Source organism: Strix uralensis, chromosome 3 (assembly GCF_047716275.1).
Source record: "Strix uralensis isolate ZFMK-TIS-50842 chromosome 3, bStrUra1, whole genome shotgun sequence".
Classification (NCBI taxonomy): Eukaryota; Metazoa; Chordata; class Aves; order Strigiformes; family Strigidae; genus Strix; species Strix uralensis.
In genome coordinates, this window is record NC_133974.1 from 35,671,710 (window position 1) to 35,743,798 (window position 72,089).

A 72,089-nucleotide genomic window follows, 5' to 3' on the forward strand; every position below is an offset into this window, starting at 1 on the left:
CTTGTCCAAAATGCACATTGACTAAAGTGAAAAACAGCAGCGTATATTGTAAATGTTGCAGAGGAGGATTTGGAAGAGAGGTTGAGAGTGACTGTGACAAGAACAGAACCCTCTAGGAGTAATCACCTGCACCAGTCATCACCACCATTAACTGACTTATTACTTGGTTCAGTTATTTGTGCTTTCCATAATTAAACAAAATAATAGTTCATTGCAGAAGCATAACGCACTGCCCTTATATATGCTATTCTTGTAAAAAACAAAATTAAAAAAAAAAAAAAAAGCTTATTTTGGAAAAGGTGTAAGTTTCTTGTAAAATTCAACTCCAGTGTTGGTTCTGTTTAAAGACTTGTGGCCCATTGTACCATTCCTATTTCTTAATTATTATTGTCACAATTATCAAATTGAGGATGTTAGGTTGTGGGCCTTTATGAGCAGGAATACAGTGGTGCAATACAGTAATGGAAGATAGGAAAGTCTGGGGGAGAAAATAATAATTTCAGCTGGTATTTAGGTTGGTAGTAATATGCCCATGATATGATGATCACATTTACTACTTCACTGGCAGTTAGATATTCCTGATCAAAGACAAGTCCATACCACAAAAATGTGATTGCTTGCATCTCAGCTGAGATGACAGACAGTTCATTTTATTAAGCTGTTTTGTGCTTCTCATCCAACAACAAATTAAAATAGAATTTGATTTTAATAATTACAGGTTCCTGCAGATCATTCATCTTGGTATGCTGTGAAAATCATCCTTTGAAAGTAAGTTAATTAAATTCCCTGCTCAACAAGCCTTCAGGCAACATTTTCTTCCAACTTGTTCTTACTTGTGGTCACGAGGAAACCCATCAGGGTTAAATTTGAAGATTTATGTGATTACTCTTTCAACCAAAGTGGTGGACTTATTATGAATCCTCTTTCTATCTCTATATGAAAACAACCTTTCTCCATTCAAACTAAAGTACATGTGATCAAGTCTCAGTTGATACAAATTCTTTTTATACCATAAACTTCCCCAAAGTTTTGACCATGAGCCAGAATTTTTGTTGTTAAACTGAGTTTGCTGTTGAAGTCAGTTTATTCCATTATTTCATTAGATAAAGGTCATTAGTAACTCCACATAACTTTTACACAATGTTCTTTATCTCTGCCCCACTGGTAAAATTCTAAAAAATGGTACCACCTAAACAATGATTATCATTGAGGTAATCAGTCAATTAGCAAATGTAACTGACTGATTACCTCAAATACAAAGATGGGAAATCAGTCTCCACATCTTGAAAGTAGGAATCCAGTTGAATCTATTCTTTTCCTCATTGTATACCATTTAATTTCTCTTGAGCCAAAGGAAGACATGTATATAGTTGAAGAGTTTAATACCTCTTGCTGAAGCCCTCCTCAATGACAGACTACTCAAGCAGGATTCAGCCATCCCACATCTCCATCTAATGTCATTTTAGATGACCAGAAGTGTCCCATTTAGCAACCAACCCCACTCCAGAAGGGCACAAGCCTCCACTTTACCCCTCTGTGTTGTAGATGCTAGCTCCATCTCCCTTACAGCAGTACTGGTGGTAAGAAACTTGAGGTGGTTACAACATGCAGAGTTATAACGTGGCATCTAGTCCACCTGACCTGAGAACCTAATTTATGTCTTAATCTAGGCAATAAATACTTATATTTCCTATTCGGGCAAGAGAGAGAGAGAGAGAGAGAGAGAGAAAGGGTTTGCAGGAGAATACTACTACTACTACTCTCTGCATAAACACCTAAGTTACAGAAGCTGCAATCTACCCTAAATTTATAAAATAAACTTAGGGCACTGAGAAGCAGACTGAGGCAGCAATATGCTTTTCAGAAATTCAGAAATTCAGAACATTTATGTGAAAAGTAGAAGTTGTTGGCTTTCTCTCACTTAGGGGAATATGTCCTCCAGTAGTGACCTCAGACTGTTAAAGATGTCTTAAAGGACAGAATGCATCAAAGGCAAGCTTCCACTATAGGCATTTGAGGGATAGTTTCCCCAAAAAACATATTTTCACAAAGTCTGAGGCAGAAGAGCATCATTCAATATTCATTTCATTGTCATTCTGGCCACATGAGTATCAAATGAAGTATTTAAATAATGCAGAGAAGTAAAATATCTTTATGTGCATATATAACACAGAATTTTACTTTTGTTTTATTGTTGCATGTGACCTTTAATTTACTCTGTTACACAGGGGTTTTTTTACCATTTTTTCAACAATTCTTCTATGGCACTGAGTGACATACTAGCACATCAGAAAATTCCTACAGTCTAATTTTATAGCTTTGCAGCAATTCTTTTTTATCTTCATCAGTTCTATTTCCATCAAGTGAGAGAGTAGGCACCCAAGAAAAAATAGCTTTGTCTGATTAATGTCTATTACTTCCACCAGCAAGTACTCAAAAATTGGACCTTAATTGAAGAAACAGTCACAGATTTTTTTAAACAACCTTAAAAAATTCCATAATGTGTGAAATTTGAATGTACTAGAACCTAAATACATGGCTCTGAACCCAGACATTCAGATTTAGCAAAGTACTTGTTTCTCTTTGCTGGCCAAAACTCTAATGCTTCTTTAGTGCCAACAATTTTTAAAGTGTATTCTTCTACATTTTAAAGTGGGAAACCATAATCCTTCTTCCCCCTGTTCCTGAGCTATCCTATATCCAATAAATAACCAATTTTTGCCAAAATTTTGCTTAAAATTAAAAAAAATATATACAAATACTCATTTCATAGTGGAAAAAAGAAAGCTTATATGTCAAAATAGTCATCCCATTAAAATCTCTAAGATGTTTGCTGCTGACCACATGGTCATGGATTTTTTTCAATATGAGGAATTTCTGCTAGAAATCAGAAAGTGATTAGAAAGTATTGTATTTACCCCATACATACCAACTCCTTGTCAAAAGTTTGGTATTTATTTAAACCTTACAGCACATAATTTAGAAAACAGGTTCTTTCAGACATACTTATCCATTATACAGATCCTATCTGGCATTATATCACAGTGTCCCTCAAATTTTCTTCTGACAAGACTCATAGGTGCTATCATTATCATTTAACCAATGACTAGTTGAGGCAGAAGAATTTTCAGTGTGGTTTATTCAGGGTGGCACAAGCAGCCCTTGAACACAGCACAGGTCTGAGTCATGGTCTGACAGTGATATCCCAGGGATATTGTTGTCCTGTCCTCTGCCTGGACAAATGATGACCACATTGTAACTTTAGACGCGTAGAAATTTACATATACAGACATCTTTTCAGACTTATTTTGTGAGGATGTGCTATATTGCTTGCACCAATTCTCAGTGATCAGAGAGTTTCTTTAGTAAGTTGAAGGAGCAAATTCTGTACCTCTCTTGCTGTTCCCAGCACTGACTTTTGAAGAAGTTTGCTGAACTCATGCATTCTAATAGAATCTTCAAGATAAAATACTACCATAAGGAATAAATAAATCACAAAATAAAGACAAAAATGCTGAGCTTATGCAGAGCTGGCTCATACTCAAAAAAGCCAGTATTCCCAGTGGTTGAGATTTCATTCCAGAAACTCTTGCAATCCCATCCTTGATTTCTTATATACTTGAAAGGATGATGGAAAGAAGCAGGTTATTAAATTTAGGAGCATTTCTGCTAAAACATGTCTAGGCAGATGTTAAAAGCTATAGAGCTGACAGAGAAAATATGTAAGAGACCGTAGCACTAACTTTATATCAACTAACTGCTGCCAGTTTGTGAACTCAAACAATTAACCGCTGCCACAGTTTGTGGATTTGACAACAAATTAACTATATTGTGTAGGAATTCGTTTTACTTCTTTTATTAAAGATGTGTTCGTTTATTTCTTTTTGTTAATTACTACATATAGATTTCATTTGCATTTGCAAAAATAGCTCTTAGGTTCAAAATTCACTTTTGAGAAAATACTTTATAGCAATGGCCCATCAGAAAAATCTGGTGCTACTGTGTGTTCTTTCCTCAAAAGATGCTTTATTTTTGTGATTGCAATTATCCTACTCAGTTATCTTCATTTCTAAGGATGGACTGTTGACAATGCTGTTTTTCACTGTAGGGTTTCATTTTTGTGGTGGCTCTAATTTGTACAGCAACTTGGCATATTTTCAGATCAGTGTGGTTAGAGAAGCAGCACTAAGCACACACATCCATAAATGTTAAAAAAAAAATTGAAAATTTAATTTTACAGCTAAATAAACCAATGTGAAAAAAAAAACAAAACAAACAAACAAAAAAAACCCAAACAAACTGAAGTGGATGCCTTGTCTGATAATAGGTCTTCTTTATCTGCTGGAACTACAGAAATCTCAGTGACTATATCAATGACTGTATCAGAGTCTATCTGCTATGGGTGCTCCAAGACTGCTGTCAGGATCAAATTAATCCATCTCCTTCATTCCAGCTGAGCTGCAGAGAGCTCTCTAGGGCATGTGGGGCCCTACATGTCCAGGTATGTGAAGTCAAGCAGGCTGTATGAGGTGTGCACTAGTTGCCTGCAAGGCAGTCATGAGTCAGAAGACAGAGATTTATTGATATGAGACATCCCAAGATGTCTTACTTTGGCACAGATATTGTCAAAGGTTGTAAGAGCCCTTCCATGTTATCTACACATCTCCTGGGATTTTTTAAATGCATTTTGGCATGACCCTCAGCTGGGTAATTCTGAGATCTTCAATCTGAAGACAGATAAGTGTAGAAGTATCAAGAGTGAACTCTATACACTAGTTCCTCCTTAATTCCCAGTGGAATGTAAGAAATGAGAGCTGAAATGCAGTGTCAAGATAGGGAACCATCAATCTAGGAAGTGGCCAAGTTGGTAGTTCAAGAGAGAGATCCAGGAAACTCCTAACCAAGGAATAATACAGTTGTTTATTTTTAACATATGTGAAAATCGTCAAAGTGGACATATAACTACAGCACTGAATAAAGAATGGCTTCTGCAGGGAAGCATAATACACTACTTATTAGTACGCATGAAACCATGAAAAGACAAAGATGAGTCAATACTGATGTAGTTGACATTGATATTTGAATTCAAGTGAATTGCTACTGGAAGCATTATCAATATTGTTTACCAGTCTGGGATTATTATATTATTATATATTATATAATATATCTTATTATATAAGAAGGGTCAGAAAGATGATCCGGGAAATTACAGGCCTGTCAGCTTGACGTCAGTGCCCAGGAAGCTGATGGAGCAGCTCATCCTGAGTACCATCATACAACACATGTGGGACAACCAGATGATCAGGCCCAGTCAGCATGGGTTTGTGAAAGGCAGGTCCTGCTTGACAAACGTGATCTCCTTCTACAACAGGGCAATCCACTTATTGGATGAGGGAAAGCCTGTGGATGTTGTCTACCTTGACTTTAGTAAGGCCTTTGACACCATTTCCCACAGCATTCTCCTGGCAAAATGGCTGCTCGTGGCTTGGATGGGCACACGCTTTGCTGGGTAAAATCTGGCTGAATGGCCAGGCCCAAAGAGTTGTGGTGAACGGAGTTAAATCCGGTTGGCGGCCGGTCAAAAGTGGTGTCCCCCAGGGCTCGGTTTTGGGGCCAGCGTGGCAGTTCTGGGAATTGGCACAGTGTAACTTCTCACACCAGCAATCCTCTCCTGTGGGCAGACACAGTCGCTGCTCACAGGGTGCCCGTTCCCTCCACTATTACTCAGTCAGTCTGACTCATTGACCTTCCCTGCTATGCTTGGCATTGCACATCTGCAAAAACAATGGCCAGCGTCTCCTGGATTGTTCACTATGACCTGGTGATGCATATTCTTCATCTTCTTATCTTCTAAGTGTTCATTCACAGAAATAAAAGCGATGATGACTGGTCTATAGTTCTTTGGGTTTTTTCCTGCATTTTTCTTCTTGAAGAAAGGCATCACAAGATCCTTTCTGCAGTCTTATATAACTTCAACCTCTTTTCAGAGGAAATCATTAATGCCTCCATAGTCATGGGTCTCACCTGGTGCTGGAATGCCAATACGGAAATTCCTAAGTTGATAAGAAACAGATAAATTTATCATAAACAATGTCATTATAAATAATTCCTTAGAGTAAGCACACCATCTGCTTTTCTGTGCCCCACCAACTTTCATAGTTCTGATAGGAGAAACTGCCAAGACAAATCTTGGCAGGTCCCACTGATACCTGGTAGGGTGCCAGCCAACAAAGTTTGTCAGCTCAAATTTTTTTCTTTGACAACATAACTGGCTTATAGGGTAGGATAACTGTCTTATAGGGTAGACAGGAAGCAGTAGATGTGATGTGATGTGATGTGATGTGATGTGATGTGATGTGATGTGATGTGATGTGATGTGAGATGCAATGAGATGAGATGAGATGAGATGATGAGATGATGAGATGATGAGATGATATGATATGATATGATATGATATGATATGATATGATATGATATGATGAAATGATATGTCTGGCTTTAATAAGCTTGTGATAGTGCCTCACATGACATCTTCATAAACTGAGGGTCACAACAAGCTAGTCACAACACCACTTAGGGTCATGACTGTCATTAGACTATAAACTCAATCAAAATGCATTTGTTTATGCAAGTATTTGGGTTACACAAAATTATCGGTCTGTAAATTGTCTCTCAAAACCACAATAAGTTTCCTCATCACTAGTCAAAACAAGGTCACTACAGATTAGGTGAATAAGCAGTTGAAAAACTAAATTGAAATAGTAGTTATCAAGGGGTCACTATCAAACCAAAAATACTTAGTAAGCATGGTTCAGAAAAGATTTTACTTAACTAAGTCAAATCTTATCATTATACAAAATATTGTAATTTATTATTGAAATATAATGAAAAATTGGTGTGTTATTATTCATTATATGTTATTTATTATATATGGTTATAAATAATATTAAATATTTATGAGTGGCTTATATAACAAGACAGATTATTAATTTATGAACAAGAGTTGCAAACAAAGTACATAAGGATCATTAACAAGTGTCATACATAAACTAGATGAGGTAATGATACTTCTCTTGGCTTTGAATCTTTATATTAGAAATTTTCATTCAACTATTTGTTGCATGCATTGTAGCAATCTTCCAAAAAGTTGTAAACACTGCACTATTTTGAAGCAGCAGCCCCTTAGTCAAATTTATTTAGACCTTAAAATCTAAATAAAATCATCATAAGATAAGGAAAGGCAATAGAAAAAATAGAAGTAGAGAATGGACTGAAGAAAGGGTCACAGAATGAAAATCAATTGCCTTAACATTTTCTCTTTTGCTTTCTCTCGAGACGAGGAAACACCATGTTGACAAATAGCCACCATGTAGGATGTCTCTAAATTGTAGTGTGCATATTTGTTCCTCATTCATATATATGTTTCACTAAATGACCTTAATGCCTTTGACTTTCTAAATGCAGGAAATAAGTACATAAACAAGAAGACATTTAGAGATTAGATTTAATTATTAAAAAAATCAACTTTATCTTCCTAGAGATTATCAAAATTTTCCATGGTATTCATAATTCAGCTAAGGCATTGTTTACCTGACAGATATTTACAAATCTTATTTCCTCAGGTCGGTTCTTTCAGTAGTGTTTGGATATCTGCCACAATTGCTCTTTCCTGGGAGTATGATCTGGCACTGCTTTCTCATCTTCATATCAATTCTCTTCAAGCACAGGTGCTTTCCAAAGTCCTATTCATGCCATCACTCCACTAGTGAGCCATCAGCAAACAATGAGGCAATTCAGAAAGAGAGCAGGATTTGGGCACCTGACTGTGTTAAACATTTCCACTTATCTAGCAAAAAAGTCACAGCAATTCATTGATGAATATACAGCTTGGGATTTTTAGAGGGATAAATGATGGCCTATGTTACCGGTATTCTTGCATTTCTTATCTCAGTAACATGATAAGGCAAACAGGACACTGTGTAAATAAAAAACACAGTGGTAGAAATAAGGCCTCAGTTTTGAGAGCTCTGCCGAATAAATACTCCATCTGTCTGTTCTGTGATTCCCTCTTAATGTTTCTGGAAAAAAATTTGCTCAAAATTACACCTTAAATAATTGAATCTAGAGACTCATCAGGAAAGGACTGTGTTTATCCAGTACCTACCAGAGAAATCAATGTACTGGAAAAGATAAAGATTAGGTAATGTTGTAGTAGAAGTCTACTATAGGCCACCCACCCTGGACAGAGAGCATTCTATAGGCATTTAGGAGAAATCTCACGATTGCTCGCCCTTGTTCTTGTGGGAGACTTTAACTTCCCAGACATCTGCTGGAAATACAACACAGCAGAGTGGGTCCAGTCCTGGAGATTCCTGTAATGTGTGGCAGATAACCTCCTGACGCAGCTGGTGAGTGAACTGACCAGAGAAGGTGCCCTGCTGGATCTCCTCTTTGTGAACAGAGAAGGACTGGTGGATGATGTGGCGGCTGGAGGCCGACTAGGGCACAGCGACCATGAAATAATAGAGTTCTCTATTCTTAGGCCAGGAGAGGGGGAAGCAGAACTGACATCCTGGACTTCCAAAGGGCTGACTTTGTCTTGTTTGGGCACCTGCTTGACAGAATCCCTTGGGAGATGTTCCTGAAGCATATAGGTGTCCAGGAAGGCTGGGCACTCTTTGAAGGAAGTGTTAATGGCTCAGGAGCAGGCAGTCCCCAGGTGCTGTAAGAGAAGCCGTCGACAGAGTAGACCACCCTGGCTAAACAGGGAGCTTTGGCTGCAACTCAGGGAGAAAGGGAGAGTTTACAGCTTTTGGAAGAAGGGGCTAGCCACTCACGATGATTACAAAGATGCTGTGAGGCTATGCAGGGTGGAAATCAGGAGGTCTAAAGCCCAGCTGGAAATAAATCTGGCTTCAGCAATCAAGGACAACAAGAAATGTTTCTATAAGTATGTGAACAGCAAAAGAAAGACCAGGGAGATCCTTCATCCCCTGCTGGACACAGGAAGAAACATAGTAACTAGTGATAAGGAAAAGGCTGAGGTGCTTAATGCCTTCTTTGCCTCAGTCCTTAATAAGAAGACTAGTTGTACTGAGGGAATCCAGCCTTCTCAGCCAGAAGACAGAGACTGGGAGAACGACCCCCCTGAAATCCAGGAGGAGATAGTCAGTGACCTAGTGCATCACATAGACATACACAAGTCTATGGGACCGGACAGGAAACACCCCAGGATGCTGAAGGAGCTGGCTGGGGTGCTCACCAAGCCGCTTTCCATCATTTACCAGCAGTCCTGGCTGACTGGGGAGGTCCCGACAGATTGGAAATTGGCCAATGTGACGCCCATATATAAGAAGGGTCAGAAGGATGATCTGGGAAATTACAGGCCTGTCATCTTGACTTCGGTGCCCAGGAAGCTGATGGAGCAGCTCATCTTGAGTACCATCATACAACATGTGCAGGACAACCTGCCATCAGGAGCAGTCAGCATAGGTTTATGAAAGGCAGGTCCTGCTTGACAAACCTGATCTCCATCTACGACAGGGCAACCACCTGCTTACTGGATGAGGGAAAGGCTGTGGATGTTGTCTACCTTGACTTTAGTAAGGCCTTTGACACTGTTTCCCACAGCATCTCCTGACAAAATGGCTGCTCGTGGCTTGGATGGGCACACGCTTTGCTGTGTGAAAAACTGGCTGGATGGCCGGGCCCAAAGAGTTGTGGTGAATGGAGTTCAATCCAGTTGGCAGCCGGTCACGAGTGGTGTCCCCCAGGGCTCGGTTTTGGGGCCACTCCTGTTTAACATCTTTACTGATGATCTAGACAAGGGGATCGAGTGCACCCTCAGTAAGTTTGCAGATGACACCAAGTTGGGTGGGAGTGTTGATCTGCTCGAGGGTAGGGAGGCTCTGCAGAGAGATCTGGACAGGCTGGAGTGATGGGCTAAGGCCAACTGGATGAGGTTCAATAAGGCAAAATGCCGGGTTCTGCACTTTGGCCACAACAATCCCCAGCAGCGCTACAGGCTTGGGGAGGAGTGGTTGGAGAGCTGCCAGTCAGAGAGGGACCTGGGGGGTGTTGATTGACAGCTGGCTGAACATGAGCCAGCAGTGTGCCCAGGTGGCCAAGAAGGCCAATGGCATCCTGGCTTGTATCAGAAATAGCGTGGCCTGCAGGGACAGGGAAGTGATCTTATCCCTGTACTCAGCACTGGTGAGGCTTTACCTCGATTCCTGTGTTCAGTTTTCGGACCCTCACTCCAAAAAGGACATTGAATTACTCGAGCATGTCCAGAGAAGGGCAACGAAGCTGGTGAAGGGTCTGGAGCACATGTCGTTCGAGGAGCGGCTGAGGGAACTGAGATTGTTTAGTCTGGAGAAGAGGAGGCTGAAGGGAGACCTCATCGCCCTCTACAACTACCTGAAAGGAGGTTGCAGAGAACTGGGGATGAGTCTCTTTAACGAAGTAATGAGCGATAGGACAAGAGGTAATGGCCTCATGTTTTGCCAGGGAAGGTTTAGACTAGATATTAGGAAGCATTTCTTTCCAGAACTGGTTGTTAGTCGTTGGAATGGGCTGCCCAGGGAGGTGGTGGTGTCCCCACCCCTGGACATGTTTAAGAGTAGGGTCAACTTAGCGCTGAGGGATATGGTGTAGTTGGGAACTGTTAATGTTGGGTTGATGGTTGGACTGGATGATCTTCAAGGTCTTTTCCAACCTAGACAATTCTGTGATTCTGTAATTCTGTAATCTACTAGGTCTTTCTGTTCTCTGCTTTCAAACATACATTTCTCCACTATATTATTTAATAACCAGTTGGTATTACAAGACAAGGCCTTAAGTTATCCTAAATGTCTTGTAAAAATACTGTTATTTTCTGGAAATAAAACACCCTCCATATTTTAAATCCAACTTAAGTAAATTTGTTAATGATGAGGAACAAATATGAGCACACTTTGTACCAACTCAGGCATCCTGCTTTGGAAAGTATATCCAGGGACATAAACTTTAAAGCTCCCATATTCTGTGAATATAGCTCTATAAACCATTTGGCATGGTTGGCATGCCAGGAAAAGATCAAAAATTACATGTCTAAGCATAAAAACAAACAGGAGTGCCTATAGAGTTTATTAAAAGTCATTCCTATCCCTGTACACAGGATCAAATATTTGCTTTTCTTTTGGTTTATTGAATGAGAAAATGCATTTCTCATAACCATAACAATTATTTTTAACATGAGTCAAAGTACCAAGTACTTCCACATATGAGCTCATACTAAGTAAAGATGAGGCACAAAATAAAGCTGTTTTTCCTTCATACGTTACCTCTAACTCCACAGGCATATCTCTTATGCTTTAGCAGTGCTGATGCTACAAGCCCCCAGGCAGAGGGAAGTGATCCTTAGCAGACAGTACCTAGATTATATTCTTCCCCTGATTTCATATGCTGGGGCTGTCAGCACAAGAGTCTAGTCAGGTTTCTTACACAAAAACGAGGTCTTTCAGGACCCTTTTTGGTCTATGTTCTAATGTCAAAGAGGTTACCATCTTTGACTAGAAATAATGCAGCCAGGTCACAGCATTCATTCTAGCCAATTTGTTTGGCTGTGGTACAAGTGACAGGAGAGCATGAAAAAGCCAGTTTAAGCAAGAGTGCTGAGCCCTGATATACACTGAGTGTGAGTTCTGACAAATAATATAAAGAAGAAGAAAAAAAAAAAAAAAAGGTAAGAAAACAACCAAAGTCAACAAATCTGAGTTTTGAAAATAGAAAGAGCAAAGCAAATATACATTAAGGGCTTATCATGGTAAGGACATTCCCTTGATGAAGAAAGGACCCAGGTGTAGAAGAGAAAAGGACAGGGAGAAGATTTCTCTAATAGGTTTGTTTTTGGGGTTTTTTTTCTAGAAAACGACCAATGACTTTTTCTTTACACTATTCTAATTAATTTCCCAAGAATATTTCCACCATTTTAACTGGTGATCATTCGACACACACAGATAGTTATTCAAGTTTGGCATACCACATCAACATGCCTGGGAATTGACAGAAAGCTGGCTGGTTTAGGCAGAGCTATGTGACTTTGGAGGGACTGCGTAGCAAGATTAAGAGCTGTGCATTTATGCTGCTACTGTTTCTTCTTGTCCATACAGAATCTTACACTTCTCTGAAAGCTCTGAAACACTTTACTAAGTGTTGCCATACTCAGTTGCTATTTACTGGATGCTCTGCATCCAGATATACTTTGCTAAAAATCAGAGCTGGTGATAAAAAATGTCCCTGCTTATTGTAGGGAGGTTGGACTAGATGACCTTTAAAGGTCCCTTCCAACCCAAACTATTCTATGTTCCTCCAAATTTAACCAGTATTTGTACAAGAGGACACCACCAGAATGGAAAATTCCATTCCAGGGAGTGAAAGCTTCCAGAGCAACCAAGCACATTTTAAGAAGAAACCATTTTGAACACTGATTACACTGCTCTTCCTGCCTTCCCAACATCACAGTTTTATGTATCTCAATATTTTTGAGAGAGGGAGTTTCAGTGCACTGTTCTATACAAGTGGACACACATATACTTTTTCTGCTAGTGAGTGAATTCCTTAGATCCTGGAATTCTGTCAGATGAAGCTGTTGAGCTTTTTCTCTTTCTTTTTCTATTTATTTTTCTTTTTATCCCACATTTTACATTTTCTTTCTCAATTTTGTTTTTGGTATGGTTTGGTGGGTTTTTTTTGTTTTGTTTTTTCTTCTTCTTTTGCTCCTTTTCCTTTTTCTTTTCCTTTTTCCTTTTCCTTTTTTTTTTAATCTCTCATCTTATTTTGAATATATTAAACTAACAAATATTTCTATCTTTCTTTACCTGAATAATATATGGTAGACACAAACAAGGCATATAATAGACAGAAATCTGTTGCATATATTTCAATATGAAATGATGTCTAGATAACATAAGTTTAGTTCTCCTATCAAAGAGTGAGAAGTACTAAGTTCAGCCTCTTTGGGGTATTTCAGGATCAAAGAGGCCATTTGATCACCTTTGGTAAATTAAGTGGAAAAGAATGACAAATGTATCATCAGTGAAAGAACATCTGTTGTCACATCTCCTCTGTTCCCATTGCAGATCAGCCCAGTCAGAGCCATGTAGTTGGACCATGCTCCTAGGAACAGTACCAGAGCCCAGGCTGGGTCCTGAGGCAGTTCGGCACACCCTGCGCTTTCTAAGGAGGTGCATTCAGGGATGCACAAGGGCATTCCCACTGCATGTGCTGTTGGTGACAGACATCAGCCATTAGCTGATGCTTGTTTGGTTGGAGTTGCTTTGTTGAGAAGTAAAGAGGAAGTAGGCACCTGTCTGAACAAGAAATAGCTCAGGATGTAGCATGAAGACCGGAGCAGGGTGGGGGGGGAAGACAAATGATTCCAAGTAACTATTTGCTGCTAGCAATAAAATAAAAGATTCTCTTCCAAATACATTTCCAGCACAGCAAGCACGAGTTGGCAACATGACTCATATTCATAGAAGTTGGATGTGATTTTCTGCTTTTCAGTCTAAAAGTATCCCACTCCAAATTTTCAAAAAGCAGTGTGAGGGGATGCACAAATCCCATGAGCTGGTGCTGCCAGTCCCAGCCCCATCAGTCACTATGAACATTAAACTAACCTTCTTAGAGATCGAGTACAAAATGTTCTTTCAGAAAAAGCTGTGTATAGCCAAAGAGAAGAAAATTACATGGAAAGAAGTCAAGGGAAAACAAGAAGTTAAATACATAAGTGTATAGCTCAAGAGCAGAAGAGTGTGCTTGAGACTGAAAACAATGAAACACATTTGCTCTGTGTTGTAGAAGAATGAAGGTTTTCAGACATGTATATTCACCAAAGATTTCTTACACACAGTGTGTATATTTACATTCCTCTTTTTTTTTCCCCTTTCTGGTGGGTATTTCACAGTTTTTTGGACCACCAAGCAACAGAAGAAAAGATAGTAGTGAATGACTCACACCAGACATTTCTAACCTATTAGTCAGATATCTATTACGGGAAGGAGTATTGATTCTGTGCCTGTCTAAATGAAAGATGTGTCTGATGGCTCATGAGGAAAGGTATGTGATATTCAAGGATCGTGGTTTTCTCCAGTAAATGTGCGTGTCTTTCCAGGCAGAGGTTCCCAGACTGTGCTGTATGTACTGCTAGCGGTGTTGGAATGGTTTCAGACCAGTTCTGCACACGATGATCACCAAATCAATTAAAATTAGGAACCCTGCTTTAGATGGAATCATTACAGCTGGTGGCAGCTAGGGAAACAGGTCTAGCTCTGTCTGTACCAAGCCTCTCTGTCCATGGGAACATGTTCACACCAGAATTTAACAACTGATATTGGTAATTCCCTATGTGGAGGTAGGTATGAGAGGCACAGAGCAACTGGCTGTCTAGGTGACTGCTGGGTGGTATTTGCCTGTGCGGAGATACTCCCATGATAATTCAGGGAAGAGGTGAGAGGAGATGAGGACAGTTCTGCTTTAGGAACGCAGAGTGCAAGATAGAGCATTGAAGAAAATAGGCATGTTAAGGGAGGGGAAGATCCCAAAAGAATAAAAGAGGCTGAAAACACCCCACACTGTGTATGCACACGACCTGGCAGAGAGCCACAAGCTGTTTCTGTGTAGGAGATAGATACTCAAGTGAATAAATGGACAACCCCCATTTTGAGGGTCTGACCTCAATTAACTTTTTTCCATTTACTTCAAAGGGACCAGTCACATGCTTGGAATTAAGCAAAGGCTGAATTGTTTTACTGGATCAGGACCCAAAGTGCTAAATGGTTAATATGTGTTTATAGCTTTACTGTCCTCTATTATTTAATTATTGGCTCACTTACTGACTAGCAGACTCATGTATATTCAGTCCTATGTGCTTTTAACATCCCTTTGTGACTCTTGGATTTGTTTTTTCCACAGCTGAGTCTATGGAATTCAGACTTAGCTGAAATCTTTGTTATAAGGTTCTAATGTCTGCTTAACCATTTACACTTGAAGTCCTTGCTGAAGCAATTTAGTCTTCTGTTAGGACTTACAGAGAATCACTACTGATATATAGGGAACCATTGTCATGAGAAGACAAAGAGTTTGGAATTATATTTTTCTTTTACAATGCTTTAAGTATTTTATATATATATTTCAGGTTTTATATAGCTATATCTTTTTTTTGTTAAATGAAAAAATTCTGTGCATGTGTGCACAAGAGGGGAGATTGATAAAGAACAAATATGGCCTATTTATTTTAATCACAACTGTTCCTCTCTTTCTCCAGCATTTATTACGTCCTTGATTCAGTGTTCTTCATAAAATCAATTCAAACTAATAGTGTTCACTTTACATCACTTTAACAGAAACAGAAGAATGGAAATCAAGTCATGCTGAATACTCTTGAGTCGGGTAAGTCTGTATCCTTTACTTGGAAGTTCCTCTATTTGCAGCTGGATTAAGAACAAAACATATGTGTTCTATGCTAAAAAAACAACAGCAATATCTAAGCACGAGTTTACACAAAGACAATCAGAATCACAGAATCAACTAGGTTGGAAAGGACCTTGAAGATCATCCAGTCCAACCATTAACCTAACACTGACAGTTCCCATCTACACCATATCTCTCAGCGCTATGTCGACCCTACTCTTAAACACCTCCAGGGATGGGGACTCCACCACCTCCCTGGGCAATCCATTCCACTGCCTAATAACCCGTTCTGTAAAGAAATACTTCCTGACATCTAGTCTAAACCTTCCCTGGTGCAGCTTGAGGCCATTCCCTCTTGTCCTATCGCTTATTATTTGGTTAAAGAGGCTCATCCCCAGTTCTCTGCAACCTCCTTTCAGGTAGTTGTAGAGGACGATGAGGTCTCCCCTCAGCCTCCTCCTCTCCAGACTAAACAACCCCAGTTCCCTCAACCACTCCTCGTACGACATGTGCTCCAGAAAAAATCTTTGTCTGGTTCCTTTAATGTTTAAGAAAGAAACTGCAGATGCAGACTATAACTCCGGAATATAAAGTTGAAGCCGCAATAAAACTAAAAAAAAAAAAAATTTTTTCTACCGCTAATTTGAAGTTTTCACTTGTTTCTCTCAGCATTTATCTCTCCTAGGTACCTCTGATGTGCCATTGTTTGTTGCTCCATCTGCTCTCAGAATCCTTGGCACATATATTAACGAAATCATGTTCTGACAGTCAAGCAACTTTTATTTCATGGAACATGAACACTTACACACCACCAGTCTCAAGAGGCAAACCACTATTTAGCGCAAACAAGCCTTCCCTGATGGTTTGAAGCTATCTCTAAAGCACACTGCACAGCAAACAAGGCCAGGCTTTGCATCCCCCAGTGAATTGACATGGGTGAATTATCTCATGGACAGCAGTTATTCATCTTACTAAACAAAGTGATAAAACAACATGCAATCAACACAGGGGACGAAATCTTGTCCTCTTCTTTCCTAGGAAGAAAAAGAGTGGAGCAAACTCCCAGGGAGGAATAAAGGACTAGAAGAGATTTATATGAATCATCGAGTCCATCCCCTTTCCACAACCAGGTAACATACTGCTGGATCAAAGAACTCTATTCTTTCCCACACTGCAAAACCCTCAGAGTATTTCCCAAGATCTTATAATAATTTCCAGACCTTTACTACAAAAAGAGCTGTAGACAACATTCTTGGCATCTCCCCACATCAGAGATTTTGTACTTTCAATAACAATGCAAAGATCCTTTCTAATCAGAGCTGGGGAAAAATTCCTTCCTGAACCATCATGATGATCAGTCTAACTGGTTACAGGAGCAAGAGACAGCAGACAGCCATGAGAAAAATGTCTGTAACCCTAGCTGTACAGATCAGTGTGAGGGAATGAGAGGTGAGCAAGAGAAAAGAAATCTGTCCTTCTACCCACCAGGTGCTGGTCGGAGGTGAGAGAGATATGCTTTTTGCCTCTTTGCTCTTCACTTCGGAGGGAAAAATCCTCACATGCCCTATTAAGGTCATTTCCTACAGTTCCCAGGAGTATTCCTCCCTTCTCAGCACAGGGCATATGCTGTTTTTCAGTTTCATGCAGTTCTTGGTATGTTCTGATCTTCCTCACATCTTGTGTATTGCCCTATATTTATCACTACAGCTATGTTTCACAGTGTCAACGAGAAAATCAATGTACCAGACCCTTCACCTCCAGAGTCATTACTGCCAGCTTCAGGCAGCTGACCTTAGAGCTACTCCAAGGGCCCAAAGAAATGGTTAAAAGCTGTGACAGACCCACTAGAAGGCACTGTGTATGGCTGTCACCAGCCCTGACCAACCTGAGGCAGAGTTTAGTGTGAGCTCGGCAGCTTCAATCTCAACTGCGTGGCTTTGATTTCCAGCACAAGTACCTCTGCCTGGAACCTCACCCAGCTGTTCCACCCATTCAGCAACTTTTGGCTTCCCTCAGTCACTCTAAATTAGTGCTCTTTCAACTAATTACCAGTATTTTATTTTTTTTCTCAAGAAGCTCCATGATTATATTTTCCAGTTCCTGGATCTTGCCCAAAACATTCCAGAGGTTTCAAGAAATATTTAGAAAGTCGGTAAGTCTGAGTATCCTGTCTGGCTAGTGTGTAGTGTGTATGTGAGTGGAAGGGTACAAATTTCAATTGAGCCTCCCAGAAATGTTGCAGATTACAGGAATTTTGATGTGACCTTAACTTTCTGTCTTGGTTGCACCAGTTGTGCTCTACAAACTCAGTCTAGATCCCAGGAAAATCAGGTGGGGAGGAGGGTTTCCACTGGGATTACTGAGAGTTGAATAGGGGCTTCTGTCAGGTTTCCAAACACTGAAAATGAGTGTGTTGGCATTCAGTAGATCTTTCCCACTTTTCTGATCAAGGTTTCTACCCTTACTGTGAGCAACATTTGCTGGTTTATGCTCACAGTGAAAACTGATGGGGCTGCTGGTAAAACTAATGGGACTGCCATTTTCAGTCTGGAGAGCAGCACTTTTTCCAAGCACATTTTTCTAACTGAAATGGGAGTTAAATCTCCTTCTTTCTCTGTCTCTCTGCTTCTATACACTATTTCCTCATAACTTGCTGTCTGTGGCTTTTAAAAGTTTCTCTTGTGTTGTAGCTTCAGAAGCATCCTGAGCACAGTTTTGAGCCTTTGTTTTTCAGTCTTTGGAATACATTTTTGTCTCCCTAAGTAAAAGTACATCTCTTCTTCAGCCTCTCACATCATTATTTACTGTAATAAAGTGCACTAAGCATTTTCAAATTGTGCCATTCGAGATTCAGCCACAAAATAATATATAAACGATAAGCAAAATATGCCAGTTGAACAAATATCAACAATTCCTGGGCCTTGCACATTTGAAGCAGTCTTTCAGATACAGCCACCACGCCTGCTCGCCAAGCCACTTTCCATCATTTACCAGCAGTCCTGGCTGACCAGGGAGGTCCCGACAGATTGGAAATTGGCCAATGTGACGCCCACATATAAGAAGGGTCAGAAGGATGATCTGGGAAATTACAGGCCTGTCAGCTTAACTTCAGTGCCCAGGAAGCTGATGGAGCAGCTCATCTTGAGTACCATCATACAACATGTGCAGGACAACCCGCCTATCAGGAGCAGTCAGCATGGGTTTATGAAAGGCAGGTCCTGCTTGACAAACCTGATCTCCTTCTACAACAGGGCAACCCGCTTATTGGATGAGGAAAAGGCTGTGGATGTTGTCTACCTTGACTTTAGTAAGGCCTTTGACACTGTTTCCCACAGCATTCTCCTGGCAAAACTGACTGCTTGTGGCTTGGATGGGCACACGCTTTGCTGGGTAAAATCTGGCTGGATGGACAGGCCCAAAGAGTTGTGGTGAATGGAGTTAAATCCAGTTGGCGGCCGGTCATGAGTGGTGTCCCCCAGGGCTCAGTTTTGGGGCCACTCCTGTTTAACATCTTTAGGGATGATCAAGACGAGGGGATCGAGTGCACCCTCAGTAAGTTTGCAGTTGACACCAAGCTGGGTGGGAGTGTTGATCTGCTCGAGGGTAGGGAGGCTCTGCAGAGAGACCTGGACAGGCTGGAGCGATGGGCTAAGGCCAACTGGATGAGGTTCAATAAGGCAAAATGCTGGGTTCTGCACTTTGGCCACAACAACCCCCAGCAGCGCTACAGGCTTGGGGAGGAGTGGTTGGAGAGCTGCCAGTCAGAGAGGGACCTGGGGGTGTTGATTGACAGCCGGCTGAACATGAGCCAGCAGTGTGCCCAGGTGGCCAAGAAGGCCAATGGCATCCTGGCTTGTATCAGAAATAGCGTGGCCAGCAGGGACAGGGAAGTGATCTTATCCCTGTACTCAGCACTGGTGAGGCTTTACCTCGATTCCTGTGTTCAGTTTTGGGCCCCTCACTCCAAAAAGGACATTGAATTACTCGAGCGTGTCCAAAGAAGGGCAACGAAGCTGGTGAAGGGTCTGGAGCACATGTCGTACGAGGAGCGCCTGAGGGAACTGGGGTTGTTTAGTCTGGAGAAGAGGAGGCTGAAGGGAGACCTCATCGCCCTCTACAACTACCTGAAAGGAGGTTGCAGAGAGCTGGGGATGAGTCTCTTTAACCAAGTAATAAGCAATAGGACAAGAGGTAATGGCCTCAAGTTGCACCAGGGAAGGTTTAGACTGGATATTAGGAAGCATTTCTTTACAGAACGGGTTGTTAGGCACTGGAATGGGCTGCCCAGGGAGGTGGTGGAGTCCCCACCCCTGGACGTGTTTAAGAGTAGGGATATGGTGTAGTTGGGAACTGTTAATGTTGGGTTGATGGTTGGACTGGATGATCTTCAAGGTCTTTTCCAACCTAGACAATTCTGTGATTCTGTGATTCAGTGACTAGGCAGTGCAGGTCAGCAAAGCCCCGTGAGAAAGGGCAAACATGCTCATCAAGCGCTAAGCTGCTAACTATTGCCCTTCACCTGAAGGCTACTGTCTCCAGACATGGCAGATGCAGTAAGTGACTGTATGAGTGTTCTTAGACTTCTCTCATGTGGATGCCATGGTCCACAGGAGCAGGAGATAAGTCAGATACCTCTCCAGAGGGATATATCCCTCTGCTTATCAAGGATTTACCTGAAGATATCACTACAGATAAACCCTGGATAAAAGATCCAAGTTGGAGAGCAAGAAGTGAGAAGCAACTGTGTGAGACTAGGAAAAGAATTATGTGCCTAAGTTACAGGGTGACTGCAGGTAAAACCCCTAAAAGGGGCAAAAAAAGAGAATATTCTGAACTCCCCTCTTTTTTTATTTTTCTTCTTTTGTTTTTTTTTTTGTTTGCCTGTTTTGTAGCTGACTGTCCCCAGGTGTTCCTGGAGCCTGAACAAAATAAAACAGTCATGAGAAACTCCAGAAATTTAGAGGATACAAATTTTAGGGTTATGACTGGTTCAGTACAGTAGCATGTCACAGCTTTACAGATGATTAAAACTGGCATTTCTCTTTGATAGACAAGACATTGTAAATAAATAAATAAATAAATAAATAAATAAACAAATCCCCCAAAACCAGTGTATTGTAGTCAGGTTTCCAAATGAAGAACGGTTTCCTGTAAATGTTTTCATCAAGTAGACCTCAGACCTGGGCATGATGAGGTTCTGTAAGCTCAGCTGAGCTGTACTTACTGTAGGACCTTGAGAAGCAATCCTTGGGACAGTTTGATCTCCAAATGTAGGTTAAAGTATCTTTAATTTGCACTAACTTGTGATAAAGTCTAGAGAGCACTAAACAATAACATATTCTGGATTTTACCTATCCAATAGGGTAGGATTTACTGTAGTGGTGTAGAAGCCAAAACTTCATCCCCATATCTTCCACTACATCCATGTAATATTTTCTTTGCAATTATGCACCTATTCACTCTAAACATGATGGGCAGAGCTCACTTCTGTGTTTTCTCTACACCAGCATCAAATCATTTTGATGGTAATTTGTTTATCAGCCTTTGAAACTGCCAGATAATTTCTGGCATCTCTGAACATAATTTTTGAGAACTCTGGGTCAGAAAACAGGGTCAAAATAGTTTGCCTCAGCATTCCTTTAGATCATGAACTTATGTCTTGCGGCATTGTATGGTCTGGTTAATAAACTTGTTTCATAAGTGTGTTTGCTTCTTAAGACAAAAAGGTATTTGGGAAAAAAAAGAAAACAAAAATATAAAAAACATTGCTATAATATTCATTAGGCCTTTAAAGAAAACTTTTCACAGATGCTGACAGCTGTGAGAATAGTTTGTCCTCAAAGGCAGAAAAGCTAAACAAATATTATGAAAATAGAAGCTGTGAAACATCAGTGATGGTTTTCCATAAGATAACTAATTGCATGCCTGTGTGTTCATGTTTTGTTATGTGTCCTTTTCCACAACTGATGATTCATATTTAAACAGCGTAGAGAATATATATTCACTTCTCTTGTAAGTTCTTGTTTGGTCCTCTAAAGAAGTAATTAACTTGAGCACGTGATATTATCAGGAAAGTTGCCAAATACAAATCAAACAGGTTTTTGATGGTAAGCCTGCAGGAATCCTCCCTGAGCTCAATATGTGCATGGAGGTTTTATAAGCAATTAAACTCTATCACTGAAAATCCTACCTTTAAAGTTTTTGGATCACCTGTAGGGTTTTATGGTTGGCTGCAATTAAGGAGACTGTAGAAGCTTGTAGGAAAATCTCAAGCAAGGAAAAGGAACATGAAACAAATACGTTCAAATACACTTAACCTCTTCCCTACTAGATTGATATTTTTCATCCTGTATTGATGCTGTTTTAAACAGATGCTGCATTTGAAACTTACTGGCAAGATTACGAGGCAGCACAGAAAGTGATTTTTCACTTCCCGTGCTGCAGCAAAAGAGTTAAAGTTTAAGAAATGTGACAAATGGTGTAAAATATTCTACAATGGAACAAGATCTCCATGGGATGGAACCACTGGTTGTAGTTTTGAACACTACAATATTTAGGCAGTGGCTTTAAGTAATATAAGGCATCAGCCATGCTTCTGTGTATCCGCTGCAACCTAACACATGATATCAATCACCATCCTCTTCCAGCTTTGGCTTACAACAGTACAGACATCCCCAAGTTTTCTCTGCTCCTTCTTGTGTGACTCTTCAGCATCAGGTTATTGCCCTCCATGCTCTCCCTGCTAGAAATGTCCAATGAATTTACCCGCTGACAGTAAGAGGACAAATGAGTTGCAGCCTTCTGTTGTCATTGCCTGATACAGTACATGCTTTGTGAAGTATGACAGGGAGTGTGTTTTCCCCATTAGCATCATGGCTGAATCCAGTCCTGATGGCCTTTGAACTGGGAGAGGTAGGACATTTGGAAGCATACATTTGCCATTGTATGCTTGGACACAAGGTCAGAGAAAAAGCATGTGGAAAGGCCACAGTGTGTGGGGAAGGAGCATTTTGCATCCTCATTTGCCCCTGTGCAGACACAGAGCCCAAACCATAGGCTGACCTGTTGCCCTTTAAATACAGACTGTCCTCAATTAAACCTGCCAAGACATAAAGGTCTAGCTATTCTTTTCCTTACAGCAGCGTAACACTGCTGAATTCAACAGATCAAGTGATAAAAGTCAGATCCAGTTTGTCTACATTATTATTTGTCCATGGCTACAAACCACAGGTGGCTGCAGGTTGCATTTGTCAACATGTAAACATGACTTCAGCTGGTGTTTGTCACGGCAATGTGGCTTGTTTAAAGAGTTATGCATATTACAATTACCGTTAAACATTCACAACCACAAAGATTCTGGTGGCAATACAGGCTTGACAGCAGCAATTACGTACTTCGCCTCTGGAGAGACAACAGGGTGGGCAGTCTCTTGTGAGTTACTGGCTGCGGTTTCTCTTTAGGTGAACCAGGAGAAGGCGCTGCAGAGGAGATTTTTGGAGCCATGCTTTGTGCATCCTGTCCCAACCACAAGCAAAGCAAGCACATGTTTTTCATAGCACTGCTAGCCTGCTACTCCCTTCATTTCTGTGGAGCACGGCGCTCTGAGAGCACTGACAATAATTGCTGCTTAACCAGTAGGAGAATACATCACTGCTGAGCCAGCTGCCTGGAAATGTTAATGCTGCTCTGTGGTTTCTTCAGGACTCTGGGCCAGCATTTACCTCATCAGATGTATCTTTCCTTTGCTGCCCTATTCCAGCCTGTGCTCTATTCTTAGTGCAATATATTTTCCATGAGTGACAAGCCTGGGGGTCCCCAAAGGAAAGCAGGATGCAAAATGAAATACAGATTATATGGGAAGAAAGTGGGGAAAGAAACAAAAAATACACCCACTGCTGACAAGAAACCCTGGCCCAAAGAAGGAGGGCAGGCACAGGAGCCAGGTGAGGAGCACAGCAGGACAGAGGAAGAGGCCTGGGGGGGGGATGTGAAGAGGCAAGGATCGCGATTCCAGCTGAAGCTGATGAGCCTACAGAGGTACTGAAGCTGAATAAATTTACAGAATCTACAGAAGCAAAAATAAAGCCCTGTAGCCATCTTTTTCCACAGAGACACTATTATCATCCTTGTTTCACAACTGAACAAAAAGTTTAAGTGATTTGCCTTTGGCACATTTGGAGCCCAGGTTCCTCCAGCCCTCAGGCATAGACATAACCAAGAGATTTCTGTTATGTGTATTATCTTCAGGTGACTTGGAGAACATTGATTAAAGTGACTTTAACTGTTCAAGACTCAAAATTCAGATACCAGATGGAGGGGAAGGTCTCTTTGGATCAAACATTGCCTCTGACCTCCACTTTGCTTTCTTTGCTTCCTTTAAAAAAAAAAAATACAGCGCTAAAAATGTATGAAAGAAAGCAGGAGAAGGCTAGTCATGGCTATTTCCCTGTACGTATGTAGTTTTTGGCCCAGTGTTATTAGGCCTGTCCTGTGAATTAGTTGAAGGGTCAATAAATCTAGAGCTCAGTGAGATTATGCACATTACCTCTACTCTGTGGTTTCTAATTGGTGCATCCCCTAGTTACCATGGCCATCAGCATGTACTTGCCTTCAGTGATGAAAAAAAATGGGGCTAGCTCTCAATCTGTCAGTCTGATTCTCCTGTTTGGTCAGATGGTCTGCAGTGCTTGCCATGACAGTTTGCCCCTCCATGGTGCAGGACACACTGCCTGTTCTGTTGTGAGAATACATATGTTGGTAATAAACTTCCCATTCATAATCCAACACAACCATTTGACATCGCTAATCAGCTGACTAACCTTTTCCCTTTCTAATCTTTCAGAGTCTGTGACAGGTGCTGCACAAGCTCCTGTTTCCCTTTCCCTTACCTCACAAACAGCAGGGAACAATCTGGTGTAAATAGATGGGTAGTGTCAGAAAGATGTCAAAGAAGAAAAGAGAGATGTTGCATACATTCTGAAGCAAACGCCATCTCACTGTCTTTCCATTATATGCTTGTGCCTTTGTGCTGCTGTAATGGTGCCTTGAAAATGGACCTTAATTTCATAATGATATATGGCAATAGTTCTTTCCTGACAAGAAACCATGCCTGTGGTTGGTATGCATCTATTTGAAAACGGAAAAGCTAAATAGTCCTTACAGTAATTTAGTCTCAAAGGGTTTTCTCTTCCTACTGCAACTCCAAAACAGTATCAGCTTCAAAACACATCTTAAATATTTCAACTGTGTATTAATAAGGGTATTTCTCAGTAAGGGCTGAGGATTCAGAATATGGGGATATCGATTACATCCTCTATTAGCTTTCCACAGGAGGTTTCCAAGGAGGTGGTTAACTAGAACTAAATAGACAACCACATTTGTGCTGAATATCTAGAAAGCAAAGGAAACCCATTATGTGGTTTTTAAAAAGTTTTGTTGATTGTGGAAAAGTTATGTAATGTTTCTGCTGAAAAAAATGCTATTATAATTATCTATATGTTCTTTATTTCACTCCAATAATATTCAACAATGAATGTCTTTCTCAAAACCTTCATAAATAAATAAATAAATGACAGCATCATTGTCATGAAATACATTTATAAATGAGCTCTGATATTACATGTAAATAATTAATTTTCCACCTCTGAAAATTTGGATTATAAAAATGATTAAAACAAACAATGTTGGTTTGAGGGGTTTTTTTGGGTTTTGTCTTGTTTTGGAGAGAATCACACTAAACCATTTCACAGACACCTTTAAGCTTGCACAACATATGGTCCAATATTCATTCACTTTTCAGAATTACTTACAGACACAGAAAGGAACAGATGTGGAGTGGCCATTGCCTTGGGAGTTTGACCTGCAACATAGGCACCTCACTCTTATTATCCTTCACTTTCTACTGATCATGCATCGTTTCCATTTACATCTTCTCTTTTCTCATACATGCCTATTCATGTCAGAACTGATTTTCTTTGGTAATTACACTCATCTTCAGATTGCCTTCAAGATCAGAAAAACATTTGCTTTACTTTTGCCTTTCAGTTCACTGCCTGCTTTGGATAAAGCTGGGTATGGAAGTGTTAAAATACCAGGGGAATGCCTGCTGTCACAGTGAGTTTGATTCAAAGTCCTTTGAAGTAATTCATAAACAGTGGTTCCCAATTATTGCTTTTGGATCCACCCATGGCTTTCTACTCCAACAAGAAGCATAAGTATTAAAAAGTTTTCAAAAGATTCATCTGATGGGATTACTATTTTGATTTCCTGAATAATGCTCTCTGAAGATTCAGATAAGCATGTCACCACTTGAAAGCTCTCCCTATCACCTCAGGCCAGAATTAAAGCTCCTCTGCAGTCACGGTACTCAAAGTTTCACAAACAGTGGATAATTTCAGCCTTACAATGGAGCTGCTCTTTGGTCTCTCTTGGCTGAGAAAGATACACGTTCTTGATTCTAACACCAGGATAATCTGCTGCTTTTGAAAACATAGTCTTCATTATTGGAATGATGTAAATTCTGGTGCAATATTACTGTAACAGTCTTGGCATCATTTCATGCTACAAAGAGGGTTCTTGGACAATTACTCATTTGTTATTGCCATCTCCTCTTTCTAAACTAGTGTGTTTCTTCCCAGTAGTCAGATAGCTAGATCATATTTGAAAGATATCATCTTAATGGAGGTCTTCAATTTTGTATCCACAGCCACAGACAGCAGTGACAGCTTATCTCATAGAAAGACCACCTGTAGACACACACAAACGTAACACGTGCAACTAATTGCTTACACACCTAGTTTCTTTTCCTACGTGTTTAGGCCCCTTAAGATATTTGGCTCTAAAAACTTGAATTGCCTTTGGAATATTGTATAGAGGACTATAGGATTCAGTAGACAATTCTTTAATATTTGATTCTGAATCTAAAATGCTACTTCCATCCGAAGAACATTTTGGTTTTGTTGGTCAAAATCTGCACACCTTCACTTATGGCTCAGTCTGTTAAATTCAAGTACAGTGCCCTACAATGATGCATTCTCTATCATGTTCCCTTTTAAAACTAAACCCTAGGAAACATTCTACCGAGTCTGCCTGACATGCAGGAATATATTACAATGAACTGAGCAAAATATTTACTAATGGCACAGAATTTTCAAATTTTTAGCCAACTGCTTTGTTGAGCTGATGAAATCAAGGAACTTCTTCCAGCTGTAGTTGAACACTGTACTTGGAGTGTTCTGGTTTATCTTCCTTCTCTGGGAAGTCCTTTTCTTTGAGAATAAACAGAGTAACCAGAGCCATTGATGGAACAGAGCAAGAAGACAGGATCCCTGGGCAGTCCTCTGAGCAATACCAAATGTGTATATACTCTAGATTCCCCCAGCCAGTTGCTGGCATCACCAGGGACTTTGAACAAGTCAGAATGCAAAATAAAACTACAATTTGATTGAAAAGATTAATTAGATGTTCTGTATTTCCCGAGTCTCTCTGCAAAGGAATGTGACAAATATCCTAAAGAAAAGTGACAGCCTGGGACAGACTTCTAGTTCTGCTTTTGCACTTGGGAGGCTGGCCTTTATGCATGCATGTATACACAGAGCGAGGCAAGCCTCTGGTTGCTGCACAGATGGAGACACAGCCACAGGCACACAAGGGCTATTCAACACTTCAGGGAGGTCTGTTCTTCAAATAGATGCTCCTGTCCTCTCCCAAAGAAAGGTGGCAACTGGATGGGAGCACCCTACAGGCTGGAACCAACCAAGGCCTACTAGGTAGAATATCATCTAGTGGTTATCATCTAGTCTTTAAAATTTTGCTTCAGTGATTAAAAATTATGCCTATAAATATCATACCATGCCCTGAAATAGGTAGCACACATTATTAGACATCATAGATTCACAGAAAAAGTAGACTTTTTTTTTGTGCTACTGGGAGATTCATCAGGTTATAAAAATGAGCATGAAAGAGTTTCAAAAATATTTTCATTTTAAATGGTAGGAGGCTTTGATCAGTCTACTGTTTTGATTAATAATTGAAGAATTTCCACAACAAAAAAGAATTTTTGTCTAAATTAGTTGCACTGCAGTCTTGTCCTTTGATAAGATGGAAAAAAAGGGACACTACTTTGTATAATTAGCAACTGTATCCTAGAAATTAATAACAGAGAAACAAAGAAGTTGGCTGGAAGTTTGGCTGGAGCTGTCTGTTTGCCACCTTCCTGTAACCATTCATATATCCCCATCACTCAGTGAATACAATGAGAAAAAGATGTATTTTTAATGTCTCCGAGCAATCATGGGTCCCTTGGTAAAGCACAGGTTAAATTCAGCATCACAGATTTCACATTATTTGTTCCCACAATATAAACATTTTTTCCTATGAAATATTATTCTTAGCATTCTCAATATTTCTGTCTTTGGACACAACAAAAGACACTGTATAATCAGCAGCATCAAATAAGGTTTCTTTCTCCTCCACCCTTGGTGGCATTGCTAGTTTGCTTGTTGAGTTATTCTTTTGCTTGAAATTACTTTATAAAACCTTTAATTGTCCTTTTAACAAATAACACAGAAAATAAATGTCATCCAACCCAATCTGTTGCCTCAAAGAAACAGAGCAAATAGTCGTTAGCTAATAACACTGGGGAGTGAATCATCAAAGGAGCAGAATTTACACCCATGCCTTGCCTTGATTAGTATGCTCAAGTTTAATTCAGCATGCCACTATTTCCTGCTGGCTGTTCTTCTTCATCAGTAATAAACCCTCCTCAGAAGCTGGTGATACTGAACACATGGACCCAATTAAATCTGTAATGACATTTACTTATATGCCATTTCAGCCCTGATGTGGTCTCTGATTCAATCATTAAAAGGTTTCCATTTACTGAAGGAGACTTTTTTGTTTGCAGTGGAAGCCTGAATGCATGTTCAGTCAGTTACTGGCATACATCGTAAAGCGGACAAATTAGGCACAGAACTATCTTTTGGTGGAGAGCCCCATTGTACATTTTCAGGCACTTAAACAAACTATGACCACACTAGTCATAAAACTGTGATCTGTTCTGGTCAGTCTTGAGTCATGGGTTAGGATAAGAACATTTGTTAAATACTACATTATACATTAATTAACTACATTAAATACTAAATTATACATATAGTATAATATTTTATATTATATATGCATATACAGAGAGAATGTGTAATACATATAATGCTGACCAAAGGTATACCAATCAAAGCATGTGAGAAGATAAACTAACAAAATAGAAAGCAACTAAAAAATCTGGTCACTTTATTCCTCTGCAGTTCAAGGTCACGATAATGAAATACAGGTGATCTGTTCACACCTCATATTCTGCCAGAAAATGTTTATTATTATCACTGTCACAGTTCATTTGGTTATCCTTTTATTTTTGAGACAGATTGTAGTTCCAATATAGTTGGCTCAGATAAAGTTAATTTTTGTCATAGTAGCTTGTATGGTGCTGATTTGGATTTGTGATGAAAACACAAGGATGTTTTAGTCATTGCTGAGCAGTGTTTATACAGCATCAAGGCCTTTTCTGTTTCTCACACTGCCCTGGCAGCAAGTAGGCTGGGGGTGGGCAAGAAGCTGGGAGGGGACACAGCTGAGACAGCTGACCCCAACTGACCAAAAAGTTATTCCATACCATATGACATAGTGCTCAGGAACAAAAACCAAAGACAATGTTTGCCAGGCTTGCCATTGTTGAGGACTGGCTGGGCAGCAGGTGGTGAGCAGTTGTGGTTTTAGGTTTTTTGCATCCTTTTATTTGATTTTTTTAGGGAGTGGGAGTTTTTTGGGGGTTTTATTTATTTATTTATTAAACTCTCTTTATCTCAACCCCTGAGTTTTCTCACTTTTATCCATCCAATTCTGTTCCCCATGCCATTGCAGGGAAGTGAGGGAGTGGCTGTATGGTGTTGAGCTGCTGGCCAGGGTTAAACCATGACAACTGCTCACACAGTAAATAAAAAGTTGTTGCAGCTGCTGTAGCATCTTGCCATGAACCAGAAATTCATTGCACTCAAACAGCTTAAAAATGGGAAGTCAGCTTTCATATTTCTCTTTAAGGAGAGGGGCATCAGTGGCGGGATCATGAGGATGTAAAACTGGTTGACGTTAATGTTATCGGAAGTGGTATTGGCAAACACACTATGCTTATGGAGACAGACACTTAGCTGAGGCATCAGAAGCCCTGCTGCTGGAAAATGCAGGTCTGATGCAAATGGCAGCAGTCTTTTTGACATGTCCTGGACTTAACAGCACACACAGTGCTCACAGGAGAGGAAAGAAAAGGATGGAAAGAAGATCATGCAAAAATGTTGAAACCCAAAGTAAATTGAGGTTGGAGATCACTGAGAAGTAGAAGATATTTAATTAAGTTAATTTTGCAAAGAGGTGTCACCACATACTTCTTTTTTTCAGCCAAGAAGGGAAGAGAGCCAAGAGGCTGGAATTTGCAGCACCTCAAGGTGATGGCATCCTGCCAGCTTCTCCTTGAAGGCGTATCCATGTCAGAAGTGTTTAAGCACAAATGACTCATAAAACAGAAACACCTGTCATTATTGTGCTGGGGGAGTGTGTGGATAATTACATGAAACTTTGCAAAAAAAGTGTGTTTTCCTGCCCAGAGAATGCAATGAAAAGTTTTACTGTGTAGAGCAGTATAGCTGGAGTGGTTGTGCTGGTTTTATCAACAGCTGGCCTCAGAGGCACCCAGAGGGGCATTGCTTAGCCCTTCCTGGAAGACATTGGCACACCTGAACCTCCCTGCCTCCTCCTAGCTGCCTTTTCACACCCACCTCACCCCAGTTCACCCTTGTGTGTCAGTCATAGAAGATGGCTACACTGCAATGAGGTTCACCTAAGAACTTTTCCTTTCATTTCAAGAATAGTAAATCTGTCACTTAGATGGTATATACAGATTTTTCCAGCAATAACTCACCACCTTATGTTCTGTCTTCATGAGCAAGCAGTAGAGCTCTGCTGAGACCCTGACAGCAGTTTTGCAAACGGCATTCATGGTCTGATTTTGTGCCAGCATGGCATGAAGTCAATTCAGCAGATATATATGTCTATATGCAAGCAAGCAACAACTCCAGCTCTACAGCTCTTTGGTCCGTGTTATATTACAGGACCTCAGCATGTGTGTCAAGAAACTGCTGTTATGGTCTGGGGACACCTGCCTCTAGATGAGGCAGTCTGTGAGTTCACTATGGCAAGAGGACATTTTCTTATGGATCTTGTGGCTGTGAGTATGCAGTGTACCTCTGTGGCACAGGAGAAGTCCTCGTTTCCCCTGACCCAATCAGGAGCAATGGCACAGTCTTCTTTTCCTTGGCAGCTGATACAGGAACAGAGTCTGGGGACAGTTGCTGAGATAACTAGGATAAACTTTCCCTCTATAACCCTGAATGTAACTGGTACTTGAGAGGGAAAATTCCCCATCTGGAGAACATTGAAGTAAAAGTTCTAGTGGTGGCATTTAAAACACAAAGAACTCAGTATGTCAGAAGACAAACAAAAGTAATGGAGAAGAAGGAGAGAAGCACGTTTTTATACCAGAGAAAAACTATTCAGCTGTGGGACCTGTCAAGTCAGACCTAGTTTCTCGTAATTAAGGAGTACTGATTCATAAGAAAGTGCATGAACTGAAGAGGAAGGCTATTGTATAGCATAGAAAATGCTGATCAGGGCCCCAAAAGTACCTTACAGTGATGAGTAAGAGTCAGAGAAATTTATGTTTCATCTAGATCAGTTACTGAACTACAGCCAAACTTCCCTTGCAAACTTGAGCTATAGCTGTTGTGTGCTCCTCTTAGGCATCTCTGCAGAAGTAACCAGTGAAACCAAGCTCCCATCTGATTAGGATTCAGGGTACGTGTGTGTGTGTGTCTGGGTTATAAAAGATTATAACAGAACCGTAGGAGTCTCATCCTCCATCAAAGGATCGTAGAAAAGTTGTACACCCCACAGGTGTCCTTTGGGGAGCTTAGCCCATGGTAAAGCCTAGTCGATCAGATTCAGAGATCATCTTTTCTCAGACTGTCAAGCAGCACTTGGAGCTGCAGTAGCTATAGCTATCCTTCCTACCTGCTCTCTGGCCACAATTCACACAGTGAGCAAAGGACACTTCCCTGTGCTGGGATCCCACATGGGTGCATATTGCTCAGCCTTCAGGATGTACTTACAGGCTCACAAGTGGCAGGGCTGGCAAACCTGGTCTTGAAGAGTGATTTCAGGGCCATGCTTACCAGACCATGTAAACCTCTCCAAGCTGTTTCAGATTTCTGAAGCCCAGTGCCCACTGCTGACTAGCAGGGTAAAGTTTGGGTTGTGACTCAGCCTCTTAGCAACCTGGAAGCCAGTAGGACTTTTCATATTTGAAAAGTAACCTAGGAGTTAAGATGAAAGAATGGTGGCCAGAGACTACTTACCACTTGTAGTGGACTGTTGGGAAATGACAGAATTGCTGCCAGGGATTGGTCTCTGGTAAATTTTGAAATTTAAATAGTTTCACATGATGTGCTAAATTTTCATTAATAAGGATGTTTATTGCAATCTTCCCACAATTTTTTAGTGGACCAAAATATGCAGCAGCAGGGGTTCATTTGTTGGGTTGATATTGATTTTTAAAGTTGGTTAAAGTAAAATGCCCACTTTTTAGAGCCAAGTTTTCATGTCCCTGCAGTAAAGAAGAGGTCGTCCTTGGCCGTAATTAATATAATAGTAGATTTTTTTTGTTGTTAGGCTTAAAAATATTTTGTTTGTATTAAAATTCTGCCTAGCTTTCTAGCTCCTAGATTAAATAATTCTGACCTGTCATACCTCATGCCAGCCCGTAAAGTGCCTCTGAGTCCTGGACCAGAGCAAATGCCAATAAAAGGGACTACTAACTTCCTACAAAGGCCCAGCCACATATTTCATTCACAGAGTTCTTCTCAGCTCCATGAACAAAGATAGTTGTACAGGAGTATATGCTCTTTTATACACACTTTATGCATGAAACCAATCTGTCTGGTTTTTTCCAGAATGTCTTTTTAATTAAAGAGTGAAAAATTTGAGATGGTGATGCTTTTGCTTTCATTCCTGTTGCTGCAGAGTGCTCTCCCAGGTGGTTAGGAAGTGAATCATACTTTAGAAATATCCTTAAAGTTATTTAATCTCACTTAGTAGTTCCTTAGTTTTGATCAGACTTCCAAATAAAAGTACCTCATTCTGAAACATCTTAGGGCTGCATCTCAGTCTTAACCTGAAGATAATGGGCCATGTACCAGCTGTTCATACACAGGTCAATTCTGCAGGCTTTCTGTAAAATCAATTTTTATTTAAATTGGTATATTGAGGTCTGAATCAGATCCATTTCTCTCAGCAACTTCACATATATTTCAGAGAACTTCAGACACTACCAAATTCAGGGCTTGGATATTTAAAAGTTGCTCAGCATCAATATAAGTTTTATATAAGTTTTACCCCGGCAGCTTTTTTCCCAAATAAACTGGACAATAAAGAAACATGGAGTAATAATTACTAGATTTTTGATAATTGTTTTTCTAAGAGGAACCATATAAATATGTATCCAAGAATCAGATGTAGGTAATCATCTAGGGTCTGGAGAAGGTGACAAACAAAATCCATTAATGACAAAACTATCCAGCACCCAAAGTCAATGTAAAACAAATGAAAAGACTTGGATTTCCACCCATGGTACAGCTGAATTGTGAAACTCACTTCTAAAAGATGTTTTGAGGGCCACAGTTACCAGTGGGCTTCAAGAATGGACAAGACAAATTCACAGTTGTATTGGCAGTTGTTAAACATGGTGGGCAGGATGCCATCAGTTTCCTGCTCTGGCAGGCTCACAGTCTCTGAGTCCCAGGGGCAGGAAAGAGACAATGCTGACAAGGTGCTTTGTTCTTAAGTGCTTTCTTTCATCACCTAGCAGTGGCTACTGCTGGAGGTGGGAAGAGCTAGACAGAGTTTTAGTCTGAGCCTCTTCAACTGCCATTTTGTGGATGGTAGGACAAATGGGGAAAGTAGGCTAGGACCCTCCTGTAAAGAACTGGGGCTTTCTCCCTTTGTCCAGCATTGTGCTGGGACATTTCATGTCCTGTCTTGTGTCTCCACCAGCAAGAGAATAGGAATTATACTTCCTCACCTCACACAGGTAAGATGGCAGTAAATCCTGTTAGTATCTGTGGTGTGCTCAGATACAGGGGCAATGAAGACAACACAGCCACCCACAGTGCCTAGTGGTAGCAAAAATACAACCTTTTTTTGATTAGCTGAGTACCCACCAAACCCCGAGGAACTTATGGAAATTGGCGAAGAGCGTATACACTGAACCAGAAAATCCCAGAAAATGTTTACAGGTCCATAAATTGAAGAAGGTTGAGAAAGCAACAGAATAGTGCTTTCCCTTTCCATCACCATGTTCATATTTTTTAATAAAAATTAGAGGAAAATAAAACAAGTAACATTTGCTCATTGTCTAGCGGTTTTGAAAATTTATCTCCTTCCTGACCCCATAAATGCATATCATAATCACTATAATTACATACATATATTTGTTCAGTCAGAGTGAAAAGTATGGTGATTTCTCATAGGCCAGGATCTTGAAAATATCACAGCTTAAAAAGCCTTATTTTAAATTATTTCACTGTGAAAAAAAGAGTTTCATGTCTTGAGTTCCGTAATAGAAAAGATTACAAATATACAGGGATGATTAAACAACTAGCTCAGACTTTAGGTGAGTTTTATCTTTCATTGTTCACGCTAGTAGAATTGATGAGAGTAGGAATTTCACTCTTGGACAGACTCAGTTCCTGCCAGTTACCATCAGTAAAAATTCCATCTATGTTCTGTACAGAAGTCAGAATAAAAAGCAGATTTTATTTCTCTCATACTATAGTAAGTGAAAATATTGATATTTGTGAGAGGAAAGTTAGACAAGGAATCAAAATCGGGAAAGAAGTCTTGTATTTTGAAATCCAAAGGACATGGGTGAAATCTGAAGTTCTGCTTACAATGGAATCCAACACTGGTTAAACACCAGAACAGGTTCCTTTAGGAGAAGGTGTTCAGGTAACTGAACTTTTTCAAGATTGAGGGCTTTTTTTAAGAGAGGCCTATAAAGGATTGCTTTAGCATTTTTTATTTATAAGCATGAGGTAATAATAATAGAAAAGATGAAAGACCAACATAAAAATAGCTTTCGCAGTAAAGTGTTCATTTTCCATGTAGTTCCAAGTTCCAGAATTGGGTAGAAAAGGAAACTGAATGTTCATTTGCCAGGCTGATGTTTCAGCCACTTGGCTCTTTGTTGGTAACCGTGGACTGTGACTTTCTCTGATTAAAATATCCCATTCTGGAGCCAAGCAGATTCCCCAATAAAACTCTTGTCAAGGCCTGCAAGAAATAACTGTTTCAAGGGGGGAAAGTGGGGGGAACTACATTACAAACTAGATACAAATTATGCCCTAACATCAATAGCTTGATACACACTATGCCAGTTCTAAATGTTGAGCATGATGAAATAGAGTTCATATATTTCTTCTGATTAAGAATTTGGTAAATCAGGATTTACAGCATTTACAATCACAGAATAATTCAAATTGCAAGGAACTTCTGGAGATCAACTAGTTCAGCTTCCCTGCACAAAACAAGGCCAACTTCAAAGCTACATCAGGTTACTCAGGTCTAGTAGGATGTAGTTTTCATAATATCTCTGAGGAAGTTGTTCTACCACCTACCCATTTTCATGTCAGAATTTTCCTTGTTGCGAATTGTGGTCATTGTTTCTTGTTCTTTCATTATGCACCTCCAGGAAAAGTCTGGTTCCCTCTTAACCCAACCACTGGGCAGTTAGAGACATTAGATCACTCTTTACCCTGCACTTCTCCAGGTTAAAGAAACCAGACCCCTCAGCCTCTCTTCATTCCTTGTATACTCTAGCTCCCTAACCATCTTGGTGGCCCTCCACTGGATGCAGTCACTTGCTAATATCTCTTTTGTTACTGAGGAACTGAAAACTGGACACAGTATTGCAGATATGGACTCACAAGGGCTGAGCAGAGTGGACTAATCATTTTTCTGGACCAATTAGCTACCACTTGCTACTGCAGTCCAGGATGTGATGAGCCTTTGTCACTATATGGGCACCCTGTGGACTCTTGTTCAACTTCTTGTCCACCAGGACCACCAGGTCATCTTCTACAAATTTCCTCCCTAGCAGTCAGCTTCCCAGCCTGTCGTCATTCCCTCCCAGGTGCAGGACTTTACATTTCTCTTTATTAAATTTCTTGAGATACCTGTCAGCCTGCATATCAAGGTCCCTCATGGCAGTCCTAGCCTTCAGTGAGACAACAACTTCAGATAAGAATTCAATGATATTATTTAATATCATAATTTAATAATTACCATTTATTCCTAAAATTTATTCACACGATGCATTGGGGTTTAGCAGTATTCTGAGAAGATGTATATGTCTTCAGGATTAAGATTAAAGCTACCTTTTCTAGAAAATTCAAAATTTCTTATTGTTCCCTCTTTGGTCAAATTAATGAATAAAAAGCAATAACTTTCTTCTGCTTTGGTCTGCTAGCTCAGGAACAACAATAGGGCCAAGTGAAGTCTTTCCACTCATTGGGTTTCCACTCAGATATTTGCCAAGTGTTCAGCTACAGTTTCTTGCCTTGTGTTTATAGCACCCGAGACTCCCAGGTGGTCTCTTCATCTAATTACCCACCAGGCTGGGATTAGTTTCTGTGTCAAGCTGAAGGTATCTTCAGTCTGGCATAACCACAGGCAAAATGTATAATATGAAACATTCTATTTCAACAGTATATTAAGCAATACATGTTTCCCAACTTCCTTTTTGGACTGCCAAGAAATTTCTGGAATAAGAAATTTATTGGAACTTGGGTTTAATTTTGTCAAGATCTTCAAAGTTTTATCTCCATCAGACACTGCATCTGTGATCTTCATTGGAATATTCTATTTATAGTCTAAAAAAAATCCTATAAAACAACAGAACGAGAATAAAAATTGCTCCCAGTTTCCACTGTGATGTTAGTAATATTTCTGCAGCTTCCTTTTCTTTCTGTACCACTTACAGCAGGGTTTTCCAAATTTCTTTCAAAATGGTATGTAGTAGCAGGAAAAAGATAAGTTGCAGAAAATTCAGTGAAGTTAAAAGGATGAAGGAGAAAGAGTGAAGGTGGAAGTCTATCTTCATGTGTGTATGGACCATGACAGAGACAGGTGCTGGTGCTTCTGGGACCATCACTGATAACATCTACATACTGCACAATGGCAGGACCCAAAAGAAAAAATTGGGAAGCTCCGACCTGGAGAACAAAGATGCCAGAAAGCTTGTTTAAATCAAAGAGTGGTCATAATAGCTGACATAAAAGTTGATCAGAGAACAAGACAAGCAGTGTAAATAGAAGATACAACATTACTGTTATATGAATTCCACTCTCTGGAACAGAGGCACTTACTTCTCAGGCAACCTTAGCAAACTGAATAATGAACTTTAAACCAGGGCTATTTTATAGTAAGCAAATTCAAAGAAATAATATTCTTTCACAAAGAACTAGTGATGAACTGCTTGCACTGTGCAGGTTATTCCCAGCCTGCCAAGAAATCAGCAGTATTGGAATTCCCAGTTTTAATCCATTTTACTAGCAGAATTTCAGGAACCTGTAGGGGTCTGTAACCAGGAGACTCCACCCTGAAGTCATGCTGAACCACTCACAGCTGTCAGCAATTAGATTTGTTAGGATGGCCTCTTTGGACGTTGCTGTTGGCTCATCACAATGAACCACTGCAGGTCTAAGATTCCTCTACTTGCTGGTGTTACAAACCCTATGAGCAAGGAACTGGGGCAGGGGGCTGCTTTCTATCCCTTGTTTTTCTTAAGAAAAATTCAACAAGGGACTATGATTTTTATTTTATTACTGACTTAAGAGTAGAGGAAGTTGAGCGTCCTCTTACTTCCTTGCTTTGGCTCCTAGATGACACAAAAAAATCATAAATTATTAATTTTATTTGTATTTGAACTGAGAATAAAGAAAGGCTCTCTTCCTGTATTTAAGACTGAACTGTGGTGCCAAGATTATTTTTTTTTTTTGTATTCTTGGTACCACCCAGTGCTTCATTGAGGTGTGCTTGTTAAGTTTCATCTTTGTTCACAATGCAATAAAATGGTGTGATATATTGTAAGAAAGAAGGTGAAGACTCCTAAATGTGTATTTTTGACCCTTCTGTGTGTGTTTTGGTGCAATCTATACCACCAGCTTAGTCTTTAGATTTAGTAGATTGTGCCAGAAGTACTAGTGTGCAATAGCTTAGCCAATAAAATGAGCAGTGGGTTTAGATGTTCAGATTAACGCAGCAGTAGAAAGGAATGTTGTTTGCTCAAATGAAAAACATGTAGTAACTATTTGTTCACAAAAATGGTGGGCTTTTTTCATTAGTAAATTTAGTAGCATTTTAATCTAGAGAAGAAAATAATGCCATTCTTACCACATTTACTGTCACTGATTTTCTTATTGGACCTGCAACATGACAAGCAAGTTAACCAGGAAAAGAATAAAAGCCTGTCCTAGTGGATTCACTTGACTTCTCTGTTTTCTCTGGGGTGACAGGAATTCACAGACAGAAGACACAGTCTTTTTTATATGGGCTTTTTCTATGTTGGAATGAAAAACTAAGCAGGTCTCTTGTGGAGTATCTGACAAGAGACAGTCAAACACTAGTGCAAAAGATTTCTGAAGGGCTTCAGTCAAGTTGAATAGTTTCCACAATAGCAGAAGAGGAAAGCTAAGGCAGGAGGAGTTAGAAAAAAGCTAGGAGACAGGGGGCTTTAGAATACAACAGAAACATTAGGAAGCATTTATTTACTGAGCGGACGGTAAAACACTGGAACAGGCTTCCTAGAGAGGCAGTTGAAGCCTGTCAGTGTTTAAGAGGCATTTGGACAATGCCCTTAATAACAAGCTTTAACTTGGTCAGCCCTATATTGGTCAGGCAGTTGGACTAGATGATCATTGTAGGTCCCTTCCAACTGAAATTGTCTTGTTCTGTTCCATATCCAGGTGTGTTGGAATAAGAAGGATAAAGTTCTGATGCAGAAATACAGTTGCTTCTTTTTCTTACCTGTTTCAAAACATTCTTCAGATTAATGGAAAGCACTTCTAAAAATCTGTAGTGACAACACTCTCTACACCCAAAAAGCAACTACTCATTGGTACATTTCTAACTTGCAAAATAAAACAAAAGAGAACTTTCACAACTGCACTAATACTGCTTATCCCATAAAGGGAAGGAGAGTTTTACCCTCTGGGCATCACTAATGAGGAGGCTGTGCATATCTTGGGCTAGAAATTGCAACCAGAGCTTCAGTCCATTTGTCACAGTTCCTTAATTGAGACAGAGGTCAGACTCTAGGCTCTGCACCACTTGTCTTTATTAGAAGTTCTGTAAAAGTCAGGTCATCAGACATTCCTGGACTGGCTTCTGCATATCTTGATTGTTGCAGACAGACAAGTATATCTATCTAGGCAGCTATGCTATAAAAGGACCATGATGGCCCAGTTCCTAGTTTGAGCTCTCTTCAAGCAGCTTCCTTCCTTAACCTCTAGGTAGGGGACATTTTTTCCAAGAGCCTTATAAGAGCCTGTATTTTACATCATCTTAATCCTGGAAACAGGACTATTTTCAGAACTATATTTCCTTGAAAAACATCTAATGATTTTCCCGGGGCAGGGGTCTAACATGATACAGAAGAAAGAAAGTGAATACACTGCTCAGACCTTGATCTCCCGCTTATGTGCATACTTAAATACATATGCAAAAATATTCCCATTGATTTAGGACTCTTCACAAGCAGAATATGCGGTGCATATGTATCCATAAAACTGGGGTTCATACACTATCATACATACCCAAACATTTGGTATTACTATTGGGGAAATATTGAAGTAAAATCTGGGAGATTTGTGTATAAAAAGATAAAGGAATCATTATAATTTACAGTGTGGGAGCCATTTCTAGGCTCAAGAAGAATCACAAAGTAATGGTTTTCTGGCTATCAGAAAACTGTTAGTTGACACACAGGCTTTATGCTTTGCCAGGTCACCTCTTCAACAACATTGGCTAATACAAAACATTTTGAAATTTCTCATTCCCTAAATTACTCCAATCTAAACATATCAGTGATTAATGTCATACCTGCATTCCAAATGGCATAGCCCTCCAATTTTTTAGTTAAGCTTTGTCTTTGCAGAGGAACTCTTATTTGTTTTTATTTGAATATGACAATCCTTTTGTTTTAAAACTGAATGCTATTTAAACATTTAAAAATGAACCTGCTGTTTGGAACAAGAGGTCTGGAGGTTTTGGAAACTCAATCCCTTTGTCTGACTCTAGTAAACAACATAGACCATAACACATCAAAAAATTCCAACCATTTGATCAGCTTGAAACAGCTGTCAGTTTCCTGGCACAAACTTCATTGAAATACATGCATTTAATAAAACTCGCTTAATGAGAAAAATTATAATTCTGCTATTATATCAGTGCTCTGATCAGGCAGCTGTGCCTTTTTTTTTTTGCCCAGCAGGAATAACATAATTCATAACTTCAGTTGCCCACTTTTCATTGCAAAGAACAAGATGTTTAATGCTGTCGACCACACCAGGTTCCCCCCCTGCCATCCAATCTGCGTAGTCAACCAAAACCTATAAATAAAACAGCCGATGTCACTTCTCTTGCTCATTCAAAATAAGGAATACTAGGCATGAAGTCTTATTCCCTGCTTGTACTGAGCACCAGAACGAGGGTAAAAAAAGACTCCTTTTTTTTCCTAGATGTTCTTTTCTTGCAAATGATCTCCTAACGTCAGGAGAAAGCATTCATATATAAATGTAACACATAAAGGAGTACATGCTTGATCAAGTAACATTTGAGGTGAACAAGCATGAATCTACTGAATATAGATTAACATAAATATACTAACAATATAGCTGAGCTAATATAAATGAAAACATAGGCTTGTTTCTCTAATGATACTTCCATCTGTACTAGCAACAAAAAAAATATGAGGAATATATTAATGGATTTTGTTACATTTCTTGAAATTTCTGGATTCTTTCACAGCCAGCTGTTGCACTTGACTAAATTTCCAGTGAGGTGCATTGGAAAATTGGACTTAATGCCACTGCTTCAACATCCACCAGAAGATAAGTCAAATCATCAGGAATCTCAGTCCTCATAGTAGTTGCCATTACACCAATACTATCAACTTCCTGATATTCACCAGCATTTCCAAGAAATTATACTCTTCTCACCATCTTTCATTTTAGAATTCTAACCTCTGTGAAATGCAGTGATAAAGCTGTTAAGAAATAGTAACAACAGGCTTTTCAGCCTTCTCTGAGCTGAATGGTTACTAATCCTGAATCATTTTTAGCTACTCTAAGGTAAGTGGTTTAATTTCTGGCTAAGGAGAACTATAGAAATGAAACAGGAAGGTCATAATCAATGTATGAATCATGACAGTCAAGTCCAAATTAAAAAAAGGATTCCATTCTTCTTGGCGGTTATCAGTGGAAAGGGTTGTTCATTCCAGCTGTGCCTCCTTCAGTGTTGAAAAGGAACAATCATTTCTAGTGAACAGCACAGTTTATTGGTCTGAGGGCTTCCTGCCTAACAGCATTGGATGACAGAATCACAGAAATGTTTCTGAAATGAACCTCTGCAGGTTTCAAAATCCAACTCAGAGAAGAACAATTGCCAGCACTAGGTCAGGTCTGCCACGGCTTCGTCTAGCCAAGTCTTGAAAGCCTCCAAGAATGGAGACTCCATCAGGTCTCTGGGTGACTTATTCCTGTGCTTCTGTACCCTCCCCCAGTGAAAAGGTTTGTCCCAATGTCTAACCTCTCAAACTGCACTTTGTACTATTGTCTCATATTGTATCATCTGCCACTACTGCAAAGAATTAAGCTCCATAACTTTTGCAACTGCCATTCAAGTATTTGTAAGCTGCTGCCAGACTATCTCTAAGCTCCCTCTCTGACATGCTGAATGAGCCCAGCTTCCCCAACCCCTCTGCAAAGGCCATCTGTTCAAAATCCCTGATCATTGAAGTAGGACTCCATTGGACTCTTTCCTCTTTTCAACATCCACTTGAAGAGGGGGCTTAGAATGGATTGCATCATTCCACATGTGATCTTATTAGTACCATGCAGAGGGGTATAATAAATTCCCTCCATCTGCTGGCCCCACCCTCCTAAGGTATGTAGTAGCCCATTATGCAATTTTCCGTATTCATAATGGCAGACCACTTTTGCTTCATATTCAAGTAGCTTTGCAGAAAAGTCCCTGGTGTCCTTGTGGAAAAGAAGGTAAACATTAGTCAGTAACATGCACATGCAGTCAACCAGCTTTTGGGCTGTATTTAAAAGGTGTGCTCACTCTACACAAGAAAGATATTGGCCTCTGGTCTCACTGCAGTATGAGAGTCACCAAGGTAGGCATGGGGCTGAAGCACAGGATGTTCAAGGAGAAACTGAGGAAGTTGGGTTTGGTCAGTATGGAAAAAGAAGGCTGTGGGAGATATTATTGCTGCCTACACAATGTACTGGGAGGGTGTAAAGAGGACAGAGCCACTCTTCTCAGAGGTGCAGAAAAAACCATAGGCAACTAACACAAGTTGGAACACAAACAATTCCAACTCAATATAAGGAAAAATTCCCAACATGAGAGTAGATAACCACTGTATCAGGTTGAGGTTGTGGAGTCTCCGTCCTTGGAGATATTCAAAATACAACAAGACAAGGCCTTAAGCACTTGCTCTAATGGCAGAAAGTTCAACAAGACAACCACCAGAGACCTTTCCAACCTACATGAGCCTATAACTCTATTTGCCCTCCACTTTATTCCCAAGATCCCCTGCAGCATGGCAGCTATTCACCCAGCCTGTTTCCAGTCTCCCAGGTGCAGATATGTACTCTTTTTGTTGAAATTCATGCTGGTCTAATCCTCAAATTACTCAAGGTCAATCTGGATAGAAACTGTGTCCTTCACTGTATTAGCAGCTCCTCCCTGAATTAGTGACACCTGCAAATTTGCTGGACAGTGTTTTCTGTTTTATTATATAGGTCACCGGTAAAAATACTGAAGAACATCAGCTCCATTATCAACCCTGGAGTACTCTGCTTGTTATTGGCCACCAGTTGGGCACAAAACCACTGAGTACTACATTTTGGGCCTGGCAGCCCAGCCAATTTTCAACCCAGGCAAAGGTCTGATCATCAAGCCCATATATTTTGGGCTTCCAGATGAGAGCTCTGGGGTCAGAAACCTTACTAAAGGCATATCCACCTCCCTCCCATCATTCTCATAACCAGTCATTTCGTTACAGAATGCAATCAGGATGACTGTTTCTGATTACCTCCTGTACTGTTTGAGTTTAGAAATGGGTTCCAAGAGAAGATCATGCACCATGATCTTTGCAGGGACTGAGGTGAGTCAGCAGCTGACAGTGCTCCAGATTCTCTTTTTTTTTGCCATTCTTGAATATGACTGTAACGTTTGCTTTTTCCATTCATCACAATTTTTCACAACAATACACAGGAGCCTTGCAATCACAGCAGCCAGCAAGGCAACTACAGCAGCCAACTATTTCAGCACCTTCAGGTCAGTCCCAGGAATATGAATATGTCCAGCTGAAGTAGTTTCTAACTTGTTCACCCAGTGCTGGCTCCTTCCCAAACTGTTCCGGTACTTGCAGGGATCAGAGAGAAGGTTCTGCTTGTGATGAGCAAGGTAAAAAAAGCCCCAAGTACTTCAGTCTTTTCCACATAATCCACATTTTGTTGTCTCTCATATATCTGCAGCCCCACATCTTCCCTTTACAACTTGTCCTTATTGCTCAATTTAATTAAGGTATTTTTAACTTCATCTAGGTTTTAACTTTCTCATTTTTGTCTCTAACTACCTTAGCGATCCTTTCATATTCTTCCTTTGTTGCCTGTCTTTGTTTCTACTTCGAAAATGTTCATTGTTTGTATTTTAGTTCATCAGGAAGCTCCCTTTCAGTCAAGCTGGCCTTGTGCTGAAACTTCCAGTTTTCCCACACACAAAGGAATGGCTTGTTCCTGATCCCTCAGTGAGTTCACTTTGAAGGAGTCATCCAGCTCTGTTGGGCACCCTGCCCCTGCATGGCTGCTTCCCAGAGGATTTTGCTTAACAATTCCTTAAATAACCAAGTCTGTTCTCTGAAAGTCTAGAGCCCTAGCTCTGCAGTTTTATTTCCAGCCTTCCTCCAGATCCTGAACTCCATTGCCTTGTGCTCCCTGCAGCCTAAGATGCCACCAGTGACTGCATTTTTCATCAATCCTTCTCAGTCTGTGAGCAGCAAATCACACAGAGCAACACTTCTGGCTAGCCTCTCTAGCATTTGCATTAGAAATATGTCACCCACACAGTCTAGCCTTGGGTTGTTTGCATGAAGCCACATTGCCCTTACAGCCGTTGTCTGGACAGTTGAGGCCACCCATAAAGATACGTGCCTGCAGGTGGGACATTTTCAGTAGTTTGAAGAAGGCCTCTTCCTCTGTTTCCTATCAGACAGGAGGTCTGTAGCAGACTCCCAAGATGTCCCCAGTGTTACTTCCCCCTCTGAAGTGGATGCAGAAACTCCCAATAGGTGTGTCACTAGTTTTGCCCTGTAGAACACTGTGAAGTCAAGGAGATCCTTAATACAAAAGATGACTCACTCCTCCTCTTCCCTGCATATCACTCCTCAGTGGCCTGTTTTCTCCATGGATTCCCTTCCCAGCATATTCTCTGTCCCATGTAAACAGCCCCTAATAGAGACTGGCCATTCCCCACTTTTTGTCTCCACAGCTTTTGATTTCCTGGTTCATTAGGAGGAGTCACTAGAGGCACCAATGCATCAGGGGCAGTAAATCATGCCAAATATTGGTCACTTGTCTGCTCGTTGGTAGGGCTACTCATTGGATTGACTCAGATGTTCTGTTGAGACATAAATAAATTTCTTGGTACTTTTTATTGAGTGTCTCAGCACTGTATCTAATGTATAGCATATTAGCAGTATTCATTCTAGTGATACACAATATGGACTAAGGAGAACACTAAAAATATCCTTGGGTATATCAGTCCCTAAAAGAGAGTCCATACAGGAAACAGAAGTGGAAAAACTGATTTTCACAAAATATACAAATTTCAGTGAAGTCATGTAAAAGTAGTAATCAATGAATAGCTTATGCACAATTAATCTTGGGAGCAAACAGGATTTTTAAAGTGTACTAAAACATCTGATATTTGCATGTAGTTGCATATTGATCTAAGCTGCAGAGGTACATTACGGCATTTAGCTTAGAATCTTAAAGGTAAATTTGTACTCTTCACCCTTGAATCTGTACATGACTTTATGTTCTTTGTGCTAACAGTTTTAAGATTCATGCAAGCAACAGCAGAAGTGCCATGCCAAGATCTTAAGTCTTTGTTCTACTAAATTCTATAAGTTTAGGCTGGAGTAAGATTCACTTTATTTACATATTTTCTTTGTTTTAGCTGTTGTGGCTCTTTCAATTGCCATGTTCTTTGCATTTGCATTAAACATTATTCATAATAATACTAAGCATTTGTATGGCCATCCATGTATTGAGAATCTTACAGAGAGTAACAAGTTTTATTTGCAGCGACTAATGTAATGTTGCTTTCAGTTTGGTTTAAAATATTTATCTTCTCCCATGATTATATTATCCATTACAACTGCTGAGAAAACAAGCTCTACAGTAAAAATTGTAAGTCATATTAAAATGCACTGGTTTCCTAAATGCAATGTAAAACACTTGGACTTCATTTTCTTCCAGACACATTAAGTTTTTATGACTTAGTTTTTGAAAGATTGTCCTATGTTTCATCATTCATATTTGTTTCTGCTCTGGCACATTATCCATTTACCAATAAATTTATTATAAGGTGGACTTTGGAATCCTTGTATTATGTAATTTTTTAAAATTCTTTTCCGAGTTCACCTAGAAATTGACATTAATGTCTCAGTCAAATATAAGCAACTATCTGGAAGTCAACCCAAAAGATAAATGCTCTAGTGTAAACAGAGTGCTCTATCTAACACTTTGGTGCTCAAAAAGAGTATAGTAACAGCAGAGCTGTATTGAGTCGACCACTTTTATTTCATTCCATGTTTAAAAAACAACACTAAGACTTTAACAAAAAAATTACTATTTTCATCAGCCATTATTTTTAGTAACAAATATTAGGTGTTATTCAATCCTATAGAAAATATTTTTAGATTTCCATAAAGTCACTATTTTATGCACAAAAACATTTGCAGAAAACTAAATGACAGTTTCCATCATATGAAAAAACACCTTTTAGTTTCTCATAAAGTGTAAGGCATTCTGATTTTTAAGAGGTGGCTGAAGGCAACTTCTATTAGATGCATTAGCATTTACCACCACTGTGAACCTCATCACACAGCTGTAACCCTCAGTGTGCTTTGATACTCTTGACCACGTGTGGTTTACAGTTTGCCTCCAGCTTCCAGTTAAGGTTGCTGTCAGAACAAATAGTGTCAGAAAGCTTTGTTCTTAAAGGCCAAAACCAATCTCTGTGTGAGCTGATTCTAAAGAGAGTTCTGCTCCTGCATCTGCTACCACCACTCCTTGTGACTCTGGGCAAGTCACGTTCCTCACTTGTGTTTTCTGGATAATAATTCCCTTTTGTCTGGCTGCTTCCAGTGTACCCTCTTTATGACAGACACCATCTCTTCCATGGTGTAAGAACTGCACTCAGTGCATAAATCAGAACTAGCTGATCCTCAGTCAGGCAGGAATTTGACAGAATAAAGACAACCCTTCTTTCTTCCAGACGCATGTTGAATACAAGGTCCAAATTGTAAAACTTAAAAAAACTCTATCAATGGGTAAATTTAAGCCATATCAAATTAGATATTTTCCAGCTCCTGACCCTGAACCTTTTCTTAAAACTTGAACTCTGCAAACCAAATTATTTTTAGCTTCAAAACCCTTGGCTAATTTATTTTCATTTTGTTTCAGTTTTGTATGCCTTTGTGCTTCCGGTTTCTGGCAACATCTATGAGTAAGAATGCCAAAATTCTCTGTTCAAATCGTATGTTTCGCCAAATGAGAAAGGGAAAACACTCAAAATCATGCAAGGCAGTCTTTTCTCATGAATCTTCTGTTCTCGTGAACTTTGTAGGCCAACTTTGGAAATGCAAAAGTTCATAATTTAAGAGACATCAGATAAGGAACCAAACTTTTGGGATTCACCCATTTGTCAATAATTCCTCTTCCTTCTGGCAACAAAGCAAGACTGCTGATGGGAGGAAAAAAGAAGGGAGAAAGTCCAGAAATTTTAAAAAATGGAATGAGAAGATCCGTGAACAGACTCAAAAGAAAGTCCTGGAGAAAAAAAAATAAAAATTACCATAGGACGGAGGGAGCTGTTTCAAGAAGGTGAATTATGGAGAGGTAAAAGGGGATGAATGACTAAGACACACATCTAAGTGGATAAACATCTGTGCTTTGTCTTGGAAGGCAACACAGCTACCTTAGACTGAACACATCGGTTCAGACAGCTAAAGCTGCAGTGAATGTTACCTAAAATATTTGCTTTCTTATCACCTTCTTTATTCTTTTTTATACACCAGTAATTACTTTGTTCAGCGATATTGGTAGCATTTAAGGATCCTAATTCTTATACACAGATATTTGATGGAGTATTTATAATAGGCCTCTATAATTGTGATACATGCCCATCAAAACTCTTGATTGCAATAAAATCCACTATTACAACTTGTAGATAAACACTGTATATTCAAGGACTGTACTACAACATATGGGAACTTAATGCAGTTGCATAAAAATCCTGTGTGGGAAAAAGGAAAAAAAGTGTTCAGGTTAGCCTGCTTCACTTACATTATTTGTACATCTATCTACCCAAGCACTGTAGTGTACTGTGAACTCACACCATGCCCTCTGTGCTCCCCTAGCTATTTAAAGTCTCCTGATATAAAGAACCTTATAAATTTCCATTGTCTTGGAACTTGGAATTACAAACACTTTAATCATATGGTTCTCATGTCATCTGATCAAATGATCCTAATCTTCTGAATTTTCACAGTATCACACGACTTTTAGCCACATGACTTTCATCACATTTGGTGGATGTCAGGAGGCTAAAACCTCACACATCACTTTGAAAATATACAACTTTAAAGTGCTATTGTTAATCATGTTCATGAGTGCCTGCTGGGATTCTTTGCAGTGATTTCTTAGGCTCACAGCTGGTTTTGATTTCTGTAGACAATGCAAAACTCTGGTCTTCTCACCCACTAGACACTAACCTCACTTTTTTTGCTGAAGTCACAAGTCTGCAAAATCTGTATTTTTTCACTAAAGAAATTCTTTTATGACTAACCTGATATTATTTAGTTAATGTTTGGCAGAAATCCATTTCATTTTTATTCTTCAGTTCTAAAAACAACAGAACACTAGTGATTAATGGAAGAAACCTCTTAAAAGAAATCTAATATATCTACTAAATATAATTCTGTCTGATATATATACATGTCTATATAGAGACATACTTGTAAATCTGTATATGGAAATAAGTATAAGTAGGCAGATGTATGAAATATATATTCATGGAATTATAGAATCATTCAGGTTGGAAAAGACCCTTGGGATCATCGAGTCCAACCATCAGCCCTACTCTACAAAGTTCTCCCCTACACCATATCCCCCAACATCTCATCCAAACGACCCTTAAACACATCCAGAGATGGTGACTCCACCACCTCCCTGAGCAGCCCATTCCACTGTCTGACCACTCTTTCTGTGAAAAATTTTTTCCTAATGCCCAGTCTAAACCTCCCCTGTTGGAGTTTAAAGCCATTCCCTCTTGTTCTATCACTGATCACCTGTGAGAAGAGACCAGCACCAACCTCTCTACAACGTCCTTTCAGGTAGGTGTAGAGAGTGATGAGGTCTCCCCTCAGCCTTCTCTTCCTCAGACTGAACAGTCCCAGCTCCCTCAATCTCTCCTCATAGGATTTGTTCTCCAGGCCCTTCACCAGCTTTGTTGCCCTCCTCTGCACTCGCTCCAGCACCTCGATATCTCTCTCGTACTGAGGTGTCCAAAACTGGACACAATGCTCAAGGTATGGCCTCACCAGTGCAGAGTGCAGGGGGACTGTCACCTCCCTACTTCTGCTGGTCACACTATTTCTAATACAAGCCAGGATGCCATTGGCTTTCTTGGCCACCTGGGCACACTGCCTGCTCATGTTCAGCTGCTTGTCAATTAGAACTCCCAGATCCTTCTCTTCCAGACAGCTCTCCAGCCACACCTCCCCAAGCCTGTAGCGATGCATGGGGTTGTTGTGACCCAAGGACCTGGCACTTGGCCTTGTTGAAGCTCATCCCGTTAACGTTGGCCCACCGATCCAATCTATCCAAGTCTGTGAATTTACTAATGATACACTCTACATCCTTATCAAGATCATCAATAAAGATGTTGAACAGAAATGGTCCCAACACCGAGCCCTGAGGAACACCACTTGTGACCGGCTGCCAGCTGGATTTAGCTCCATTGACCACCACTCTCTGGGACCATTCGTCCAGCCAGTGCTTGATCCATCAGACCGTTTGCTCATCCAGGCCATGGGAAGCCAGTTGTTCTATGAGAATTCTATGGGGAACTGTGTCGAATGCTTTTCAAAAATCCAGGTAAACAATATCCACAGGCTTTCCCTCGTCCAATAGTCGGGTCGTCTTGTCATAGAAGGAGATCAGACTTGTCAGGCAGGACCTGCCTTTCATAAACCCATGCTGACTAGGCCTGATCCCCTGGTTGTCCATTATATGACTTTTAATGGCACTCAAGATGATCTGCTCCATGACCTTCCCTGGCACCGAGGTCAGACTGACTGGTCTATAGTTTCCTGGATCCTCCTTTCTGCCTTTCTTGTAGATGGGTGTCACATTTGCCACCCTCCAGTCCAATGGGACCTCCCCAGTTAGCCATGATTTCAAGTAAATCATGGAAAGCGGTTTGGCGAGCACATCTGCCAACTCTTTCAGCATCCTGTGGGATCCATCCAGTCCCACAGACTTGTGTGCACCCAAGTGGTGTAGCAGATGTCTGACCATCTCCTCTTCAACTGTGCTGACCTCATTCTGCTTCCCCTCCCCATCTCCCAGTTCATGAGGCTGGGTGTCCAGGGAACAGCCAGTTCCACTGCTAAAGACTGAGGCAAAGTAGGCGTTGAGCACCTCAGCCTTTTCCTCATCCTTTGTTACTATGTTTCCATCTGCATCCAATAAAGGAGGGAGATTTTCCCTAATCCTCCTTTTGCTGTTAATGAATTTATAGAAACATTTTTTAGTATCCTTAACAGCTGTAGCCAAGTTGAGCTCTAGCTGCGCTTTGGCTCTCCTAATGCTCTCCCTGCATAACTTCACTACATCTTTATAGCCTTCATGAGAGACCTGGCCCCTCTTCCAAAGGTCATAGATTCTCCTTTTGTTCTTGAGATCCAGCCAAAGGTCCCTGTTTAGCCAGGTCAGTCTCCTTCCCCGCCTGCTTGTTTTTCGGCACTCGGGAACAGCCTGCTCCTGTGCCTTTAAGACTTTGCTCTTGAAGTATGTCCAGCCTTCCTGGACTCCCATATCCTTCAGGGCAGCCTCCCAAGGGATTTTGTTAATCAGTCTTTTGAACAGGTCAAAGTTTGCCCTCTGGAAGTCTAAGGTGGCAGTTTTACTAACCCCTCTCTTTGTTTCTCCAAGGATCAAAAACTCAATCATCTCATGATCACTGCACCCTAGACGGCCTCCAACCTTTACTTCCCCCACAAGCTCTTCCCTGTTCACAAGAAGCAGGTCCAGGAGGGCACCTTCCCTGGTCGTCTCACTCACCAGCTGTGTGAGGAAGTTATCCTCCACACATTCCAGGAACCTCCTGGATTGTTCCCTCTCTGCTGTGCTGTGATCTCAGCAGATACCCATGAGGTTAAAGTCCCCCACAAGAACAACGGCAAGTGACCGTGAGATTTCTCCCAACTGTTTATAGAAAGCTTTTTTTTTATTACTAAGATCTGATGAAAATTAAGTAAAATCTTCTCTTAGATTTGACTTGGGGCAACCACACGAGATGCATTTTCCCAGTTCTCAGCATTGGTTGTAATCTTTAACATTTACATCGAGTTGTACACAAATGGCTCAGACAATCACAGCCCAGAGTGCCCCACAACTATTGGGCAAAAAGTAAATGGCACTGCCTGCCTTGTATGTCACCCTGTCTAGAAGCAGCCACTTCCAGCCTGAAACTTTGTCCCCTTCTTTATTAAAAGATCAACCTCCCTTCTGAAAAAGAAGACAAGCCTACTGTTGCACAGTGACCACATATTAACTAGCAAGTTCTCCTCTCAGCATTATCATTTAACGAAGAGCAACACCAAACATTTTTCAATTTATGGGGTTTTCTGATAACAGTCCATCTTTTTTTCCTTTAGGCAGTATTTATATAGGAAACTCAGCCTCCCAAAACCACTGGGAATTGCCCAGGAGTCCTGCCCTCACATGCAGAGTTCCACAGGTTCAGGTCTTTTCTCCTGTTCCTTAGCAATAACTTTCAAATGAGGGAAGAGGAGAACATTACAACCATCAGTTAATATCTGAAATGTTTCCCCTCCATTGTAAACAGCCTTCTGTCTGCTGTAAAAGAGAACATTGCACTGTTTGTTGGCATTCACAGAAATGGTCCTTTATTAGAGATACCTGATCTGTGTTGCAGAAATACAGGATGCTGGATGACAGCCAGTATCCTAGATCTGGTAATCCTAACAGGGGGGTTATCTTGTTGCAAAAATGTGATATAATTCACAATAAGAAAAATCTTATCACCAACCACCTTCTTTTTCAGCCTGCCATAAACTTGTGTTCTTTAAGGAAGGCATTTTAATTTCTGCCCAGACTCACCCGTTCAGGTGCCAAGAATTTAACTAATGGTACACAAGGTGCTGCAGTGGTCAGCGGGAGCAACAGGCCTGCCCCACTCTGGCCCTCCAGCCAACGTCTCATGTGCCTGGAAAGGCATTCCTAGGGAAAAGTTTCCACTAAACATACGCTTTTACAGTGAAATGCAGTTAGGAAGGGTTATTCCTTCCCTTAATTACTTCAGCTTTATGTCTAATGCTCAGTGGGATGTATCCAGGCCTTGCTGACTCTGAAAGGCTGATGAGCCAGCCACTACTTTGAGGTGCATCTGTCTGCACTTACAGGGAGGGTGCCAAAAATAACAAAGATTTAGAACTCTACAGCCAGGATTACTGAAAACAGGACAAAATTCAGTAATTTTTGACATCAGAATGAGTCAACTCCAACAGATGAGATAGATTCAAATAAAAGGTTAGAAAACAAAACTTCCCTTTGCCACTCAGGCCCTTTTCACCAGTCTTCTCTCAGGCCAAGAGTTTTCTCCTGGTGCCCTGGGTTGCAACAAACACTGGGCAGCCTGCATGGGGTCCACAGGGAAGATCTTCCCATCACCTCCAAGACATGTGTATTTGTTCCCTAAGCCTCTCAGAAAACTTCCAGTGTCTAAACACTGCAGGATCCTGCCTGCTGGCTCCCTCATGCTCTCACACTGGCCGTCCCATCTTCTACTCCAGATGTGCATGCCTAGATAGTCCAAGAGAAATCTCCTCTCAGGAGCTCTATCTGACCCAGAGAGCGGCATCCAGGACAAGGCAAGCAGGGGTCTCCTCCTGCTGCCCAGCCATTCTTTCTAGCAGAAGACAACACGCAGTACATCTACAGCAAGTAGGAAAAACATCAAGTGAACGTGCTATCACCACCACAGTTGCGTTGCCTCTATGAAAGGCCACAATTATTCTCATAGCAGAGGAATGGTTGTTATGAACAAAGTAACCATTTCAACTTCCAGAAAGTCTGCAGTATTGCCAAGTACCTAGTACCTACATGTGTACCTGCCTAGTACCTGCATGTGTTGTTTCAGTTTGATTTCTTCATTTCTCACCTTCAACATTAATTCAAAACTTGCTCACATTGGAGCTTCTCAGCTGTAGCCAAGGCAGAGGTCTCATTATTACAGCTGGAACTGTGGATTGCCTTTTTCCTCTCTTTGTCATTAATGGGTCATTGCTAAGAAGTTTTTAGCAGGACTGAAAACACTTGTTTTTTAAAAAAAAAAAGAAAAACCATGATAGGAGGAAGTTGTTAAGTTTGCTAGTTCCTTCTCTATCTACTTGCATCCTGTTTGCTAACAGGTATTTGAAACAAGATCAGCCTTTGAGTATTGCCAGAGCTAATAGATGAATTGTGTTCAACTAAATTACTCCATGTAGGTACCTATTTGTTATCAATATCCTATTTTGGGGTTTGTTCAAATGATCAAGGCTTGATTTGGGTTTTTTTCCTAGGCTTTTTGACTCCAGGCATAGCCAGACTGTCAAATGCAGTTTCCATGTTCAAAGCTTCCAGTCAAAAGGGCTAAATCTTCTGGTTTTCCATAACTGAAAGCGTAGATAAGTTTCATAAAGTGGCAAACTTTATCATAGACATGTAAAAGTTTTAAGTTATCTACCTGCATAAAGACGATAAAATCTGTACAAACACATTAATTCTCTTTTTCCTGTGTTTCCTCCCTCAGTTTCTCTTATTTTATCTTCTGAGATTATAACTCTCTTGACTAAAAAAAAGCTTTCCTCTGTCTCCAAACTTCACTTTTAACTGGGAAGTGTTTTCTGTTTACTTGCCTTTGTAATGTATGTTCAAAGATGCTACTCTGACTTTTCTAAACTCACTTGAAAAACTTGAAGTCTTTTTTACCAGTCATACATTTCTTCTATGATTTGTCACTTATATGTAATAGTTCTTTTTGTTTCATCATCTCTTGACATACATACATCCTGACATACATCAGAATTTTATCTTTGTTATTTCTGATAATCAGCTGTTGTTTTCCTTACAATTATCTGTTTCAATTTACTCTAAGTTTCTCATACACTGTCTCTGGTCATAAAGCTAAAGTCAATGCATGCTTACAAAATTGACCTATTCATGTTTGGGGATTCAGCAGATTATTTTATTTTCAATTTCAGGACCTACTCAAAATGCTGGAAATAAATATGCATACAGAACCGGCCAACATCTCTTCAGTCCTATTCCCACAATCCCTCTCCAAATTCAACAGCATACTGTAGTTATTACTGGTCAGTATTATCTTCATTCTGTTCTGTGGTTCTTCATCTCTGGAACTCACTTCTATACTTAATTTTGTTTTTATTGTTGTTAAATACAAATAGACATTTTTCTGCCTTATTTTGGTTCAGCTGACCCCTATAATGGAAATGTAACTATTATTCCTCATATAAATTTAATCTGATTAATTTCATTTATTCAATAATTTTAATAATAGACCATTATATATCGTTAAGAATCTATATTAAAATATATGATTCTGATTCTTTTTGTTATATGTAAAAAAAAAAAAAAGATCTCCTTGTCTTTTAGGCTCCCTTCCTGGTCAATGTGAAGCCTTTTTCTGTCCCCTGATTATAGAGGGAGCTCCAACAACAAGTCTAGACCCACCTAGTTTGATTCAACTGCTCACATCTTGGTGTCAAGTGCCTTTTGAATGCCCAGGAGTACATGACATCCACAGGGGATGGGTAGATGTGTTACGAGGCCCATGGAACATCCAGAGAACAGGAAAGATTGCCTAAACATCTCAAAAGTTATTGACTAAATACCTCCCAGATTGCATAAATGTAGATGTTGTCATCATAAACTGAGTTCCACTTCTTGGTTTCTGTCCAGTTGCACAAGACTTTGTGCCTACTGCTGTTTCTGGCATTTTCTGCCCTCTGGCTGCCACATCCAAAGAATGCCTTACCTAGCATATTTGTCAGCCTTATGTTGCAAAGAAATAGGTTCCAAATGCTATTTACATCACTCTAGGGTATTTTAGACTTCTGCACAAGGCCAACACGTATAGCACAGCTCCTATGGGATGCCTCATTACCAAAAATTCACCATCTTCAGTCATTTCTCCCACACAGAATTTTGCTAAAATCCTTACAACTTAAAGAGATTTTCCAGTGGAAGCACCAACAGAACAAAGTAAGCTAAAGTAAAAGCTAGAAAGCTTTCTTCTACTTCTCTACTAAGGATCACTGACTTGGTTCTCAAAAAGAAAGAGCGAGAATACTTTCACAGTTGGATTAATGAACTCTTTTCCTCATTTGTGATGATTCAGCTGATTACTCATTCATCAACTTAATACCGCTCTATTCTCAGTGTTCCCTGTTCCCGCTAAAAGTGACCCAAGAATAAATTAAAACAAAGTAATAATTTAGTAACCCAAGTAAGATATGTCATTACTTCAAGGCTACCACACAGAGCAGAGTTCCTATTCTCAGACATGATCAACAGGTTTTTTTCTCTGATTAGCTAACCCTGGCCAAGAATTGAAAGAAAATATGCACAACAACGCTTGCGTTTCACAGTGAAATAACTATTTATCAGATATGGCACTATGTGTTCATTGCTAACTGCCATAATTAGTCATAAGTATTAATAAGGGGATTAGCAAGTAACAGTTTCACACACACTTTCTCTTGCTCCAGAGAGTCTGTCTATCTTTTTGTATCCTGCTGTTCTCCCTGTCTGATTTTTTTCTTCTTTGACACAGGCATGAACCTTCCCTTGATCTGATTTGAGGACCCAGATCCTTCATTTCTTGTGCAAGGAACTTTACCTCCAGTGTTTCACTTCCCAATCTGTGCTAGACCCTTTGCTTCTGCAAATTTTTTCCCTATGATCAACTCTGATTACAGGAAAACAGTTTAAATTCCCTGTAAGCATCATGCAGACATGTGATAATACATTATTACTTGCTTAATCATCACAAGTCACTCATAGATGAGAAAGAACAGGACGACACAGTGTAAATAATATTAGCAGTTGTGCAACAAGAGCAATGTACTGTATGAGTCTTGCTGTAGTTGAACTGAAAGCCTGTGCCTTTACTCATACTGGTGCTCTTTTGTTGCCTATTTGCTCTTAACAGTTTAAAAGAGTTGGCTGGCAGGTTACATACAAAGTAAACTTCCAATGTCCCTGAGGTTTTTTTCTCAGAAGACATCCTTCCTCTTTCTGTGTCTCAGCTCTGTACATGGGAGCTATGTGTGCCATGGCACTATCCACTAACATAGTTCTCTAGAGTTGTTTTATAGTTCACTCCAAAGGCTGCACTGGAGCACAGTTTATCACCAAAACAAAACCATATCTGGACTTGACTGATTATACACTTAATTCTTAATCCTTTTAGTCCCCAGGAGTGATGATCATTTCTGCTATTAAAAACTGTACGACTAATGTGTCGATGAAAGTTAAGCACTCTTCAATTTACACTGTGATAATCTCCTTCATCTTCAGTGTCTCAGGGACCATTAACCATTTGCACAGAAGCTCATGTTTTATCTTGGAGAGATTTAATTTTTGGAAGGTCCCTCTGATCAGAAAGATGTTGAGGTGCTGGATTATGTCCAAAGAAGAGCAATGAACCTGATGAAGAAGGAAGACATTGAGGTGCTCTAGCATGTCCAAAGAAGGGCAATGAAACTGGTGAAGGGTCTAGACCACAAGTCTTGTGAGGAGTGGCTGAGGGGACCAGTGTTGTTTAGCCTGGAGAAAAGGAGGCTGAGGGGAGACCTTATCCCTGTCTCTACAGCTACCTGAAAGGAGGTTGTAGCAAGGTGGGTATTGGTCTCTTTTCCCAAGTAAGAAGTGATAGAACAAGAGGAAATGGCTTCAAGTTGTACCAGGGAAGGTTTATATTGGGTATTAGGACAAATTTCTTCACTGAAAGGGTTGTCAAGCACTGGAACAGGCTGCCCAGGGAAGTGATGGAGTCACCATCCCTGGAGGTATTTAAAAGACGTGTAGATGTGGCACTTAGGGACATGGTTTAGTGGTGGACTTGGCCGTGTTAGGTTAACAGTGTGACTCAATGATCTTAAAGGTCCTTTCCAACCTTAATTATTCTATGATCAATTCTTACCACAGTTTTAAATTAATTACTAAGCCGTCTTATCTAGTAATTGTCTTATCTCTTTAAGTTAAACATGCATGGTCTGAGGCAAATGTATAACTTCTATTAAAAATTGCTGCCCCGATCTACAGCAATTGTTTGGGGCAATTCACATGGTTAAGTACCAAAATGCAGTGTTGCACAAAGGATGTTGAAACAGGTTTACATACACAGAGCTTTATTAGTGAGACCCATAGCTCAAGGACCTTAACAGACAACAGTCTTTGTTTGGCTTTAATGGTGAAAGTTACTTAAGAGAGAGAGAAAAGGAAAAAGGAGAACTCTCCCTAAGGATCAGAAGGAAAGAGCAGTGATGGGGTTCCACAGGGGCACCCTCCTCAGAGTGTGCTGTCCTGTGCAGCTGGTGTGACTGTGACAAAGAATTTTCACTGTGCTTTTTCAGGAGTACCATGCACTTCTCACCAGTACCTACCCAGGTTCCCTCATAGCTGTTGGGATGCTCCTCTCACTGAATGGAATACACTTGACACAGCACAAGTGTTGCACAAGTCATCAGTTGCAAAGCTTCCATCCACATATAATATTGGGTAACATAAAGTACTTAAATTACCACAGTGGCAGGTCCTTCCCATAAAAAGTTGTGGTGGTTTAGGTCCTGCCGGGGTCTGAGACCACGCGGCTGCTGCCCCTCCCCCACAAAGGGAGTGAAATACAAAGCCCCGGGACTGAGATAAAGAAAGGTTTAATACAACAGTGCAACAGCAACAAAACAGACAACAACAATAACAATAACTATAACAGTAATAACAATGAACAGAGCAAGATATCTACCGATACAGCAGTGAGAGCAGAGAGATGGCATAACACATGCGCTCACCAACTGTCCCGCGCTCCCACGCTTGGGGGCCAGGAGGTGACATCAACATGGTATTGAATAATCCGGCTAGAGCTTCCCCCCACTGCTGGGGAAACTTAACCCTATCCTAGCTAAACCAGGACAGAACCATCATACCAAAGCGCAAGGCCTTGAAAGCAGCAGCACAAAAACAACTGCACAAGAACAAGGGAAAAAATAATGACTCAAAAGGCTTTCAAAAGTCATTGCCACAAGAGCTTAGGTGAGAGGTTACAGAGATGTAGGGAAAGGCAGACCAGAGCCTTGCAAATGGAAGGCCCTAAGCATTACAAAAGCTAAGGCACGTAAGGGACCGTGCAACAACACTTATCTCACAGACCACAGTGTCTGTGGTGCACTATTCCATTTGGAAAAATTAAAGCTGAATCTAACTTTGAATGTTGATTTTGTAAAACTACTGTCTAGCCAAGGTAATGACAGTGCATAATAGACCAGCTTCTCTACAAGACCTTGAGCGTGTGCCTTGTTTTCCTGGCACCGGATTTGTCAGCCTGTGTAAAATGTATCTATCTGTAATTAAAGGAATGGTCCACATTGCCTCATCTTTGGCAGCTCCTAAGTCTAGAGGTGTCTAAAGCACACCTGATGCCTCTCTGGTTGTCGTGAATGTCCTGTAAGCATCTAAAGCATATATTTGAGAAATGTTGGATTTGGCAGCAGCTCTTCAGGAAAGAGTTGGAAGTTTTGGTGCTTCCTAAACTGAAAGGATAAACTATGCTCAGTTGTTGAAGAAAATAAAACAATCCCATTCAGATGAAGGAATAGGAACCTTATCTGCAAAGGACATTAAAAAAATTAATCCTTTTCATATGCTTAGGATGACAAGAGTTTAGCTGGAGTATTTTGTCCAGTTTAAGGTACTGCAGTTTGAGAAACCTGTGGATCAATTAGGGGGAGTCCAGATGAGAACAGTGAGGAAGTCTAGAAAAGGATAATCTACAGGAAAAAAAATGAAAGACACTGGAAAATGTATTCAGTGCAGAAGGGAGCAAAGACAAATAAGAGCCCTTCTTTGAGACAGTTTCTGTTCATTCACTCCATCCTACCTATAAAAATCCTAAGCACCCAGTACAAACTGCCTATTTTAAAGTGTTTCCACAATGGACTGAGTTCCTAAATACCTTAGAACAAATGATAGGATGTAAGAATTCAGCTTCCTTACTTACTTTATGCTATCCTTAGTAATAGATCTAGTAATAGCTAGTAATCCCTAGAAACAGCTGACTGTTAAAGGACAATATTCTTCAGCTTCTGCTCTAGATTAAAGGATAGTGTCCTCAAGAATAAATCTTCCACTGCTGTTCTGTTTCTTTGTAAATAGAATAATCTGCCAACTGCTACACTTGAACTCCTTGACAAGTTAATAAGACATCACTCTTCAAATATGTTGTTGCTTATTGCTTGGCTTTTGATGGCTTTATCACCAGCCAGTTAATATGTGAGATTTTTTCCAGTTAACATTGTTTGCATGAAGCCAGTAAGAAATAGCCATAGTGCCAGGATGCTGAGCTTATGGAGACAGCAATAATGTAATTTTTACCCCTGGAATCTTATTTATGGTGGATTTTAGATACTTTTCCAAGGTCAGTAGGTCTCTGTCAATGCATGTCATTCATGTACAGAGGGAAGAAAGAGGCATTTCTAAACATGTAGTTTCCCAAAAATACCTTTCAGCTAGTAGACAGTCCAAGATGTCCAGACTGTTACAAACATGGAAGCTTTTATTCTAGGTTTTAAATACATTCTGTCACCCTGACCCCACATAACATATGGGCACTAAATAGAAAGATTTCAAATCAGGGAATTCATTTCATCACAGACATTTCTAAGTTAGATAAGCAACTTGCAGGACTGAGACTCCATGTGCACTGTTTTACATTAAACACTTACTGGAGCAGGGACCCTGTGGTATGTGTCCCACCACAATGAGTTTTTGAGAGGTTATTATCCTCATTAATGAAATACATTACCTCTTATACACTCCCCTCTAACATTGTTTCTGTGTATACCATAGAGTACTTCTTCCATTTCCTAAGTTTCAATTTTACCTGTGTAAGAACATGAGCTACAGATATCATCTGTGTAATGGGTTTCTATTAGAGCCTGAATAATTAAGAAGAAAAATCCTTCCTTGAGATCAGTGGCTACTCAGACCTACAGGCCAGTCAGTGTCACCACTGTGCCCAGCGAGATTATGGAGTGAATCCTCCTGGAAACTATGCTAGGGCACATGGAAAATAAGGGGGTGATTGGTGACAGCCAAGATGGCTTCACTAAGGGCAAATCATGTCCGACAAATTTAGTGGCCTTCTATGATGGCCTTACAGCATTGGAGGATAAAGATAGAGCAACTGACCTCACCTACCTGACTTGTGCAAAGCATGTGACACTGCCCCGCATGACATCCTTACCCCTACACTGGAGAGACATGGAGTTGATGGATATACCACTCAGTGGATAAGGAATTGGCTGGATGGTCTCACTCAAAGAGTTGTGGACAACGGCTCAATGTCCAAGTGGAGAATTGTGATGAGTGACATTCTTCAGGGCTTGGTGTTTGGGCCAGTGCTGTTTAACATCATTGTTGGTGACATGGACAGTGGGATTGAGTGCACCCTCAGCAAGTTTGCTGATGACACCAAGCTGTGTGGTGTGGTTGATGCACTGGAGGGAAGGGATGTCATCCAGAGGGACCTTGACAGGCTTGAGACATGGATCCATACAAACCTCGTGAAATTCAACAAGGCCAAGTGCAAGATGCTGTACATTGGTCAAGGCAACCCCAAGCACAAATACAGGCTGGGGGATGAGTGGATTGAGAGCAGTTCTGCAGAGTAGGACTTGAAGGTATTAGTGGATGGAAAACTGAATATGAGTCATCAATGTGCACTCACAGCCCAGAAAGCCAACTGTATTCTGGGCTGCATCAAGAAAAGTGTGGCCAGCAGGTCAAGGGAGGGGATTCTCCCCCTTTACTCCACTCTCATGAGACCCCACCTGGAGTACTGTGTCCAGCTCTGGAGTCCCCAACATAAGAAGGGCATGGACACCTGTTGGAGCAAGTCCAGAGGAGGCCATGAAGATGATCAGGGGACTGGACCATCTTCCTTATGATGAGAGGCTGAGAGAGTTGGGGTTGTTCAGACTAAAAAAGAAAAGGCTCTGGGGAGACCTTGTAGCAGCCTTCCAGGCCCCCACTTAAGGGGGGGTCTATAGGAAAGATAGCAAGGGAATCTATCAGGTAGTGTAGTGATAGGACAAGTGGTAACAGTTTTAAACTGAAAAAGGTAGATTTAGATTAGATATAAGGAAGAAATTCTTTACTGTGAGGGTGGTGAGACACTGGAACAGGTTGCCCAGAGAAGCTGTGGCTGCCCCCTCCCTGGAAGTCTTCAAGGCCAGGTTGGACGGGGCTTTGAGAAACCTGGTCTAGTGGAAGGTGTCCCTGCCCATGGCAGGGTTGTTGGAACTAGATGATCTTTAAGGTTCCTTCCAACTCAAACCATTCTATGATATAGCAAATCTGAATATAAACCTAAAGTTGTATTAATTTCAATTATTTGACTGAAATGTAAATGACAGTTTAGTGGATTGGGAAAAGGAGGGAAAAGCTCAATGCTATAAAATATCACAAGCTGACCACAATTAAAAAGAAAAAAACCCACAACATATCTTCCTTCTAGGATATTTTACTCTTTTTGTGATCTAAGATAATGACAAAGAAGTGTCTAAGGACAATGTCTTTTAACAACTTAATCCCTAGAAAATAAACAGTAATTTACACATCCATAAGCTAAAAATTCAGAGTAGGGTTTACCCTAACCAAAGCATTAATGTAGCTCTGCCTTTGTAGAATTTCTGTTTATCTGTGGGAAGCAGTAGTGTAGTGGATAGAAGTAATTTTGGCAATGTAAACAGTCATTAGGGAAATGATAAAAATTACCCCGAAAGCTAAACACTTAAAAAAATGCTTCTGTTGCCATTCTGTTTTGATTACCTTTTATTTTTCCCTGAAGTCTGTATTCAGCTTTTCCAGTCTCTGCTGATCACCCCACCAGTCTTTCTTGTTTTACATTTAGCCAAGCATGCCCCAAAAAGTCTCATGCTAAGGCTACCTTTACAAAAAAATACTTTTGTTTATCATATATCCTTGTGTTCAGGTACAGATGTACATGCAGTGAGCTGTGGCAGGGAAGATCGGATATGTTTTATTTCCTTGATTAGCTCTGAACAAGCTGCTAGTGTCAGGACCTTGATTCAGCTTTCCACACATAAGCATCTGGTGTCATTTGAGGTGCTCTGGAGTACTGGCAAGGGCTGGCCCTGGGTCCATAGGCAGAGGTGTAGATGGGGCCCCCAAGTGAAGACAGTCAGGGCAATTAAGGCTTATTTATGCCCTCAGACCCTGACAATTACAGCAAGTAAGTCACCATAGGACAGGAGTAATGGTCCATCTGTGGGGACAGGAGTAATGGTCCATCTGTGGAATTAAAATTGGTTGGAGAGAAAGCAGAGTTTCACTAGTGGAGCACCTTGGCAGTTGCTGCTGGGACTGGTTTTAATTGACTTCTTCATCAATGACCTCATGAGAGGAACATCTAGTGAAATCTCCAAGTCTGGCAATGATGCTAAAGCCTTTCAGGTAATCAAATGCTGAGTGAGTGAACAAATAGTGGCAAGGGAGTTTCAGTGTAGAAATACAGAAGATGACACATATAAATAGAAATTAGGTATAACATGTCTACAGATACAGCTGTCAGGTCTGAGTTCAGTAACTCAATGTGCAATTCAAGCATTTGGAGTCATCTCAGCTCTGAAATCATTGGCTCAGTGTGCAGCAGCAGTCTGAAGAGTCACTGGAGTGTTCTGTGCCACTAGAAAGGGTATGGAGAACAACATGGTAGGCATCATTTTGCTGCTCTTGAAAACTTTGTTGCACCCACATTTGGTGTACAGTGTATAGCCCTGGTCTTCATGTCTCAAGGGTGCAGGGGAGATAAATAAAGGGCAGAGAAAAGTACTTAAAATGGTCAAAAGGATGAAACAGATGTTATACAGTAAGAAACTAAAAACCCTGGGACATTTAAATTTGGAGGGAAGAGGGCTGAATGGAATATTCATAAGGTTTACAAAGTCATAATAATCATGGTTAAAACAAACACTGAACTGTTTTTCACCATAATCCACAAGGCTGTAACTGCTGGAACTCACTGAATTAGTAGGAGATTAGTATGAAACAGCTAAAATTAAGTATATTTTTTACACAAAGGATAGTGAACTTCTGGAACTTGTTGCCACAGGAATTTGTGGAGGCAGACAGTATCAGGAGACTTAAAAGGGGATTAAACAAATTAATGGGCAGCAGATCCATGAATGGATACTTTTGGACTACAAACTATTTTCAGAGTAGGAAGTGGTTCTTTCTTTACTGTTCTGTATGGTATTCTGATGGTTTATCCTTGAGGCATTGCTGTTGGTCAGGCTTTTATAACTGGCAGTCTTACAGTTATCTGCAGTGTATGTACATTTGTTCAAACTACTGTCATTGTTAATACCAGTATATCTTGGGTGCAAAAACCACAACCAGCTTTACAAAGCAATAGAGAGTGAAGAGTTTGGAAGACAATCTGGAACAGCACAGAGAATGCTGTTGAGCAGATGTACTTTATCTAGGCCCCCACCTCCAACAATCCCTGAACTGCTGGATCCACATTGTATGTACCTTGCTCTGTTGGCAGCCTTATTTCAGAACAGAGTCTTCAAATTACTATGGTCCAGTATGATATTTGTCTCAGGAAATCCCATGAGCTGAAGTAGCTGAAGGCCAGAAGAGTACCTGGGGGAAATATCTCACATAGTTGCCCTCTAGGCTTCCCCTTGCTTCTGTTGTAAAAGGATGTTGGGTTAGGCAGACCCTTGATTTGAGTCAGCATGTCTGTTGCTACCTTGACCAGTGATCCTGACATAATCATATTGACTACAGCAGCAGAATGTACTAATATTAACTTCATAATGAAATTTACTGATCTGTTGAAGCCAGCAAATGGCTGATTGTATTCCTTTTCACCAGTCAGCTCAACCAGTTGGGAGTGTTAAGAGTTTAACATTTTGAAACAACTTGTGGAGGAGGATGTTCATGTACAAACCTCATGGGCTGTCTATTAACAGATAAAATTTGGTCACTTTTTGGAGGCGCTATATGGTAGTTTTAAAAATGCAGTGGTTATTCTGTTTATTGCTATTTTGATCCTCTGAAAGTCATGTTCCGTGACTTGCTTATATATTGTTATTTTTAGTACATTTTAAATTGGCCCATTTTTCATCTGAATGTCATTGTGCTTATATAACATGCTGAATATAACATTTTGTAACTGATTAAAATACATTCAAATAACATTTTCCTTTAAATCACACAGTTAAATAACTTGCAGACCTCTCTATAATTACATGAGTTCACTTCTGTCTTACATCAAGCCTCACTATTTCAGACACCAGGTCTTGACAAAGCTTAAGAAAGAAGTGTTGACTCAACATACAGATGGAGAGCCAAAGCCTGGAGATACTACGTGACTTGCTCGAAGTTACTCAGGGAGCAGCAGAGGAGCTAAATTAGTTCTAGATCTCTTGGGTCCTGAACCACAACCACAACATTGCCTTCCCTCCTCTCACCACTTCTATTTAAGCCACAGCTTCCTATATTCATCTTCTGCAACTACATTCCTTGGGAAACCCAAGGGAATCTATCTTTTTTGGGCCTTCCTTCTGTGTGTAGGTACTCTGGCAGACGGGTGGGCGGGTTGCAGATGCTGTACATCTGACTGGCTGAGACTGTGCGGTAGCCAAAGAGCAAGGCTGCCAAGCCGCTCCCTACAGACAAGGATCAGAGCCTGCATGTATCCAGCGAATGTCCAAATGAGGATGTTAACAGAGAAACTTCTGTAGCCGGAGGCATGTGTTTTGGCTCCTCCTTTTCCTTACGCCACCACAATGACTCGTCATGGTAAACCAAACTTGGAACAAGACAGAAACACTGGACACATGTAAAAAATGCAGTTTTATCCAAAAGAGTGTTTTCCAGACTTCCTCTGAGGTCAATGTAATATTTGCTTGCTCTGAACAATATTGCTCCTAACAATACAGACATTGTTTAATCAATACAGATGCAGACTGAACAATTTCTCTTAACAATGCAAGCACTTAAACTTGTCAGCTGCAGAGGCTAGAGGAGTTAATGAAAGTGGAAAACTCAGACTGTTTGCTTAGAAGTGAAATAAGGTGCCAAATGAAGTATTCCCAAAAGCTAACTTTCATCCAGTAACCCCAGACCCTTTCTGCGCAGGAGAGAAGGGTCTGAAAGCAGTAACCTGAAATGCAGCGAATAGATCACTGGAGGAGAATGTCTCCCTTCTTCACTTATACAGATGACCATTTGGGGAAAGCAACTTCCCATGTGTACTACAGGCCTTTGGACATAATCCCAGAGCTTCAGGCCTTTGTGAGGGAGCTGCACAAACTTCAGAGGGACCCCTAGGACCCTGAGCCCATTGGGCAGCCTTCTGGATTCACATGCAGAGAAGGACTTAACCTGCCATCCTTGCAGAAGATGCAGCGAACCATCTCTCTCTCTGACACAGGGGCTTGAACTTTTTTCCCACTAACATGGTGCTCTCAAGACCATTATCCTTCCACGTCAGAGCACATCATGTGGGATATATTAGATATTAACTAACTGTATGTTACATAATCTTCTTTGTGCCCAATCCCTAGATTATATGGGTGATTGCAAGTCCAGATAATGTGCCATTAGGTGCAAAAACAATACTCATAGGAAATGCAATAGCTCCAACTTAAACTTATGGTTTGCCAAGAAACCTGGAAAATCTGAGCCAGGACAGATATCTTCTCTCATGACTATCTATTCTGCTCATGGATCTTCATCAGGTGATTCTCAGAACCAGTCATATATTTCCAAAGGGCATAGAGCTTTTACTTAAAGATTTAAATTGTGGTGGATTACATATCCTTAGTTATAACATTTTAATAGTTACCTTCTCAGTCAATAGTGTCACCTGGGTTTACTTGGTTTTGATTTCCAGCTGCTAGACCTTTTGTTTTCTTTTTTAAGCTGCTTTATTTTTTAAGCAAATGAAATTGATCTGCCCAATGAGAAGTCTGGGGAAGTATTTCAGTAAATGATGGGACATGAACATATGTTAGTTACTGGGTAACATCCTTTAGCTTGTAGGAGGTAATCTCAGCAATAATACTGTGAGCTGCTTCTAGGTTTCAACCTACATAATTATGCAAAACAGCAGTGTTAGGCAGAGATAACATGGAAGTTTATGTAGATTTGTGTTGCTTCTGAGGTGAACGTTAGCTGTGAAACTCAGGGAAACAATATTACTTTTTAAAGTAGGATGTAAAGTACCATGCAAACGGAGAACCATAACTCAGGACAGTCAAACTTTATCCCTCGCTGCCTGACGAAAACCATATCCTGTGATGATTTTGCATTTGAAAAATAGTAGTGCTTTTACAAGGATTCCTTAGCTCTGCAGCTCAGAGTTTTAATTATCTGTTGCTAGTCATAAAATAAGACATTTTGGTGTGTATGTATATGCACATATAGATCTGTATAAAAATATAGTGTGAATGGGTGTATATGTATATTCTGTGTGGAGAGAGAGAGAATGATATTTTTTTTAAGACACAGGACTGAAAGTTTAATTTAAAAGATGTCTATCCAATTCTACAAACTCCCTAAACATCTCAAATTTGATACGTGTTTCCATTAAACAGAAATACATCTCACCTGCTGGATTTACACATCCCTTTTATTTCCCAAAGAACCTGTGACCTACCTGCCACAACCTCCTTAAATCCATGTTAAATCCAGATGTTAGATTCATTTCCTTTTCCGGCAGACATGATCACTTTCTTTTTCTGTCCTACACGGAGCTCAGGATGTGTTACACACCTCATCCCCTGGCACTGGAGAACTGTCTTAGGCTCACAGAACAGGCACAATTGTCACTATTGATCTTTACTGATTAATTGCTTCGCAGTGAAGATTCTTTGTGTCAGTCATGGTCCAGGACCCTTCTGCACTGCACAGTCACAGAAGCAAAAATTGGTCCAATTTGTGTAGAAGAAGAGACAATAGTTAGATCTACATAGATGGACAGTTCTTAGTCTGATAGCAACTCTCAGCATATTACCAACTAGTGCTGAGTCTCTCAAGTACTATAGAAGGGGCATATACTACAATATGTGTAGTTACTGAATTTATTGATACATATGAAGAGGTTCCGGTCTCATGAGAAGAGCAACTTGGGAAAATCCATGAAGATGCTTCTCATAAATATGTGATAGGAGGATGGTGATAACTTGTACTGTATTGTTTAGATCTGACATCTGGCAATAAATGGATGATACAACTGCTTCTCAGTGCAATTGGAGGGGACAAGGAAAATAACACAGAAGTATTCTAAATTAGGAGTCAGGATATTTGTCATGAGAATTTTAGGTCAGGTGATAAAATACTGTAGTATGCTAATACGAAGCCAAGCTGAAAACACAAAGGAGGAAATCTAACCCTTTTTTTTTATGCCACCAGCTATCCTGAATAATGGCTCTATATGGCTTAAGTTTCTGTTAAGAAAAAGGCTTGGTCAGTGGATCCTGTCTTCCCAGCTACACATTCCCCCCAAGAGCTGACAGACCATTGCTGGTGGCCAGGCTAGAGACAAGAGGTAGCAGAAACTGAGAAGGAGTGACTGCTGGGCCTTTCTACTCCCAACGACACCAGTGCATTGCTTAGTTGGGGCAGCAATTCCTCAAAAATGTTTACCCTAGCTGGCGAGTTGGAAGACTTCTGCAGCAGACTGGGCTGCCAAAAAATACAATGGAGAAAACAGAGAAGTGAGTGGAGCCCAGGCTGAGGGCTGGTCCCTGGCTCACCCCCCTGCAGAGAGGCAGCCTTGTTGCAAGCTAAAGGAGGAACGTCTGATGAGATCCTACAAACCAGTGCAACAAACTTCAAAGTAGCCCAGTAGAAGTCATAGTCTGCAGCTGTCAGCATAATTAACCAATACTAAAAAAGCACTAATGTACTAACTGAAGTAGAATTTTGAATACACAAAACTAAGCCTCAGGGTCCTTACTTAGTGGCTCTGATTTAAGGCTTATATTAAAAATGGGGAGTAAAAAACCCAGAACCCTTCACTATGCTTTGTCTTGACTCTTACAAGCTGAAAGTAGCCATAAGGTTGTGTTTCATATGACCCAGCTTTGCCAAAAATAGCACCCTTATATATTCCTTCATTTTTGGGTAGCAAAAAAGCACTTGCAGGAAACTATCAAATAGTAAGCACCTGCTCTGCATGCATTAGTATTCTGGCATATACAAAAAAACCTGGTGCCAAAACAGAGACACACTAACCTTAAAACTGCTGGTTTTGGTACATACATCCTAAGATTCCTTATGACTGTGTGGTCTTGACTATGCTTCCAGTTACTGGCAGGAGAAAAGGGCAATGGAAATCCTAAATTGCCTACATGACAGATTAAACAATCTGGTCTCACAGTAGCATTAAGAAACTTGCTTGCAGACCTTGAGATCACATGGCTGAGCAGAAAAGCAGGACTTTGCTTGCATCATATCATCATTAAATACGTACAGTGGTATTGACAAAAGCCAGACATCCAAATATTGCCTACATTTCCTTCAGGCAATCCAATCCAGATGTCAAGTGACTTCTAGTGGTGCCCTGTTTGGAAAGAGGGATTAACTGGATGATCCCTGCAAGGGCCCCAAGTCATCACAATGTAAAAAGTGTCACAAGGACAATTTCAAACCATTTCAAACATATCTTAAAGTAAGAAATTAAGAAATATATCCGGGAAAACCCCAGCAATGATGATGTGATTTGATCAGAACACTAATATGTTGTACAGCAGGAAGGAATTACTGAAAATGCTGCCATGCATATAAAGCTTTGCTTCTACTGACTAATTGCCTCTTTCTTGTTGGTATATCTCCAGAGAGCTTCCAAAAATAAATTCAATTAGGTTTAAAAAATATACATTTTGGGTTATACTTCTGTAACTAAAAAGTCCTGGAAGTGTGTACTGGGTCTGGCTGAGCCAGAATTGGTTTTCCCCTATAGCAGCCCTCATGGTGCTGTGTTTTATGTTGGGAGCTGGCAGGGTGTTGATAGCACACTGGTGTTGTGGCTACTGCTAAGTAGTGCTTACACAGCACCAAGGCTCTTTCTGACATTTCCCCCCCACAGTGGGACGGGGTGGGCAAGATCTTGGGAGGGGACACAACCAGGACAGCTGACCTGAACTGACCAAAGGGATATTCCAGACCATATGACGTCTGCTCAAGTATAAAGCTGGGAAAAAGGAGGAAGGGGGTGGGGTCACCCTTGGTCCTCCGAGGCAACCACTATGCATATTGGAGCCCTGCTTCCTGAGAAGGCCCGACATCGCCTGTTAATGGGAAGAATAAATCTGTTTTCTTTTTGCTTCCATGCGCAGACCTTTGCTTTGCTTTGCTTATACTAAAACTGCTTTTGTTTTACCCACAAGGGTTGGGTTTTTTCCTATCTTATTTTCTTTCTCCTCTTTGCCCTGTTGAGAAAAAAGGGGGAAGGGGGGGGGAAGTGATAGAGCGACTTGGTGGGTACCTGGCATTTAGCCAAGGTCAAACCACCACAAAGTGATATGTCTAGAATAGTAAATTCAAAATCTGACTATTAAACAGGACAGATTTTTGCAAGGAACTAATAGTCTAAATTGACTTAGTTATAGATTTAGGAACCAAATACCCTTCATTTCAAAGTGTCATTGTGATTTTAGGCAATTCCAGTTGCAAAAAGATGGACGATTGCATGCCTGAGAATAGTAAGAGAAAAACCTCCCCAGGGTCTGGGGGTGCTCCAGACCTTCTTGCCTTCCTTCTGTTCTGGTTTTCCCACAGTTAGTACCTCAGGGGCATGAATGTATCAAAGATAGAATAATGCTTTACATAATAAGGAAAAATATGTTTTTTCCCCAGATGAACATCTATTTGGCTGCTGCTCCTGCCCATGAAGAAGTGGAAAAGCAGGTTGTATGGCACAATGAGGTTCTGGTACCTTTAGAGAACTCAAAGAGAAGGAGATAACTACTGGCAGGAAAAAATCAGTGTATGTCTTTTTCTCTGTTCCGTAGCCAGCTTCTCATGCATCAGCTGCTCTGTTCTATTCTTCTGTCTCCCCACACCCAACCCTGGCTACATCAAAAACTTATTTCACAACAGCTAGACAACAGAGTACAGGGATCAGATAAATTAGAATTTTCCTCCTGACCCTAAAGCTGTGGAGAAATTCAGATTGGATCTGAACAGAAAGGGGAAAGGGGAGGGAGCTGCATAGCAGGAGAGAGGAGAAATAGCCCCAAGAAAATTTGTCGTGGGGAAGAGAATCAGGTCAGAAGGTGTAGCAAGAGATGTGCAAGAAAGGTAAAAAGAGTACAGCCTTATTATGAAGGAGACTTTTTCTGCAGATCCAGTGGCAGCACACACAGAGCACAGGACCAGGAAAGCCACAGGGAGGATACAGGCAAGCCTGTTTTTTCTCTCAGGAATGCCAATGCGTGCCAGGCCTAGCTGTACCATCTGCTCAACCAAGGTCACAAATACAAGGCTGCATCTGAGCATCCATGTCACAAGGCTATTCTGTCTCTACAGGTTTGATATCTGCCCTAGACAGTGCCAAAGGAGGCAGCACCACCCATAAATGTGGATAGTGCTCAAGCCATGTTACACCCAGAAGCAAAGCCCCCACACACACTGTGTTGCTCTGCCACAGTCTGCTGCACAGTGAGAAGAGGGGCTTCCTGGATGGTGACCACATCACAAGGTCTCAGTAATTATTCAAAAAGGCACAAACGCATAATGAGCACATATTAAACTCTACTTTTTTTAGTTGATTGTATAATTGATAAAGATGGGGAAAAGCAACACCGCCACCAACATCCTGGCCTATGTAGCAAAAAAGTTTCACAATAACTGTTCTCAATAAGATAGGAAATTTTAATCTGATATTTCTGTACAGAGGGAGTCACCCTCCAGCAATAGAGAAGCTCCTCTGAGTGAGAAGGTAAAAGGACCCTGCTGAGGTACTGTAGCATGCATCTGAGGGAAGACCATGTTGGGCTGCAGAATGAGAAATAACACCTAGCTGACCTCTGCATAGTTGATTTGGCCCATCTTGACTCCCAGGAAAAGCTCTGAAGTTGCACATACTGCTCCAGTTAGTTAGTCAGTATCCAATGAAGCTCTTCTAACTCTTTGTATAACACATGAGAATAAAATCATGACCTAAGGGAACTGGGAACTAAGGGACTGCAAGTCAAGGTCCAAGGTTGAGAACACAAGATTGGATTTGACTCCACACCATTGAAAACTATGCCTCTCATGCAAGAAGTATCAAAGTACTCCCAGTTTTCCAGACATTAATTTGTACAGACTCCATCTAGCTGGATTTGTGCAATTGTACCTACTGGGCTGGAGTATACGGGCACAACTTGATCATGGGTGACAGCCTTGCTGATTAGGGGAAGACAGCAGTTGCTCTGCTTCCATTTTCCCAGGACTTACAGTGTCCTAAACTGACACTGAAAAGGGCACAAGCTCCTGTTTCCGGTTCTTTCTGCACACTAAAAAGAACTCCTAGGGCACAGCCCAGTGCAACTGGGCTTGTTTTGAACTATGGCTTTAAAGCTCGTTTGAGATTCATGTGGTTAGGGTTTACATGTGGGAAAAAAGCTGTTTCTCACCCCCCCATTCATTCTATGCTCACATATATTCCAAATCATCCATAAAAGGCCTGCAACATAATCATTACACTAGTCAAATATGAAAGGCAGTCTTGCAAAATTTTACTCACCCACACTGCCTGTGTGAGTCACTTTTCATTTTAACCAGTAAATAAAGCATTGTTCGCCTGTTGTCACCACTGATGGAAGAAGGGATGAATAGATTTTCTGTGACTGTACAGCACATTCTCCTTCAGTGCAACTTTTCTCACGGCATTTTTACAAGTCTGAAGGCAAAGTGTTTCATTCTGATTCTATTTTATTGGGTTTTCTCAAAATCTGGGTGCTTGCTAGACTTGAAGAGTACCCAGTGTGAATACAAAATTCATCATTTAATTTATCTGTAATTTTACTTTTCAGGATTTAATCAAATAGTGATGATAGCTATCTGCACTTCTGGAGAATTCTCCATGACTTCCCTGAACTATGAATAATTGTTAAACAGATGTTGCCCTCTGTGGTGTGTTCAACTGTTGATACACAGTGTCTAGCACTCCTTTCAACAGCAATGGACACACTGGTAACAACCCAAGCTTAAAAGTCTTCTGTCATATTTGGAAAGGTACAGTAAAGCTGGAAATTGTTTCTGTATTCCTGAAGCTGAGACTTATAAACCAGTCAGGTTATAGGACTCCCTCTGAAGAAACTAATTGTTAATAATTTTCAGGGCACTTAT